The following is a 72,089-nucleotide window of genomic DNA, read 5'->3' as shown; positions in this document are numbered from 1 at the left end:
TATATTCCATATATATATATAACACATATATATGGAATATAAAAAAAAAAGGTCATGAAGAACCTAGAGGCAAGACAGGAATAAAGACGCAGACCTACTAGAGAATGGACTTGAGGACACGGGGAAGGGAAAGGGTAAGCTGAGACGAAGTGAGAGAGTGACATTGACATATATACACTACCAAATGTAGTGTAGCTAGCTAGTGGGAAGAAGCCGCATAGCACAGGGAGACCAGCTCGGTGCTTTGTGAGCACCTAGAGGGGTGGGATAAAGAGGGCGGGAGGGAGATGCAAGAGTGAGGGGATATGGTGATATATGTATACATATAGCTGATTCACTTTGTTATACCGCAGAAATTGGCACACCATTGTAAAGCAATTATACTCCAATAAAGATGTTTAAAAAAAATCCCTTTATAAGAACATTGGATTTTTCTAGTATGCACCTCAAAAACTCTTCCAGCCTCTACTCATTATCCAGTTCTAAAGCCACTTCCACATTTTCAGGTATTTGTTAGAGCAGAACCCTACTTCTTGGTACCAGTTTCTGTCTTAGCTCTGGCTGCCATTATGGGAACTCTATACTCATGACCTCATTCAAAACTACTTCCTAAAGGCTCCACCGCTAAATACCATCACACTGGGGATTAGGAATTCAACATATGAATTTGGGGGGGGACACAAACATTAAATCTATAGCACTGCCATGGTACCCTACCATAAAATTTATTGATCTGTACAGTTATTGGCTGTTCATTTATCTGCCTTTTTTGTTAGATGAAGAACAAGATTTTTGCCATTTTTATGGTTGTATTCCATGCATCGAGCATAGTGATTATTGGGCCCAGATAAATATTTATTGAATTGCAGAAGGAATTAATATGTGGAATAGAAAGATATAGTTCTTTTTCTAATAGAATGTTTTCAATATTTATTAATACTTCTCTAAAGGGCAGCAAATGCAATTTTATTATTTTACACATTTTCAATGAATTCACAGTCCTTTTCATTAATTTATAGTTTGTCATACCTTTTTCTGAGAAGAGAGAAATTACTATTAATTTATAGATAAACTCAAATCAGGTGATACCTTCTTTCAGAAGTTAGTGCTAGCATTCAGACCAAAATCTCCTAAAAATCAGCATTCGGCACATAAAAATGATTCCTTAAAATGCTCAGTATTATGATGGTTCTTTCTGTGGTGTAGACAGAAAAAAGAAATATATATATATATATATATATATTTTTTTTTTTTTTTTTTTTTTTTTTTTTTTTTTTGCGGTACGCGGCACAGGCTCCGGACGCGCAGGCTCAGCGACCATGGCTCACGGGCCCAGCCGCTCCGCGGCATGTGGGATCCTCCCAGACCGGGGCATGAACCCGTGTCCCCTGCATCGGCAGGCGGACTCTCAACCACTGCGCCACCAGGGAAGCCCAAGAACCCTATATTTTTAATAAAGAATTGTGTAACTTAATGGGGAATGTGAATGATATAATTAGGTAAAATCCATACAGCTATTATTATTGAAAAAAAGTGTTCTCATTTTTCAAAAATAACACACAAGACATTGAAAACACCATTTTCCATAATTCATTTTTTCCTTTTTCTCTGTCTAAGATGTATTGAAGTGTTGAGAACTGGTGAATAATTGTTTTATATTCATTCTAAACTCTACCCAATGGAGACTGCATAAATTCAAGCCTATTATTCTCATAGCATTTATTTCATATTGATGTCAGTTTACTGCTTCAAGAACATTTAATTGAATCTGTTGAATAAAGGAGATGAAGCATTTTTGGAAATAGGAAATTACACTGATATTGATAAACTATAAAGAATCAACTTATAGGTGCCTCCAAGGTCTGACATGGAGTAATTAGTTCCATTTTATTAATTTCTAATTCTGCTTTCTGTTTGTAGCACAGGAAGCATTTTATCAATAATGAAAACTATAAATAAAAATTAGAATCTCTTGCAATCCCACCTCACTAAAAAATCCTTTGTTTTCATATTTTATGTTCTCTTTATCATAAGAAAACAAATTTTATGCATTTGAAAGTAGTGCACACTTTAATGTTTTTTGCACTTGACAGTATGTATAAGCATTTTTACATGTTGCTGTTCTTCACAACAATACGTTTTAATGGGTGGTCTATAGTCTACAAATTGATATCCTGCTTTTTACTGAACCATGTCTCAGTTTCAGACATTAAGCTGCTTTCAAGTTTTCACTATTATAATTAAGTTGGCAATGAGTACTTTTGCATGTGATTTCTTTTTTCCTTAAAATAATATAGTCTCAAAAATATCAACGAGAGGTCCAAAAACTTGAAAATTTTCAAACTTTTTTTTTTGCTATTTGGTAATCAAAAAATTACTACAATTTATACTCAGGGCAGTGTGCATTAATGCAGTAGTTTCAACACACTCACTTGCACATATAAGGTAATTTAATAGTTGTAAAAAGATATATCATTTGATTTTACTTCTTTAATAAATAGTCACATTAAACTTTGTTCCCTATGTGATTATTGGTATGTGGACTCATTATCCCCTTCTAGATTGCGGCTCCCTGATATAAGGACTCTTAAGACAATGACAAGGTTATAAAGGAAGCTAATAATCCTCTGAAGGGAAAATGATCCTATCCCTCTTTTAGTCCCTTTCCAATTTGCTGGTTTATTCTTTAACTTTGTCTGATAGGGATTTGTATTATACTTTATTCTTACCACAAAATCACTAATTCAATATTTTCTGATGTTGGGACATTATATGTATCATTCTGCATTTCATCTTATAGAGGAAGTAGGGATATTAATTAAGTTGGGGACGTGGGTAGGTGCAAGCTCTATAATTACAGAATAGCATAGGTGTTTCTATTTGACATATAATCTAAGAAATCATATCAGTAAAATATGAGTAACCCCTGAACTTAAGAGTACCACTGAGCTTATTCATGATTGTGTCACTTTAAGGTTGCTATTAACACTTTGATTCTAAGGGGACTTTTAAAATGTATTAAATGCTAATTTTGTAAAAAATAACTACTATGTATCAAGTGGTATATTTTTTCTATATACCTTATATCTAATTTTACCAGTAATCCTATAAAATAGATATCCATTTTCTCCACTCTACAAGTTAGGAAACTAGGAATCAGAGAGGTTAAGTATCTTGTCCAGGTCCATGTAGTAAATGGCTAAGGTGAATTTCATATCCAATGTTGTCTCTCTCTACAGCTATGATCTTTCACTTATACTGAGTTATTTAAAAGGGTAAGTATATTTTCTTCTTTAAACCTTAATTTTCTATTATAAATTGTACTTTAACATTAGTATATTTTAAATATGAATAAATTATAATCCATGTAATCAAAACTCTCAACCAATTTCTATTTCTGCTTATAAACCAAAACATATTTCTTTCCATATAAATTTTCACCTGAATTTTAAAAAAACAGTATAAATAAAAATGACTTTGGGGGCCTTATCTCCCAGTGCTCTGTTACACTAACTGTACTTTCTGGGTAACAGGCTCATTTGCTATTCTTTGAACATGATTTACACCCTCTTGCTTTTGCACCTTAGCTTGTTTTCAACTGCAAACCTCCTTCTTCAGCTATTAGGGGCGTAATCCAAAAGATATCTTCCTTATGACAGATTTCTTAATTACTTCAGTCAAAGTAACTCCTACCTCTTTGGGATAGCTATACGACTTTGTTCTATGCTTTTTTACTTCATTATTTTTATTCCACACAGTGTATGGAAAGAACATGGGCTTTGAAGTTGTACAGGCATGATTCAGTACTCTTCCCTAGTCTAAATTATGTCACTTTTCTAAAGATTGGCATGTCAGTTAACTACTGCTGTGTAACAAAACTCAGTGTCTTAAAACAGTACGGATTTCTTCTTGCTCTTCAGTCTATGAGTAAGCTAGGTGGTTCTTGTGGTCTTGGCTGTGCTTACTTATGTATCTGCAATGAGACTTGTATCAGGGAGGCAGCTTTACTGGTCTTGGCTGGAGTCTTTCATGTATTTGGTGGTTGACTAGCAACAGATGATGTAGAGAAGTCTCAGGACAGCTAGACTTTTTCCACATAATTTCTCATCCTCCATTAAGCTAGCCTGAGCTTTCTCCACATGGCAGTGAGCATTCCAAGAGAGAGCAAGTGGGTGTCTTAGAGCCTAAGCTCAGAAATGACAGTCACTCCTACCACATTCTGTTGGCCAAAATCTAATCATAAGGGAAGTTCAGATTCAAGTGGTCGGAAACAGAGTCCGCTTCTTAAAGGGAGGAGCTGCCAAAATCAGCATAATGGGAATATCTACATTTCAGAGCTGTTAAGAAATAGGATATCTGATTGAAAAGTACGTAGAAAATGCTTTAAATATATATGTGTATACTCAACATGCTAAGTTACGTGTTCCTTACACATCTCGGCCTGCCATACCCGGCACAAAGTCCACAAGAAATACCAAATGAATGGATTATAGAAATATATAATTTAGAAGACTTTCTGAAAAAGATTTTTTTAAATTTTAATAAATTTTAATAAAAATATGCAAATAGATACACTATTGCCTCAAAATTATATTTAACTCTTTATATAAAATATATAGCAAAATAAAAATTGATGCTAAAAGTCATGACAACTTTAACCATTTTTCTTTAAACTTCTGTTTCCTAATTTATATTTTTATGTCATATAAAAAGTGGGAATTTTAAAAGGAGGTATTTGATCATTTTCAATATATAATTTGATCAGGACCATTATTTTTGGCAATAGATTTTCTTTTATGGGAAGAAAATAGAGTATATAAATTCTGCATTTCATGCTAGGAGAAAATCAGTATGGCTACACACTTCTCATGCTTCAAGGATTTTTACTGTAATAGAAATCTACAGGAACATAACACCTTCGAACTTCACTGCCTCAATGTGTCTTAGACAGACGGCGAGAATGCATTCTCGTGAGTTTTACTTGCTGAAATAAAGCACACATTGTGTTTAGTAGCCAAACAAATGTGCTGACTTTACCTACAGTTTTAGAAACCACCTTATTTTGTCAAAGAGCTTTGAAACAATAATCTGAAAAAACTAGTATTTCCAAGAGAAAATTGAATATACATGTGTTTATATATGTAGTAAAATTCAGGGCCCAGATTTGACTCATATAAAAATGAATAGGGCTTCCCTGGTGGCGCAGTGGTTGAGAGTCCGCCTGCCGATGCAGGGGATACGGGTTCATGTCCCGGTCCGGGAAGATCCCACATGCCGTGGAGTGGCTGGGCCCATGAGCCATGGCCACTGAGCCTGCGCGTCCGGAGCCTGTGCTCCGCCACGGGAGAGGCCACAACAGTGAAAGGCCCACGTACAGCAAAAAAAAAAAAAAAAAGAATAAAATTTCTCTCATTCAATAAGAAAATACAATCCCCTATGATAATGAAACTTCCCTAATTAATCTCCTGTTACAGATTTATATGTTTCTATAGAACCCTGAGCAGGTACTTCAGTGTTTCTAACATTTGATTGGCATTTTAGCTTTTATACAGGTCAAGGGCAATTTTCATACAGGTAAAAAAAATATGCAGGTTTGAGTATTCTATATACAATATTTAAGCTTTTAAAATTAGTGTTTCAAAGTTATGAAGTGGTTCAAAAAACTCAGACAACAATGTTGAATAATATAATAAAAATCATGTGCTCAGCACCTAGCTTTACCATATTCTCACATTATTCCGTATTTGCTTTAGTTATACTTGGGGTTTTCTCTAAAATTTTTCATATTTCAATTATCTTCATTCCTTCCCACAGGTAATCTACTCTCATTAACTCAACGTGTATCATTTATAGTTAGGTTTTCTAATATATCCATTTGTATGGAAATGGAAATATATATATATTATATATATTTATATATATATAGATATATAAATATATCTATATATTTAGATATATATATAGTTTAGATATATATATAAACAATATATACTATGATTTTGCAGAATTTTAAACTATATAAATGGTATCATATTATAGGTATTACTTTTCAAATTGCTTTGTGAGCTTTATCCATATTAATATGTGTTGCTCAGGTTTGTCTGCATTATTGTTGTAACATTCTACTTTATGACTATATCGCACTATTTATTCTCCTGTTGATGGACACTACAATTGTTTCTAATTCCTCCGCTTTTCAAACAATGCTGCCAAAAAGTCTAGGACGTATCTCCTTTTGTACACATAGAAGAGTTTCTCTGCTAGAAAATGAGCTGCTGAGTTATAGGGAATATACTCCTTCAACTTGACTAGATATTACCAGTTCACAATTCATTTGCTGTGGTTGAGAGTTCCCATTCTCCACATTTTCCTTTCTATAATAAGTTATGTGCTTTCTTATTATCATATAATAACACCTGTAATGTGTCTCTTAACTCAGACCTCAGTGTAGTACTCAACTATGGTAATTGCCAGACTCCTCATTAAGATCATGGATCATGATTAAACATATCAGTTGGTCTACCATGGTTTGCAGCAAGGAAGACGTTTATTTTGTGAGAGGAAGAAATTGGGAATGTTGAGAATGGGATCTCTCTCTGCTCCCATATGGAAGGAATGTTTGATTGGTTAAAGACTGACTATATCCAGATGAATCCTCTGCAAATAAACATACGGATCTCACAGGGCAAGGCTCTTGGTATTTTGTAGCCTGGGAATCAGTAGTTAAGCATTCTTACCCCTCCACTCCCAAGTTCTCCTAGAAAGTCTATATATTGAGAAGCTCCTCTTGTCTTTGGAATGAGACACCTTTGGTACGTGTTGTGTTACAGTCCAGGAGACACCAGATTTTGCCCTCCTATCCCCCAGAAAGTGATAAGTCTATTTTGCCTACTGTTCTGATTTTGATCTTCCAGGTAGCATCAAGTTTGTCTGATATTATAATGATATATTACAATGATATATCATTATAATGATATAATGATACATTAACCTCTTCAATTCCCAGTAGCCTCATTTATTCCAGGAGAGACAACTGGGAATCAGGGGGTGAAAGCATTTTCTCAGAACAGCAGAAACTAGCAAACCATAGACTGTAACCCAGACCTTCTGCTTCTTAGCAAAATGTTTTTTCCTATACCATTCTTCCAAAGTGACTCCCTTTAGTTGCTGTAGTTTTTCCTCGGAGATTTTATTGGCATTTGCAAAACTGGGTTTCGTAATGTGTTCCTGGAAATAATACTGTGTAAATATGGACTTTAGTCTCAATATTATAGGTCCTCTGCATTCAGTATTCTACCCCCTGTTGAGTCTTACAGCCACAGAATTTCAAAGCAGCAAAGGATCCTCAAAAAGTTGGCTCAATACTATCAATTTCCAGATAAGACAAAGGTGAAAAATTAAATATAAAGAGGTTATTTGCCCAGTGTCATACTGCTAGCAAGTGCCACTACCACTATCATACTAACTTCTTCTAATTGTAACTGTAAAGGACAAAATAAAACTCAGCTACAAAATCCTATTAAACTGAGATAACTACTATTAAAATATCTTTGTTTCTCCAATCTACGTATCCATCAGAAAAATTTATAAAAGATAAATAAAGGGATGCCTTCTCCCCTGTATGAATTTTTTATATCTGAACCATAATACATTTTTAATTGAAGACAAAGACAAATCTTTGGGTGTCCAACTTAGGCTGACTTGCATTACAGTATGTCACAAGTTAGGCCACACCTCTGTGTTTTTGCCTATCTGTGTTTTGCTCCCATTTGCCTGTGTCCCCTTTTCTCCTTTCACCTCCAACACTTCATCATCACTCTGAAGGAAAAAAACCAAACCATATTGCCAGACACAATTTGATTCTCCTCCTGAATTAAGATTTTATTAATTACTCAATAATAATTGACCTCTCCTATCTTTGTAACCCATTGTAGCTTGAACATATACTTGTCATAAAATGAAGCAATTTTTTTCATCTTTCCAAGTATATGTCTGTACCTTGGGATTACAGACTAATTCATCTTTCTTTCCTCATTACTTAGTAGAATAGGTGTTCTGTGAATATTTGTTAAGGAAGGAGAAAAAGAGAGAAGGAAGGAAAGAAGGATGGACTCTTATAAGCTAGAGCCAGACTATGGTAAGGGACAATAGCCTTTCAGCAAGAGAATTGTTTTTATGAGTAGAAGGAATTGGTCTGAAAATAGATGGGCCCCTTTCAGTGTTAAGTTTTTATTTGTATCCATTCTAACCCAGCTAAGATTGTGTATACGTCCAGAGAGAATAAAAAGGGCTGTGTGTCAATTGAAAGGTCTGTTTCACTAGACTCAGTAATGATTTGGGACCCAAATAACTCTGCTGTGGAACACTTCTTTTTACAACTGAACATAACATACTTCACAAGTGCAGAGGTACTTGCATATTGGCAGCAGTAATACTGGCTCATGCCATCATAGATCACTGGACATGATGCCGTTAAAATAAGAGCAAAACAGTTTTGGAGCAGCAGCTGGGAAATCCCTATTATACTAGCAACCTTGGCTGTGACATCAGCAAATCTTGAGAATGGCTGGTTTTCAATAAATTGTGGTGGTAAAAATGGTCTGATTCTAAGGCCAGTGAGAGTTATCTCTGCTTAGAGCAGAGATGTGTCATCTTGGAGCAGCACTTCTGTAGAATTTGTGAGGCGGGTGGTTGTGGAATTCTGACTCAGTTAACAGAAATGGATTAGCTAGTTAATTTCTTCACAAATCAATTCATCATATATTTGCGTAGTGCCTTACCTCTATGTAAGTCAGAGTCCTAAGTTTTTGCAAGTGCTGGACACACACTAGGGGACAAAACATTTGAATTTTCTTACCTCTTGGAGCTAAAATTTTAGGAGGAGGAGATAGGAAATAAACAAGTAGATGAGTAAATAAGTAATGGAATTTTAGGGATTCATACACAGCATGGGAAAGAAAGGAATCAAGAATGACTTCTAGGTTTTGGAGAATGGTTATGCCATTTACTGAAATGTAGTAATTTTTTGATTTTTTAGTGAGCAAAACCAAGTGTTTGGTTTTGAACATGTAAATTTGAGATGCTGACTTGATATTAATGGAAACGTTGATTAAGCAGTGGAATATAGGAGTCTGGAGCTTGGCACCCAGCAATGAATCTCCACTGCAACAAGCATGGAATTAGGGACAGGAGCATTGCTAGTGCAGCCTGGAGCAATACACATAGGCTGACAGCAAGTGGCTGCCTGGACTGATTCATAATCCATACGTCCCCGTCTCTTGTGTGTCCCCATATATGTTTGAGGATGGTTACTCTGAAAGGAAAGGACCTAGAATTGTTGAGGAGCATGTGGGAGCTTGAAGCAAGCAAGATTTGAGTGCTAATGTTGATGTGCTCGCATTGATACCTACAAATTAGTAAGGTATGGCATATTCCCATAATAGATGTACATGCAGAGTGCTATGTAATTGTTTAACAGTGTCCCAATGTGATTGTTTACTTTCACTGTATAATTCACAATTAACATTTATTAATGTCAACAGACTAGTGGTGTTACATCAGTGGAGATGGGTGACAAAATGGGAGGGTACTGGATTTGGAACCAGTGTAAGTAATCTTCCTTCAATGAAGAACTTGTTGCCTCAGCTGCTGGGAGTCCTACTGGCAGACAATCCTCAGCTGTCACCACCTTCAGGGGTTGCTTCAGCTGCAGAGAACCATGTTTCCCCAGTTCATGCCCCTTCCCAGGGTGGCCCACGCCCAATGTGGAGAGTCCGTGTAGGCAGACGACGGAGAGAGCTCTGGCTGAGAAGCCCAAACTGCTCTCACACTGGATGTCAGAGACTTCCCAGCCCAGGCATCAAACATGTGAGTCAAGCCTTAGAGGTGACCTAGCCCCAGCCATCACCTGATTGCAACTGCTTGAGAGACCCCAGGTGAGGAATGACTAGCTGATCCTAGTCAACCCTCAGGTGAGCAAAGAAATGAGCGCTATTATTTTAAGCCACTGTTTTAGGGTGGTTTGTTCACAGCTACAGATAACTGCAATTATGATTAAATTATTTTACTTCTTTCAGCCTCAATTCCTCTATCTATGGTATGGGAATAATTTTATTAAAACTTCCTGAACCTAACTCATGAACATGTTGTGGAAATAACTTTAATAGTAATGTAAACTAGGCATTAGAGGAGCAATTTACTGTAATTATCACCGTAAATCATCATTAACTTGGAAGGGACTGTACAGAATACCAAAAAAGCAGGGCTCTTAATTTCAAGGAGCAATGGTATCACCTTTCAGTTCACAATCATTTGTCCTAACCACATAAACATTTGTGGCATTATCTATGGAATTTTGTAAATATAAATAAAGGATCTGGAATGGGAGGGGTGGAATGGAAATCAAGAAGTGGACTTAAAAGCGATAATGTAACATTTACTTTTGTTTAGCCCCTCTGTATAGCTCAGATCAGCAGTCTATTTTCAAGCATACTGGTAGAAGGCACAATTTTGTCCACTCCAGCTTCAAACCTGGAAACTTGGCACTTAACAGTTAGCCTCTTTTACACTCACTAAACACGGCCTGCCCCGGACCCCGTCTTCTCTTTGTTCTCTTCCCCTATATAATTTGAATGCCTATATCTCCAACTAGATATGTCTTTAAAGAAACAGATCCAGAGATTTTTTTTTTGTAGTTGTGCCCTAAGAGTAACCATCATAGCACTTCGTAAATAGCAGATACCTAACACGTTTTCAAAATAGATAAATATAAAAATCCAACAGTGCAAATATAATTTGAAAGATAATAAAGGATCAATGAGTACTTACTACTAAGATGCTTTTCATTTAATTGAAAGTTGAAAAATTCAACTATCAGTTTAACCTGCTATTTCTTTTTTTTTTTTGTGGTATGCGGGCCTCCCTCCGCTGCGGCCTCTCCCGTTGCGGAGCACAGGCTCCGGACGCGCAGGCTCATTGGCCATGGCTCACGGGCCCAGCCGCTCCGTGGCACGTGGGATCCTCCCAGACCGGGGCGCGAACCCGGTTCCCCTGCATCGGCAGGCGGACGCGCAACCACTGCGCCACCAGGGAAGCCTAACCTGCTATTTCTTTTCTTTTTTGATTTTCTAGATTCCAAGACTTTCCCCTAGTTGTTAGTAGAGCCTGCCAAATAGTCCAGTTTTCCCCTTCTCCTTGTGCCTTTCCAGGCACATTTTGAGATTGCATTTCCTAGCCCCTTGTCGTAAATAGCTGTGGTGAATTGTGAGTGTAAGTGATGTGTGTCACTTTGGATGGAGCATTTTAAATTCTGGTTCTAGGCACTTCCAGAGCTCTTGTTCCCTCTAGCAGGTATCTACAAGATTCTAGGTAGTGGCTGCTCCATTAGGCTGGCTTCCTTACTATGAAAAGAAGAAATGCCTCCTCCCTCTGCAATGGATATGTAGCATGAACAAGAAATAAGTCGTTGTTTGTTTGTTTGTTTTTTGTGGTATGCGGGCCTCCCTCTGTTGTGGCCTCTCCCGTTGCGGAGCACAGGCTCCGGACGCGCAGGCCCAGCGGCCATGGCTCACGGGCCCAGCCGCTCCGCGGCATGTGGGACCCTCCCAGACCGGGACGCGAACCCGGTTCCCCTGCATCGGCAGGCGGACGCGCAACCACTGCGCCACCAGGGAAGCCCCAAGTCGTTGTTTTTAAGCCCTTGGTAATTTTTATTTTTTTTCCCCACAGCATAACATCCTGATATAGCCATTCTGATAGAGCACCTAATGCTTAGTGACCAGAACTGACTGATGGGTTTGGCAAAGCCTGAGAGCAGAAGAATCACAGCTCAGGTATGATTTCTTTCCTTTCCAGTTCTTTGTCAGTGGAATATAAATCGGTTTAGTAATTCAGCACTTAACTTGAGATGCCAACGTGTTACCGTAGAGACCACGAGTCAGCACTTCTAATGACTGAATCATATGCACACTTTAGGCTTTCCAAACTCTACATTAAATTCTGTTAAAATAGCCTATAGTATCCCAAATTTTATCTGGCATTATCTTAGGTGGGTTCCCCAAAGAGTAGACTGAGACAGAGATTTGTGTGCAGTAAGTTTATTTGGGAGTGCTGTGCAGAACACCTGTGACCTAGTGCAGAAAGCAGAATTGGCCAGAGGTTCGAGAAGCCGCACTACGATGCAGTCACAAGGCTTCAACGGATGGCATGCGGAGCTCTTTAGATGGCCCTTTATAGTTGTCCTGGTTGAAGCAGAGGGCCTTTGGTGTCCCTGCATCAAGCCATTGGATATGGGCCAACACAGAAGAGGAGGTGTAACTTTCAGCTGGGCAGCTTCCTTCTGTGGAGGACAATGCTGGGGAAGAGGCTCAGCTGTAAGCAATATGCAGCCAACACTCCTGGCAACTGGAGGATCTCATGCCTCGTACCGAAGGAGGATTCTGCGTGGTTTGGCACAGCACCAGCTATAAAAGTAGTATAAATTTCTAGTAAAATTATTGGAAGCCTGTACAGGGTTATCTCCTATCAAAACCATTACCTCCTTGTATTGTCCCCAAATGATCTGTCCACTTGGACTGTTGTTTCCCTATCTCCAACTGTCAAAGGCATATTTTTCCTTAAGGATTCAGCTCAAATACCATCTAGGAAAATCCTCTGAGGATATATCTCTTGATGATGTCCCCAGCCATGATTTTTTTCTTCTTTTGGGCTTCCCTGGGACTCTGCACCAATCCTGTGTTACAAGTTTGCCTTATATGAGGAAAAGGTCCTTTAAGTGAATGACTCTAGGGTTGCTTCTCAAACAAGGCATAGAGAAACTAAGATGGAAGATGGTGGGCTTGGGGGGAATAACAGGAGGGATTCCGATGGGACACTCTAGTGCCATTTGTTTTTCTGGGGTCCCACACAGATGACACTATGCCTGTGAGTCCCAGACTATCTGTTGACCCACGCTGTGTCTTGTAAGTTAGAGTCTTCTCTCTTTTCACCATATTCTATTGATTGTTTCCCCAATATTATTCTTAAAGTTCTAGTCAAGGATTGTTTAAATGTTCCATTCTTGACTTGGCCTTATTTCAGAGCCTTAAAGGGAGAACATCATTTCAATTCCTTCTCAGGCTTTCTGTCCCCACTCCCCACCTGACTCTATCCACAACCAAAGCTGAATCCTGCATGGTGGTTGTGCTATTACTTATTGAGGTATTTGTTGGAGGGAGAGGGTAATGTCAGAGAGTAAAAGTCTGGGCTGTTAGGCCTGTTATTTTACAAGTAAAAATCCTACCTACAGAGTCAGCCTCTGATAATCTGTTTTAATTTTTATTTTGCAGGAAAGCAATTTCTTTATACTTTGAATTAAAATCATTCATATACCTATTTTATTTCCTCATTAGACCTTAATTTATTTGAGATAAAGAATAAATTTAAGAAAATCATCAGAAGCCTTAATTTACCCATTTGCAAAATGAGTGGCTATAATTCTTCCAGCGCCCTTCCATCTGTAGAAGTTGCTGATTTGATGTGAGTCAGCCTAAAATGATAGGATGTCACAATTCTAGAAAAGTTGAGAATACCTTATCTCCAGTTTCCATATTAGTTTGCCGGCAGATATGCTGCCTACATCTTTTTGTTACTGTCAAGTAAAATAACTGCTCTGGAATAGAGGGCGAGAATAACACAAAGAAAGTAAAACAAAGGAATTTCACAACAGCCATCATCAGGAACTCAGGGGCAATTTGACTTACTGCAGCTTGAAATTTTAAAAGAAAAACAGAAAATGCAGTCTGTTTTTTCATTTGCTTTGTTTCTTCTTTAAACAAGCATACTCTATCCCCCAAAGATTTTCCCCTAAAAAGAAAACACATTGCACAGCTTGACCTCTAATTTAAATCATAATTAAGCTTCCAGTTAATCCCCCAGTGTTCCGTTAAATCCCCTTATCCTCTTGAACAGCATGACCCCAGTTTTCTTTTCCCTAGACATAAAATGCTGAATTATAGCTTATTTATGAGTTTCATGAATAAGACTAATTTGATTGCCATTTGCAGAGAAATTCTCACCAGGTTATTACACTTCTAGATCCCATTAACTAATAAAAAATATACAAAATAAAAATTATTCTAAATTAGTCGTCCAAGCAGAATCGCTGGCAACATTTCTTTCTATAAAAAGAAGACGCCACCAACCAGCCCAATTAGGAAACTTTCCTCCTGTTGTCCCTGCTCAGCACTACTACCTATGCTAAATCCAAACTATTTTTTATTTTACGGGTCAAAAGAGCAGGACTGGGGAAAGTATATGGCGCTGAGAGCTCCGTGAAACCAAAAGCTGTAATGTTCATTTCATGATAGATTCCTCAGCCTTATGAATGTCACAGTGGTCGCTGGTGGTATTACACAAAAAGAACACTGCAAGCTGAAAAAAATTTTCAGTGTTAGATCAATGAAATAATCATCACCATTAACTTGCTGAATCTTATAATATTGACTAGTTTGTGGATTACGTCATAAAATTCAATATTTTCCAAGTCTGTCTTATTTTTAAAATCTATTCTTTCCCTTTACCTTGATCAGAAAGCAGCAAATGAATCTCCTAAATTTATTCACATTCAACCAATATTGTCTACTATGTGCTATGTCACAAAGATATGTCACAATAGGAATATAGGTCAGAAGAAAAGTCTGGATAAAGGGTTAAGGGATTACAGAAGAGGTTGCAAATAAGTCACCCAGAAATGGATAAGATTTGGGGTTTGAAGTATCAGTAGAAATACACATGGGGGTAGATATGGAGAAGGGATAAGCATTTCAAGTTCAGCATGGGCAAAGATACAAAGAAGATAACAAAGAAGAGAACATCAATATTTCAGGAATGACAAAAAGTTCTTTAAGATGGCACATAACATGCTCCCTAATCTGGCTTCTGTGCATCTCCTACACTAAATCTTGCTACTTCGTGCCTCATACATTATGTTTATCTTCTATGCCCTTGCCTGTGCAATCTATTCTGTTTATAATGCCTTTCACTCTTCCTCTAGTTAATGTCTTTATACATGTCATCTCTATTCAACTACGGACTCCTTGAGGACAGGCCCACATCTTATTCATCTTTGTATCCCAGAACATAGTACAATTCTCAGAATAAGGTAGGCATTCTATAAATGCCTATTGAATTCATACATTCATTCATCTATCTATTTAAAAAGTTATCGAACACTTTTTTTTTTTTTTGTCATTGGTTGGTGCTTGGTTTACAGTAGTGAACAACAAATGACATGGTAATCTAAGGAAGAAGCTGCAGGAGATGAGTCTAGGAAAGCAGGTTGAGAATAAATTATGAAAGGCCAGGCATGCCACCTTAAAGAGGTTAGAATTAATTCTGTAGGCAATTTTCACCAAGTTTATACAGAGTAAAGAGATATCATATTTCTGATATCGAAACATATATATTTTGTAGGACATTAGAGAGGGCAGAGACTGGGGGCTAATAAGTATTGTTGAAGTAGAAATTTAAGTAGGAATTTGAATAATGTAACAGAGAGGAAACGTTGATTACAGAGGGGCAGATCTTGTGGGAAAAAATCTAAGAGTGAAATCTAGTAAGAATTGAATTGGTAGTAAAAGGAAACCAATGGAGGAAGGTCAAGCAGATGTGTGTGGATTTGAAATAAAAATAAGGGACCGCTGTGAGAGGGAGAACAATGAAATGAGAATGATATTTGAGAAAGGGGAATGAATAATCCTCCCATAATGGAAGGGGTATGGCAAAGCAGAAGAGCAATGAGATGAGTAGCGTTGGCTATTAACCAGTGTGGAAGTGATAAAAGCCAAGGAGAACTGGAAAAACTGAACAAACGCGAAATAAGTACATAGACGCTGGATTTTATGAGTAGCGCATGGAAATATTTTCTTAAGAGCTAGTACCAGACATCTTTCTCTGTTTTTTAGGAAGAGCTAATTTGAATGTGGAATGTGAGAATCTGAAAGCAAGGTTCAGCAGGAGCAAAACAAAGACCACTGATGTGCTTCACAAAAGGTAAACGGGAAGACCTCCTCTAACCTGGCTGACTAAAATTCCCTTTATAAACTCACAGAAATACTGGGTAAAACATAACTATTGTCATGTAAACCATATATCAAGCACGGTAACGAAAACCAAAAAAAAACACTTAGAAAATTCTAAGTGCCAGAGACAAATTGAAAATTTGAAGAGCAGGCACTGACAGGCAGCCCTCCAACATTTACTTTATACTTGGCTATAGGGCTCAGAAGCCAGTGGCTGGGCTCTAATGCACAAGCACTGGCCCTTAAGCTTCACTGAGTCAGAGGAGCTGGAACTAGGCCCTTAGGTAAAACCTGGAGCCTTAAAGATCTGCCAGTCATTGGGATTGGAAAAACTCCACCTACTAGCCTGGGTAAGAGGCAAGGAAATTTGTTCTTTGCCAGGAGCTTACAAAAGATTACTCCTGAGCAATCAAAACCCCAGATCTGCAACAGATATAAATTTACAATATCTGTAAAATTCAGGAACCACAAACTGAGAAACAACCATTTACAAATGTTCCCAGATCTTTAAGAGCCAAAGAACCCTGGCAGAAACACATGTGTAACCGCTCTGAAAGGACGCTTTCACAACTCAGGGCATAAGAGACTCCCATAAACAAAACAACCCCATCCCAGAACAGCACCACAGGAGGAAATAAATCACTATGAGTAAGAGTCAGCTACTGCTGTAAACAGTAAGAGTTAGGAACTCAAAAGCTGGAAAGAGTAGAAGTACCTGAAAGAGAAGATAAAGATATTTAACTTGACTGAGGAGGCAAAATAATAGAAATCATAATGAAAGTACAGGCAGATTTCACAAGGCACCAAACAGAACATGGAGTATTGAAAAGAATATTGTCATTGAAATGAAAATGAATGTGTCCAAGCAGATCCCACAAGTGAATGAACATAATCACCTCCTTTTCTAGTCCTCATTTTAAATTATGCTCAGCTGTATTTCTTTCCAAGTTTGTCAGACAGGTTATACTTGGCGTATTCGAAATGTGCTGCTACTCAAAACAATATTGCAATGTGAACTTCAGTTCATCCCCTTGAACCAAAAGTTAATCTCTCAACAAAATGAATCAACCTTTCCTTATTTCTACAATGAAGGTAAAGTTCTTTCAGTTTTTTCCTTCTGTCCTAAATTCCAGGGAAATAGGATTCAGCCAGGTCCACAGAAGAACTACTGTAGGACTCCAAAATTAGAAAAGTGCACCCAGGGAAAGACGGTCCCTCCCAATGCCCTGGAAGAGTAGAAGACCAAATCTTTTTCCTAGGTCTTGTTTTATGGCTTTTATCAGTGTCCTTGCTGGTGCTGCTGGCTTCTACATAAGGACGAAGACTACACTAGCCAGCCAGTGTTAAAGTTTTCAAAAGCTTTTGATACACGGTGATGAAACAAGAACAGTGCTCTATTTATATCCTACAGTCTGTCTTTACTTCCAGCCCTAACCTCTCCACATAGAGTGGTTTTAGCAGCTTTGTGCCTTGTTCTCCACTTCTCTGTGGTGATTTCATGGGCCAGTTGTAAGTCGGCCATTAGTGATTTCCTCAAGTCCACCTGTACTAACGGAAATTCCTTCGTGCTTCTGACGTGTTCTAAGACTAAAATTGCTCTAGATCTCTCCTTTTATAAGGAATTTTCATTTTAATAATTACTTTTAGTAGTAGTTAGATGTGTTTATTTTTATAACTACCCAGAAGTTCTTATCCAGCAACTGTATTTGCATATATTTTTATCCATTTGACTTAAATAATATCAGCTAGTTATAAACTTATTAAAATAGTGCAAAGGCTAAAATTGTCTGTCTTAACACTTACACTTTCACACCAAAGAACTGTTTATCTCACAACTTGGTAAAATCCACATTAGGGTTTGTTGGCAAATTAAAATTCTTTATTCACAGTGATGAAGAGGACAGAGTTGAAAAGAAACGTATATTAAGACTGAATAGAATCAATACAAGTGAAGAGCTGTGGCGTGTAGATGAAGGAATCACAGTACACAAACATAGCTGCTTTACTAAATGATGTTAGGCCTGCAATGACTGACTTATATAAGTGGGTGGGAGGAGTGTAAACAAATGAATTCTTTCTTATACAAACAAAAAACTTTATAAAACTTATTCTCTTAAGTAGAGAAAGAACTTCAAAACACTGGCTCATTCTTGGTAATTCTTGGTAGTTCGACTGGTGTTGAATATTGCAAAGCCAACCTGGGGCGAAGAAAACAACTTTAAATATACAACCTAAAACAGCATACTGGCCGCACCATCTTTTTATACATCACCTAGGGATACATAGCACCATAGTGCACTATGAAGCCAAGCCCTTCCTAACTCATTAATATCAATATCCTTAACTGTGAGTAAACTGGCCATTTTTTGTTTTTTTTAAGAAAAGTACACACTGATAACAGGATCTGTTATTACTAGTACTGGAGGCTATACACGAAGAGAAGTAAATATACTATTTAAGAGTAAGTGCTCTGGAGCAAGACTGCGTGGGAACAAATCTCCGTTGCTCCGCTAACTACTTGGAATAAGTTGTTTAACCTGTGACTCAGTTTGCTCATTTGTAAAATGGGACCAGTATCACGGATTTCACAGGGTTGCTACGAGAATTTTAAAAGCCCTTGGAACGCAGCCTGGCACACGAAACGCAGTAAATAACAGCTGTTACAAGGTGTTCCCCCTAAAATTCTCTGAAATGTTAGTTCTGCCATTGCTTATCATTCTACAGCTTTTCAGTGAAAGAGGGGAACTCCTATTCGTCCAGCTCCTACTATCGGCCCTACTCAATTTCTCTCCCCTGGGCGAGGCACAGCTCTGGCTGCCAGCCTATCATCCCATCCCTTCCGGACGCTAAACCCGAGATGAAAAGGCCCGCCAGGCTTAGTAGCCGGCGAGGGGTGGAGCCAGACCGCGACCCACAGTCCTCTCAAGTTCGGTCGGCGCTGCCCCAGTCCCAACAAGGGGCAGCTTCCATTTTTGACGAATCTGCACCAGCATGGGGAGATTCCGGGGCTTCTGAAGCAGAGCAAGGAGACCGGTAGGAAGCCACCCTGCCTCCGTTGCTCACAGACCACAGCACCAGGTACCTGCGAGTCCCCCAGGCCCGCGGGAAGGCGGGGTTTCCCGAACGCGGGGGCAGCAAAACCGGGCCTGAGGCGGGGCGGGGCCGGCAAGCTCGAGGCCCCGAGGCGGAGGTGCGGGGCTGTCCGAGGTGTGCCGGACGCTGAGCTCAATGTATGCCACCAGCTCCGTTAGTCCTCGGGCCCAAGCCGTCGCTTTCCCGGAGCCGCCGCCGTCGCGACCTTCTTTTCTAGCTCCCTGTCACTTTGGTTGTTTGATAGAAGAGAAAAATGGAAGTCAGGCATCTCTGAGGCACCAGCCAATGAAATAGGCAGAGGAGGTGGGGTCCTTTGCTCGCGCCTAAATTCAAAGGCATAAATAGTTCCTCTCCGCTGTTGAGCGCGGGGTGAGTGTTGTAGCCGCTATGGTGGAATTCGCTTCTTAGCGCCCGAAGCCGGGCAAGGCTGGCCCACTTTCCGCCCTAGTGACTAGGAAGGGCTTTGGGGGCGCCGCAAGCCCAGGCGGCCTGACGCAGCGGTGAGGCAGGTGCGTGCGCGCGGCCGGTTGGGCCTAGCCTGGCATTCCTGGCCGGAGATGGGCGTTGGGGGCTGGGGAGCCGAGAAGCAAGGGACCTCAGACTAAAGTTAGTTCTAAGGGGTTCCTGGCAGAATGACTAGTTCCTGTCATTGAAGTAGGGCGAGGAAGTGTTGACAGAAAGGCCTGGTGAGGCGAGGAAAGAGCCTGAGTGAAAGCAAAAAGCTTCATCTCTTTATGTGGGATTTATCTATTTAATAAATATTTACGAACCCCCGCCTCGCCCCCATCCCGCGCCCTCGAGTCAGGGACTATTCCAGCATACAGCGGTGGACGTAGGTGAAGATGCTACGGAGATTACATTGTGATAGGTTGGATAGATGAGTAAATAAGTACTGTTTAGTGTCAGCTTTTAGTGCAATGATGGAAAAAGGAAGCAGAGCGAGGGGGTGGGTAGAGGTGCCCTCTTATATAGGGAAGTCAGGAAGGACCCCAGTTAGGTGACGTTTGAGCAAAGACCTGAGTGTTGGAGAGTGAGCCATGCAAGTATCCGGGAGAAGGGCATTATGGGCAAAGGGGATGCGGTGTGAAATAATCAGCCTACGTTACCTAGAGTATGATAACGGTGGAAGATAAGCCTGGAGAAGTTAAGTGGTTGGCTTCCAGGTTGAATTAATGGTTTAATTAAGTTCTAACTAGAGACTAACGCCTGTATATTTTTAAGTTAAAGGAAGATATCTTTGCATCAGAGGAGCTTGGCAAGTGGCTGTTTTATTTCTATAGAGCTGTCATTCTTATGTTTCAGTCTTCTACATTTATTATGATTCCAGTTTTACATTCCACTTATGTGTTATTTGTTTTGTACAGAACTGCTTTGTGGCTTGCTTGATTTCTAGCAGAGATTTGCCTGTCGGAGTCAGTAGTGAAAATGCACATTAAATCAATCATTCTTGAGGGATTCAAGTCCTATGCTCAGAGGACTGAAGTCAATGGTTTTGACCCCCTCTTCAATGCTATCACTGGTTTAAATGGTAGTGGGAAATCCAACATATTGGACTCCATCTGCTTTTTGCTGGGCATCTCCAACCTGTCTCAGGTAAAGTGTAAACTTTCTCATTTATGTGAATTTAATTTTGAGGAACCTCGAGGGAATCCTCATTGCACTTGGAGACTATTGCCAGTATCCTCTTCATTTGCATTTTTATGTGAAATATACCTCACCGCAGTCCTTTAAAGGTCGGTATTATTACTCCATATTTTAGGTGAGAAAATAGAAACTTAGAGGAGTTGCCTAAGGTTCATCTTAAGATGTTTGAAGCAACACTGAAACTCAGGCATTCTCATTCCAGAGTTGTACCCTCACCCCATCCCTGCCCCCCCATTATAATGTCTTTTCAGGACCTTCTAATGGGATTGGATGAATAGTGAAATTCGTAGACACTGTCTTTCCTTAATTTTTTCAAATGAGCTTTTGTTAAGAAATGAGTAGAAAACAGTTCTGTTCAGGGTTGAAAAAGTCCTATGGAGAAAGGTGCCCATTTCAGGTTGTTACCCATTTTCTTTGCTCTTCTTGCTTATGAATGCCACTGCCTATCCTTGGCTGCTTAATGGATACTACATGGGTGATTTTCCAACAGCAAGAAGCACATTTTTAGTGCTATTTTGCATAGTATGGGGTTTTGTAACTGAAACTCTTCCTTTATTTTAGGTTCGGGCTTCTAATTTACAAGATTTAGTTTACAAAAATGGGCAGGCTGGTATTACCAAAGCCTCCGTGTCAATCACCTTTGATAATTCTGACAAAAAGCAGAGTCCTTTAGGATTTGAGGTTCATGATGAAATTACAGTAACAAGGCAGGTGAGTGGCTACTAAATATTTGGTTACCTAGAAACTTGCAGGTCTGATGTGCGTTTTGGCAATGTGACTACTGGAGAGAGAAAGTTTATGAGCAAAATTGATGGATCAAATACTGACTAGATTCCTTAAGAATATCTTCCTTATGTTAAATTTTGATTATGCAAATTCTGCCATGTACCAAGAGGATTGAAAGGGATCTGAAATCCGTCAGTCCAAGCACTCAACCATGCTTAAATCTTGAACCACACTTGAGTCTTCTCTCTCTGTGCTGGAACACCTGTAGCTCTTGGGATCTTTCTATGTTCTGAGGTAACCCATTCTGTTTTTGGAAAGGTCTAATTAGAAAGTTATTCCTATATATTGAGCCAAAGTGCTGTCTTCAAGTTTTACAAATTAATCCTCGTTTTCTTGAGAGCATCAAGAGCAAATCTAATTTATTCCGTATTTCAATATTTAAGTGTTCTGTAAGTCTGTTTTCTAAGCTAAATCTCTAGGTCTTTCAACTGATATTTAGTTGTTTATAGGTCTTTCAGTTGTCTCATCACACTGAATACAAATTTGCTCCAGTTTTTTATCTTTTTTTTTTTTTAATGCTTGGCACCTCAAATTGCATATACCAGAATTGGTCTAGCTACGACAGGATTAAGCAGAATTGTTGCTTCTTTCATTTTAAGTACTCTACTTCTATTTTTCTCAATATGATGTTGGAGAGTTCATGATACATTGTGAATTCATATCTGATTTACTTAAAATCGCTCTAAATTGTTCACGTGTGTTATTACTTAGCCACATACTGCCAGTTCTGTATCTAAGCAGGTTTTTGAAACCAAGGGAGGACCTTACATCTGTCCCTTAAAATCTTTTTTATTATATTCAGACAATGTTTTCAGTTTGTCAAAGTTTTATTTTTAAAAATTCTGTTAATTCGCATTTACTCTCCAACTTAGCGTTATGTAACTTAGATTTCCCTCTCTATTTTAATGAAAGCCTCAGGTTGAAAAAAAAGGAGGGGGGGGGATTGACTAGATTGGGACAGAATCTTGTTCTCTGTCATTAAGCATCTATCAAATAATAACCCTTTAAGGATTTTAAGTAAGTCTGCTACTAATCTACCCAAAATTCCTGTCCTCATACAATCAATATGCCTGTATCTTCACCATAATTTTGTTATAAAGACTGTCTCAAATTACTTATGGGTATATTAGGACTGTTGTTCAAATATATTAATAAATGATCTACCACCCTCATAATCCTGTCAGGAAAAAGGAGTGAATTAATATTTAATATTTATTAAGTGCTTAATGTGTGCTGGGCATTGTTGAATGCACTGGGAAATACAGATAGAATGAGAAACATACCTTGTCTTTAAGGACCTCAAAATATGGGTGAGACAGTCATACCCAAAAAATGATAATGCAAGTGCTGTAGTAGAGTGTGAACAAGCTAGTATCTAGTATAAGTTGTTCCTATTAAACCCATGCCGAAGTTCCATGGTTACTCTTTTTCTTTCAGGTATTTACCAGTCATGTCTTTCACTAATCCCTTTTAGCATCTTGACAAGGATTGATATTAAACTATTTGCCTTTCATTTTCAGTATCTGACTTCTTTTCCTTTGGAAATCAAAAGGGAGGAAGAGGGGTTAACCTCTGAGTATGGAAAATTGTAGAAAGAGGGTGATCAGGGATAGAAACTACAATCTACACATACTTGGAAACATGAAGCTAGAAGGGCCCTTAGAGACCTAATCCACTGCAGGGGAGGTTAGGAGGCTTGTGCTTGGTTACATAACTAGTTAGTAAAAGTCCCTGGATTACAAGTCAGTTATCCTGACTCAGTCTCATATTCTTTTTGACCATGTCACACTTTTCTTTATTATTTACCCTAGATTGATTTTGTTTACCATTAGTTGGACAGAACAAACATGAAAAATAATGTATTTGGGAATTTATCATCATAGCTCAAGATGTGTGTGTTCATTTATATCTTTTAAAATTCTTTCCTTTTTAGGTGGTTATTGGTGGCAGAAATAAATATTTAATCAATGGAGTAAATGCAAACAATACCAGAGTACAGGATCTCTTTTGTTCTGTTGGCCTTAATGTTAACAACCCTCACTTTCTCATCATGCAGGTATTTCGTTTGTGATCTTTATATCTCTTTCATAATAGTTTTGACATCTTTTATTTTTTAACTTATAAGAGAAGTGCTTCTGTTTGGATTTTTCATTTTTTATTTTACTATTAGCCTGCTGTTTGGGCACCTGTTAAGAAATGTGGGTTAGTTTTTTGTACTTACGTGTTCTAGTATATTGTATACATTTGAATTTTGAAGAATGTCTGGAAGTAATTTTCTTTGACTTATCTTGGAGGGCCATTGTTCCAAAAAATCAAGAAATGTTCAATAATTATGCTAACATTTATTTATATACTTACCTGTTTTAGAATTGGAGACGTCTACATCATTAATATTAACTGTCTCGGAAATATGGTCAAGTTAACTTTGTATCATTTAATAACATGTAATTTGTATCACTCGTGAGAAAGTGGGTAACACAATTCTAGAGTTAATAAGCTACCTTTGGTCTCAAATCTAATAAAAGAAACATTTTTTCATGTAGGTGGAAGAAATAACTCCCAAAAGATTGGTGTATTAGGATACACCAATACATGTTTATCTGCTTCAGTGCAGATAAACATGTATGTCTTTAGGTTATTCTTTCTGTATTTTGTTATTATCATAGTAAGTTTGCCAATTTTATTTTCAGGGCCGAATTACAAAAGTGTTGAATATGAAACCTCCAGAGGTAAGAGTACTCTTTAAGGACAGTAAAAATAGTAATTAGAGATATTGTCTTAATCTTTTAGGTAATCAATTTTTTTAACATAATTTTTTCCATTATTAAAATTCTTGGAAACATTTAAGAATGATTAGTAGAGAAAATACTTTTGTTTTTTAATACTTAACACTGTGCCCTTACTTTCCTCATCCATAAATTGGAGCCAATAATCCTTACCTCAGGGTCTGTTCTGAGGATTAAATGAGAACCCTTAAAAGAAGTAAAAGAAAAGTCTTAGGACCTTGTTAAGCAAAATTAAAAAAAAAATTTTTTTAATTGAGATATAATTCATAAAGTAGGTTCAGGTGTACAACATAATGATTCTATATATATACATATAGTTAATATATGTATATATCACAAAATGATCACAGCAAGTCTACTCAACATTTGTCACCACCCAGGTAAAATTTTTTTTAAAGATGAGAACTTTTAAGATTTATTCTGTCAGCACTTTTCAAATATGCAGTATAGTATTACTAACTGTAGTCACCATGCCATACATTACATCCTCAGGACTTACAGTTTGTACCTTTTGACTACCTGTACTCATTTTGCCCACCACCCTTTCCCCACCTCTGGCAACCGCTAATCTGTTCTCCGTATCTATGAGTTCACTTTTTTTTTTTTTTTTTTTTTTAAAGAGTTTACATATAACTGAGATTATACTGTTTTTGTCTTTCTGTGTCTGACTTAATTTACTTAGCATAATGCCCTCAAGGTCCTATCCATTGCTGTCACAAATGGCAGGATTTCCTTTTTGTATGGCTAAATAATACTCTAATTTATTTATATATATATATCACATATTCTTTATCCATTCATCCATCAGTGGACACTTAGGTTGTTTCCATGTCTTGACTGTTGGAAATAATGTTGCAGTGAACATGGGAGTGCAGATGTCTTTTCAAATTCGTGTCTTTGGTTCCTTGAGGTAAATGTCCAGAAGTGGAATTGTTGGATATGGTAGTTCTAGTTTTAATTTTTTGAGGAGCCTTCATGCTGTTTCTCACAGTGGCTGCACCAATTTAGAGTCCCACAAACAGTGCACAAGAATTCCCTTTTCTCCACATCCTCACCAGCACTTGTTATTTCTTGTCATTTTGATAATAGCCATTCTAACAGGTGATATCTCATTGTGGTTTGGATGTACATTTGCTTGATGATTAGTGATGTTGACCATCTTTTCATGTACTTGCTGCCCATTTGTATGTCTTCCGTGGAAAGATATCCATACCCTCTGCACATTTTTTCATTTGATTTTTTTCTATTGAGTTGTATGAGTTCTTTGTGTATTTGTTTATTTACCGCTTATATATATGATTTATAAATATTTTCTCCCATTCAGTAGGTTGCTTTTTCATTTTGTTGATGATTTCCTCTGCTGTGCAGAAGCTTTTTAGTTTGATGTAGTCCCGCTTGTTTACTTTTGGTTTCGGTGCCTTTGCTTTTGGTGTCAAATCCAAAAAAAAAATCATTGCCAAGACTGATGTCTAGGAGTTTTATGTGCCCGATACAGTATTAAAAGAAATTTTGCCTCTATAAAATAGCCTTTCTCAACTGGTGTTCCATGTCAGCCTATAGAAAAAGATTTGAGTGAAATTAATTCATTACATACAATGGATTGCTTAGGACATTAAGACTTAATTTCCTCTTAGAGCCCCCTTAAGAAGAGTTGGTACGAAGGAATGAATGTTTTGTATAAGAGCAAAAGCTCTTTTGGTATTTTTTTTCTATGGAGAAGAACTAAGAAGACGACTGATAATTGATCATACTAGTCTGGTTTGACCATAGGTCACGCTTATTTTCTTTAGATAACATCTTAAGGGAAAACTTCTAATTCAAAACCTGTCAAATACATAGAAATCAAAATGGTTTTCAGAGCAGTAATCCTCTTGAGATAGGGATTGATGGTGACTAGAAGCTTCTGAAAAAGCAGTGCTAGCAAAATTGTCCTTCTTACAAAATTGTAATGAATATTTGCCTTTTTCAGAGACTTCTCATGAATTATTTTACTTCATGTTTACTTCTCAGCAATGCTGTGAGATATTATCAGTACTCTGCAGAAGAAGAAACAGAGGCACAGAGAAAATTAAGTTACTTTCCCAAGTTCTTAAAGCATGTGCCACAGTTGGAATGCAGATGTTAGGCCATGCTCCATCCTTGCAGGAACAAAATGGCTGAAATCTCACTTGGAACAATTTTAAGTAGAAATTTCTAAAATGAAAACTGAATGTTGTTAGCCTTTACTTTTTCTAAGACTCGCATTTGAAGGAAAAGAGAAGCAAGGAATTACTGGCTTCAGTTTTAAAGGAGATGTACTCTGGAACCTCAGTGTGGCATAAAGTTTGATTTTAGAATTGGAGTGAAGGCCAGAAATGTTTCTTGAATGTTAGGGTTATTAGCTAATATGTACAATTTTATGTACTTAACTTTTATGATCCATAATTTTGTTAAGATACTTAGGTTAAGGCATTAAATAATATCCTTAATGTAAATTCCAATGAGACTCATTGTCTTGGATTCTTAAAACATTAATACAATCGTCTTTCCAGATTTTGTCCATGATAGAAGAAGCAGCTGGAACCAGGATGTATGAATATAAAAAGATAGCTGCCCAGAAGACTATAGAAAAAAAGGAGGCTAAGCTGAAAGAAATTAAGACGGTAATTAAATTTCTATAAAATATTTTGAGAGAAGAGAGTACTTTTGCATTTAGAGTTTCTCTGCTGTAAAAAGGGAAATTTTACCACACCCCCCCTTCGCCCAGCCTTAGTTCAGTTTTCCTTAGTCTTACATCCTACTTCTCCCTTTTAAATTTCTTTAATGGTACTTCACATATTGAAAAATATGATCTTCCTTTATTTTCCAGATACTTGAAGAAGAAATTACTCCAACCATTCAGAAATTAAAAGAGGTGTGTACTATATATGTGAGGACAGCCAGCTAGAATGTCTCTCAAAATTGGTGATGTATCCACGATCATACACATGGGGATGAAATGTGTACCACTTCTCAGGAATTATTCTGGCGGATGAGATAAGGCGTTAGAGTTGGTAGTCCATACTCAGCCTTCTGCTTGTAGAGGACAATGTACTTCATATCTATTAAGTCATAACGGTTTTGTAAATAGATTGCCTGTCTTAATCTCAGAAAATATGCCAGATTTTAATTCTTTGTTGAAGAGAAGTAAGTCTGAATTTTCCTGTACACTTAGAATTGAATGGAATAATATTTCATAAAGATATGGCCCTCTCAGTGACTTTTCTTGGTAGAGTGAATAACTTCTCGGATAAGAGGGGGCTGTCATTATAATTGCTGCTGTCAAGGCAATTGGTAAATGAAAGGTATTGAAACAGATGACTGTTTTCTCTATAATTTTTGCAGCTTCTGACATTGTAATTGGTGTTTCAGTGAAAGAATGTGTTTATAGCACATTGGTTTTAAATTATGTATTTAGGAATTTATTAAATGTTCATTAAGGTTTGATATTTCTCACGCTCTCTTCTGAATCCATATAGTAGCATAGACATTATTGGAAAAACTGAAAAATTGTGATCTTGAAGGTTCTGCCTTTTGTATGTATGATTTAGTAGAAAACACTAGATCACGAGTTTAAGCCTAGATGTCATGTTTGATTTTGACAAGTTCTTTCTAAATCTAATAATATGGAGTGATCATTTAGTCACCCTGAATTTGTTTCTTCAAATTAGGAACTTTTTGTTATTTTGTTACTTTGTCCCAGTAGGTCCTAATAGGAATCAAATTTAGTAATGTGTGAGCAAATACTTATAAATAGTTACATGAATGAATGTTGGGTGTGCATCTTGGTAATACTACTACAAAGTACATTTAATAGTGCATCATTCATGGTTGTATTTATATAGACTTCTTATTATATAGACTTCTTATTACTGCCAATCTGTGAATCTTATGTCTGCATTTCTTTGTTAATCCCAACTGTCTGATTATATTTGAGAAGAAATAACCACAAAGGATTCACTAGAGATGGTATTATGCTATCTAACCATAGTTCTAATGTTATTTAAAGCTTCCTAAAATTTATAATCCATGATTACTCAGTTTAAGACAAAACCCATTACATCATGTAATGGGAAATTTTATACATGTTGCTGTATTTTGATTCTTTCCAAATTTGTTTAAAAATATGAATTTTGAGTTATACTTTACTGGTGATTTCTCTTTCAGGAAAGATCTTCCTACTTGGAGTACCAAAAGCTAATGAGAGAAATAGAACATTTAAGTCGTTTATATATTGCTTATCAGTTTTTGCTGGCTGAAGATACCAAAGAACGCTCAGCTGAGGAGTTAAAAGAAATGCAGGATAAAATTGTGAAGCTTCAAGAAGAATTGTCTGAAAATGATAAAAAAATAAAAGCACTTAGTCATGAAATAGAAGAGTTGGAAAAAAGAAAAGATAAGGTCAGGCATATATGTAAGAATAGAATATACACTTTAAAAAAATATTAAATTATATATTATACAATAACTATTTAGGATTTACTGGGGATTGTCTTCTGTATTGATTTCTTAATCTTAAAGTATAATAATGAAATAGCTTATAAAAAGTCAATAATTTATGTAGAAATTATACAAGAAAAGGACACCATGAACAAATTTTTAAGTACATTGATTGAATTGGGTGCATTTGATTATAGGAAATTGGAGGTATACTCCGATCTTTAGAAGATGCTTTTGCAGAAGCTCAGAGAGTTAATACTAAATCTCAAAGTGCCTTTGATTTCAAGAAGAAAAATCTGGCAAGTGAAGAGAACAAACGCAAAGAGCTGGAAAAAAATATGGTAGAGGTAAGCAAATGAGAAGTGTAATTTAATTCTAGTAGTATACATTTATCCATTCTGTTAATATTTATTGAGTGTCTGCTATGGATCAAGGGTAATTGTTTGGGGTAGGATGTAGCAATGGACAAAATACCTTGTGGGTCTTTGTTCCAGTGAGGGAAATGATGATAAAGAAGATAAATAAGTGACAAATATCATATGTTATATAGTGATAACTGATGTGGAGAGAAAATAAAGCAGTGGAGAGGGTTGTAGTATAGGGGAGGGGGGTGTAGTTTGGGATTTTAAATTGGGTAGCCATCGAAGGTCTCATTGGGAGGGCTCTATTTCATTAAAGACCTGAAGGAGGTCAGAGAACAATGTAGATAAATTGGGAGGCTGTGGGGAAAGATGTTCCAGGCAAAAGAATAGCAATTGCCCCAAGTGCCTAAGGTACTGGAAAAGTAAAGAGATAAGTGTAGCTCGTTATCACTAAGTAGTAGAAATGCAGAAAGGTAACGGGGTGTAGGATCACATGTGATTTTGCAAAACATGTGAAGGACTTTGACCTTTATTCCGAGTGGCATGGGAAGCTGCTGGAGTTGGCTGAGCAGAAGCATGACGTTTTAATATTTTAATAGGACTATTGCTGTGTTGAGGATAAACTAAAGATAAATGCAAGAAGCAGGGAATCCAGGTAGTAGGTGTCCAGGTGATAGCCCTTGGATAAATGCAATAGAAGTTGGGATATTAGAGAAGTTGTGGGAATTTCTGTGTATTTTAAGGATAGGTCCAGCAGACAGACCCAGTAGATTTTTTTTTTAATTGAAGTATAGTTGATTTACAATGTTGTGTTAATTTCTGCTATACAGCAAAGTGACTCAGTTATATGTATATACTTTTTCATATTCTTTCCCATTATGGTTTATCACGGGATATTTAATATAGTTCCCTGTGCCATACAGTAGGAGCTTGTTGTTTATCCATCCTATATATAATAGTTTTCATCTGCTAATCCCAAACTCCCAACCCATCCCTTCCCCACCCACCTCCCCCTTGGCAACGACAAGTCTGTTCTCTATGTCTGTGAGTTTTCCTGTTTCGTAGATATGTTCATTTGTGTCATGTTTCAGATTCCACGTATAAATGATATCATATGGTATTTGTCTTTCTCTTTCTGACTTACTTTGCTCAGTATGATAATCTCTAGGTCCATCCAGGTTGCTGCAAATGGCATTATTTCATTCTTTTTAATGGCTGAGTAATATTGCACTGTGTGTGTGTGTGGGGGGGTGGTGTGTGTGCATAGACACTACATCTTCTTTATCCATTCCTCTGTCCATGGACATTTAAGTTGTTTTCATGTCTTGGCTGTTGTAAGTAGTGCCAGCAGATTGGTTTTTGACTGTGAAAAAGAACTGAAGGATAACTCCAGAGATTTGTCTTTGACAGTTTGAAATATGGTTACCATTTGTTGAGTGGAGGATACTAGGCTTGAGGAGCCAGTTAGACATCTAAGTACAGATGTTGGTTTGATAGTTGAATATATGAACCTTGAATCCAGGTTAGAAATACAAATCAAAATACATATGCTGGCATGCCCCAGGGCTAGTGCTCAGACTTCTTTTATATACACTCATTTCTTAGGTGATCCCATCCAGCCCTATAGCCCTAAATACCATCTATATATTGATGCCTTTCAAATCAATAATTAGCCTTGACTACTTCTTTCAAGGACTCATTTGTCAAGCTATTTAATTGACATTTTTATATGGATGACTTTAAAAAGTCTAAAACTTAACATAACCAAAATAGAACTCTTAAATTTTCCCTACCTACCCAAACCTGCCTGAGTTACTGAATTTTCCTCATGTAAGTATATGATACCGCTATTAACCTAGCTGTTCACTCCAGAACCTGGAGTCCTCCTGAATTTTCCCTTTTCTCTCAAACTCTATGGTATCTAATTCATCAACAACTTCTGTTGACTCTAAAAGTATATCCAGAATACAGCCACTTTTCACACCTCCTTCACTGCTAACCTGGTTGAAGCCATCACCTCCCAGGAGGGATACTCAGTAGTGTCCTTAATAGTTACCTTGCTTTTACTTGCTCACTGTGCTCCAACCACAGTTCCTCTAACACCCAAGCGTATTCCTCAGAGCTTGCCAAGTATGCTGTCCCCCTAGTATTAGCATGATCACTCCTTTTGTTTCATTTAGGTTTCTGCTCAAAATATCATCACAAAAGGCCTTCCCTCATCATTCTTAAAACAGTAGTCCCATCATTTCTTGTCCCTTTACCTTGCTTTAGTTATTTGTTTACTATGTCTTCCACCTTAGAAATGTAGGCTCCCTGAAGACCCTGTGTCTTTAATGTCTAGAATAATGCCTGGTACATATCTAATAAATATCCAATGAATCATGAATTAAGTGAGCCAAAATTTCTGGTCACTTTCATGTAAATATAACTAGATTTTTTTTTTTTTTTTTCTTTCAGTGCTGGTATCTTACATAGCATTAGATACCTGGTTACTAGAACTTAAAAGGTGTTAAGTGTTAGTAATGCTGTTCCCATAATTATTTAACACTTAAATTTATGGCCTTTAATAGCTTATAAAATATTTTCATATATAGGCTCTTAATCCTGAAATCTCTACTTTTAAGCTTTGGGTAGGGTAGTTATTATTTCAATTTTATAGGTTTAGAACTTGAATTTTAGTTTTTTCAAGTGGTTTGTTTAAATTTGCAATCATGTTTTAGTTGACTGTCTCCCAGATTTGACTATAACATATGGAATGAAAGTATTATTAGGATAAGAGGTACATTTATCCTAAAAACTGAGAAAGGCTGAATTTCAAAATGGGAATAAAGTATAAAGTTATGATGGTTAAATTACCATCATGTTCACTTCAAATTGCTGTGAAATTTGATGACATAAAGGTATATGTGTTTAAGAAACTGGATGGTTTTCTAAAATATAATACTTTCCAATCTGAAACTCTTCTTCCTAAAGGATTCTAAAACTTTAGCAGCAAAGGAAAAAGAGGTTAAAAAGATGACAGATGGGCTGAGTGCCCTTCAAGAAGCAAGTAATAAAGATGCTGAAGCTTTGGCTGCTGCACAGCAGCACTTCAATGCTGTTTCCGCTGGCCTGTCCAGTAATGAAGATGGAGCAGAAGCAACTCTTGCTGGTCAAATGATGGCCTGTAAAAATGACATAAGTAAAGTTCAGACAGAAGCCAAACAGGTAAATATAGAAAGTAAGCACTATGTGATTGCAGTTTTTATTTATTTTTTTTTTTCATTTTTTTTTTTTTTGAGAAGCTCCTTCACATTATGCTTTGGCAGTTGTTATAAAATGTTGAAAATAATCAGATCAATATCAAGGAACTTGTTTATTGTTTACTATATTCTGTCACTCTTTAGCACCTAAAACAATGAAATTCAGATATGTTGATTGCTAACTATTGACAATGTTAGTTTAAGATGCTATAAAGCATAAAATACCTTTATAGATTAATTGAAATTATAAGTGCCATAAATGCTCTGTTCTGCTTTCAGCATTGTATGGAATATTTGAGGTTAGTTTGTTTTCATCTTTTTGCTGTTTTATTGACATCATAAAATTGAAGTTTTAAGCTTTAACAGGAAAACAAAAATGTCTTCATTTCTATGTCCACCACGCTTAGTTCTTTAAAACTTTGTTTCTGAAACTTTGTAGTATCCTCCTGGGAAGTATCTCTACCTCCCATTTACCCCCATTCCAGTCTTTGGTTTCCCTACTCTGATTTCATAATCTTCAATGGGTTTTTTTGATCTATTAAAATGGTTTTCATATTTGTTTAGATAGTTGTGCAGCTTAGAAGTCTTATGAACGCAGGAGTTTTGATGGCAGAAAGAAAAATGTATATATACACACACGCACATTCTTTTATTTGTTTTTTAATGGAGGACTCATCTTTAAAAATATACACAGATGTGTGTGTATTAATCCCATTCAAGGTTTTCTATTATATTCAACTTTTTTATTCGAAGATTATGGTCACAAAAAAGGTAATGGTCAGTTTTTTTTGTTAACTTATTTTATATTGGGAAAAGTCCACCATTATTCAGTTTTAAAGGAGGTATACACTCATTTAGATCTTAGAATACTAGTTCATGGTTTTAAGGAATAGTGCTGAATTATATAAACTAGCATTTAAGTATCAAACTTATAGTTTTTAAATTTTTCTGTCAGTTTAGCTTCCTTTTCCTGTATAATTTTATTTCTCATTGTTCCATACAGTTGTACAGTTAATTATACAACACAAATATACATAAATGCAAACATGCATATCTAAGTGGAAAAGGAGGGACGAAACTGATAGAAATAGCTTTCTATTTTGTTTTTAATTTAACCAGCTAATGACAGTTATTCTTTGATATAATTTTTGAGCTCATTGATGTCAGTTTTATAAATATTAAAAATATGGACTTAAATTGCAAATGATTGGAGCTTTTATTCATTTATATTCTGAGTAGTGTTTTGAGGTGAAAACATTGGGAAATGATTGATCTCTTGAGATACTGATCCAAGTGACCAAACAGTTACATTTTCAAGGCTGATGTCTCTTAAAGCAATCTGAATCTGTGGCCATTTTATCACTAGCACTGTCTGCCTCATATAGTCTGTTACATTTTTCTGTTATAGGCTCAGATGAAGTTGAAACATGCCCAACAAGAATTAAAGACTAAACAAACAGAAATTAAGAAGATGGATGGTGGCTATAGGAAGGATCAAGAAGCTTTAGAAGCTGTGAAGAAACTTAGAGAAAAACTTGAAGCCGAAATGAAAAAGCTAAATTATGAAGGTTGGCCTTTAAAGATGTTAAATCCTTAGGAAGTAGTGATTATTGATAGAAACTTCCTTAAATAAAGGAAATAGCAAGTAGGAAATATTTTATCCCATTAATATTAATGGGTATTAGTATAGGAATTATTTATAAATATAGTCACAAAAAATAAGTATAAATCAACCCTTTGAATTTTTGAAAGCTCAATACTGAGAATTTCCTGCTTCAGTCACTCTGAAGTGCCACTTGAAAACTCAAAAATGTTATTTATATATTTCTACATTAGTAGGTATCCAATTCATATGTTGTTTCTTGGCATGAAAATGGTGTTATGTGTTGGAAATATGTCTGCTTGACACTTGATAGAAATTTGAATGTCAAGCATGCTTTTATTTAATACTTACCAGAAGTTTGTATTTTGCTTTTAGAAATGCTTTGGAAATAGAGGTTACTAATATTTTCCTTAAAGCAGTAGAATATTTGAGTTTTTAAAACTTGGTTTCAATTTATTTATGACTTATTGTTCAGAAAACAAGGAGGAATGCCTTCTGGAAAGGCACAGGCAGCTATCTCGTGATATCAGTAGATTGAAAGAAACATATGAAGCTCTCTTGGCCAGATTTCCCAATCTTCGATTTGCCTACAGGTAAGAGAGCCGAACATTGAATTCTAACATGTAATAACCAGGATATATTTTTGTATGAAAGTTATTGTAAGCTGCTTTTCCTTAATTGATATTTTTTCCATAAATGTTTATTGAATGTTTCAGATTTGTAGGCAGGGGAAATTCTTGTGAAATTTAAGGCTACTAATGCCACTAATCTTAAAACCAAAATGAGGGGAATTTAATCTCAGTCGGAAAGTTCCTTTAAAGTTATTATATCATTAATATTAAATAACTGTAAACATTAACATTTTACAGTTTTACTATATGGTTCTTTTTTCATGGAATACTTAATATATTTATTACAAAGATTAGAACGTCGAAGTTATTTTTGTTACGTTGAAAACATGTATACTGAAAGATCTTTCAGTTGATTTTAAAACAATAGTCAAGTGTACAGTAGCATACTGTGTAAAAAAACCAAAGTACATATCTTAATTTAAAAAGGCTTTATTACTAAAAAATACTATCAGCTGACAATGCAGGGTTGCCATAAACCTTCAATTTGTAAAAAGCAAAACAACAAAAAACAGCAGTATTTGTGAAACACAATAAAAGGTATGCCTGTAGCTGGCTAGTCATCTGAGACATTTGAAAATGTTTGTTTCGTTAAAACTATATGATTCTTGTGCTATCACTTTAGTGTATTGTCAGAAAGAGCTCTTGACTACTAAAGTACAACTTTTTCTATTTTCTTATCTAAGATTAATTTTTGTCCACTTTTCTGTTTTAGGGATCCAGAGAAGAACTGGAATAGAAATTGTGTGAAAGGACTTGTAGCTTCACTGATTAGTGTGAAAGATACTTCTGCAACCACAGCTTTAGAATTGGTGGCTGGGGACCGACTCTACAATGTTGTAGTAGACACGGAGGTAAATTGATTTTAATGAAAGAAAACCTATAATTGCTGTTTAGCTTGAAAAATCATGTGCTCCTAGTAGAACTGGGACTTTCTTGATGTTTTAAGCTTCTCCTAAGGCTGGATGCTTATCTTTACAGAGTAAAGCTATAGAGTTAATGACTTTTTTATTATGTTATTGATTATATTTGATTAACTGTATTCTGTTCTTTATTATGGCTGAGTAAAGCTAACTCAGGAGCCCAGAATGCATATTATCGCTCTTAGAATTTTGATTGTTCAGGATAGTAGGCACTCAGCATTTATTTGATTATGGATTCCTAAACTTGCACTCATTCCATTTAAATGTTCTCTGTCATTAATATTTTTTTCATTTCTAATGCACAATGTTTTAGGTTACTGGAAAAAAGCTGCTAGAAAAGGGGGAATTGAAGCGTAGATACACTATAATTCCACTCAATAAAATTTCCGCCAGATGTATTGCTCCAGAAACTCTGAGGGTTGCTCAGAATCTTGTAAGTCTTTTTTATATGCTTTATCTGCATCTTACTTTTTTTTTTAATTACAGGACATTAGCTTTGTCCTTTGAAGTAAATTGGGATTTAAATCATATATCAAAGCACAAAATTTTATTGTGATACAATGCTTAAAAAAGTTAAGATACCAAAGAGAATAAGTTGGCTTTTGTGAAATTAGATGGAGAGAGAATAGAAATGTTGGAAAACTGAAATACCCTTTGATATTTTAAAGTTGTAGTATTAAATGTCCTCATTTTTTAAATTTTTATTGGAGTATAGTTGATTTACAATGTTGTGTTAGTTTTAGGTGTACATCTACCTGATTCAGTTATATATATATATATAATTTTTCAGATTATTTTCCCATATAGGTTATTATGGAATATTGAGTAGAGTTCTCTGTGCTATACAGTATAGGTCCTTGTTAGTTATCTGTTTTATTTATAGTAGTGTGTATATGTTAATCCCAATCTCCTAATTTGTCACTTCCCCTCATGTTTCCCCTTTGGTAACAGTAAGTTTGATTTTGAAATCTATGAGTGTTTCTGTTGCTGGTCTCTTAACTTCAAATGCATTTCCCATTTCTTGTCGTTTGTACTCTTCTCTTCTCACAGTTGCTGGTTTTGATATCGTATTTGTATCTGGATGATTTCCAACTTCTACTTTATGTTTGCCTTTCTTGGTGAGCTTTCCCATTTGTGATTTTCTTGCTTCTAGTTGTGGACTCCTTTTTGTTTTTTTTTTTTCCTGCCTAGAGAAGTTCCTTTCGCATTTGTTGTAGCGCTGGTTTGGTGCTGTTAAATTCTCTTAGCTTTTGCTTGTCTGTAAAGCTTTTGATCTCTGTTGAATCTGAATGAGAGCCCTGCTGGGTAGAGTATTCTTGGTTGTAGGTTTTTCCCTCTCATCACTTTGAATATATCATGCCACTCCCTCTGGCCTGCAGAATTTCTGCTGAAAAATCAGCTGATAACCTTATGGGGGTTCCCTTCTATGTTATTGGTTGCTTTTCCCTTTTTACTTTTAATGTTTTTCTTTATATTTAATTTTTGTCAATTTGGTTAATATGTGTCTTGGTGTGTTCCTTCTTTGGTTCATCCTGTATTTGATTCTCCTTGCTTCCTGTAGTTGAGTGAGTGTTCCCTTTCTCATGTTAGGGAAGTTTTCGGCTACATCTCTTTAAATGTTTTCTCAGACCCTTTCTCTCTTTTCTCCTTCTGGGACCCCTATAATGTGAATGCTGTTGCATTTAATGGTGTCCCAGAGGTCTCTTGAGACTGTCCTCATTTTTTCTCATTCTTTTTTCTTCATTCGGTGGCAGTGACCAGTGTTGTGGTGACCAGAGCCTGCACTGGATATTGAGCGGGGCCTCCACTTTCCTCTGTGGTTGTCACTGCCATCAGGGGCAGGGTCTGCTCCCTAGTTGTTGGAGTAGAAGCCCCCAGATCTGTTTCTGAGCTGTGTTTCTGATCTGCGGTGTGAGGTAGGCAGGATTTCTCTCCCACTGGGAGAGAAACCACTGAGTATTCCTCCTCTGGAGCTGTTGACCTGTGACTGTGCTCTGTTGTGTCACCTTCCACCCATTGTGCCGGCTCACAAAGTACACTGTTGTTGGCCCTGCTCTCGTCCCCTCTTAACTGTGGGTGGGTATGCTGGCAGTTGGCCCTGGTGTCTCTAAAGCATTGTTTTCACGAGGCCACCAATGCACATCCACTGAAGTCAGGTGCCAGGACTGCAGCAGTCATGCACATGGAGTTGCCGTGGGACCTATGGAGGCAGCTCAGACTCTGGCCTGGTTCAACCCACACAAAGCCCACAGCTGCTAAAGCCAGACATGTCTCAGCTGCAGGAGCACTCGTTGTCTGTTTGGATAGTCTGCAGGTGGTAAATTTACAAAGCTGGCAGCAGAGGTGTAAATCCATGGTTCACAAAGCTGCGAGGAGAGATGTCAGCTCTTTTTCCTTAGTGACACGGCCTCTGGGGCTCAGACCTACCAGCCTCTGCTCCTGAGGCTGCCCCTGAGGCCTGCCCAGGCAGGAGGGGGCCAGAGTGGTGACTGGTGCTTGCGAGGCCACTCAGGCAGGAGGGGGCCAGAGCAGCGGTCAAGGTGCTCGGGCCCGCCCAGGTGTGAGGGGGCCAGGGCAGCAGTCAGGATGTGGGGGCTGCCCAGGCGGGAGCCCCTCGTAATGCCTGCAGCGGCAGGTGCCAGTGCGTGGGGAAAGAGGCTGCAGTGGCAGCTGTGCCCTTCGCACACTGCTCAACAACAGTGCCTTGCTTCTGTGGTGGCTGGAGCTTCTTCCACGAGCATTCCTGGTTGCTCCTGTCCCTTCAGGCTGACTCCGTGCAGACAAAAGTGGTCCTCTCCCCAGGTCAGCTCTCCAAACCCCACATTCCAGCGCCCAGCCCCTGTCTGTACCACCACACATGTCTCAGGCTGGGGCACACAGGACTGTGGCACGGACCGTCCGTGTAGGTCTCACTCTGTCCTGCCTGTCACAGACTGGTTGCTGCACTTCCCTCTGAGCCCTCGAAGCTCCCCTTCTGTCCCATCTGATCTCCCCACTGGTGAGGATATCTCCCCAGGTGTGGGAACCACTCCTCTCCTTCAGCTCCCCTCCAAGGGGTACATGTCCCATCCCACTTCCTCTTTTCTGTTTTTCATCCTACCTGGTTACATGGGGATCTTTCTTGTCCTTTCAGGTGTCTGAGGTCCTCTGCTAGTATTCAGAAGGTGCTCTGTGAGAATTGTTCCATTTGTAGATGTATTCTTGATGTATTTGTGGGGAGGTGTGTTCCACGTCACCCTACTCTGCCATCTTCTAGAATGTCTTTAAACCTAAGTCACATGACTATCAGGTGGCATTAAATGTTAAATTTTTGATTTCCAAATAGTTACAGAGCTTATAGATAAATACAAGAATTCTTCAGGTTTTTTTCATGCCAGGCACACTTAAACTGGCTGCAGTGACAACCGTTATGGAAGGTATCCATCCATCTTGCAGAGATGCTTCTCTATTAGAGCTTTTCTAGATTGCTTACCAACCTATGAACATATAAAGCAGGTAACCAGTATATGCAGTCAGCTGCTGAGATAGATCTAAAGTGGTGTGTTTAACTAGTAAACAGATGAGTACAAGGAAATACATTTAAAAGGCTGTTGTGGTTGCATAATATTTGGTAAAAACATGAAGCCAGTCATAACATTCAGCAGTGATATCAGTTATTGAGCAGGCATTCCAAGTGCATGAGTTGAAAAGAAAATTCTATGAAACCTGAAAATGCATGTATAATTAAGATATTAAATGGATAGTCAGTATATTTCTTGAAATTGAGATGCCTTCAATGAAAATTATTTACTATCAGAAGAAGAAAGATGAGTACAGAGTAATTGAAAGGTGGTATTTTTGGTTAGTATTTACATCCTTTACTTAGAAAAATCACCTTAGAGTCTAGAAGGTTTTGGAAGTTATTTTAGTCCTATGTCAAGTTCCAGTGTTAGATGTCAATTGGGGTTTTATTATTAAAATAACAAAATTTATTTATTTTGTTATTAAGTAATAACAAAAACACTCTACCCAGATCCCTCAGCCAGACCCATTTAATGGTAACTGCTATGTCAGAGGACACTGCTGAACATATGTTACATAGAGCTGCCTTCATTATGATTTCTGCTACTACTAAGCTCCATAAAGTATGCTAAGTTGTTCTAAAAATGTGGGCAGAGGTAGACATTATAAACAAAGGTTGAGAAAAGACAGATCAAAATAAAAGATTGAGGGATTTAAAAGATTTTTTTTTACTCAATTATTGTTTTTATTTCTGTAACTGGCAGGTGGTTGCCTTAGCATGTTTTATTTGAATGAAAAAGTATTCACTTTGGAACAACCAAGTTAATAATTGAAGCAAAACATTTTATGTAATTGTGTTGATCCAGAAATTGATGTACTTTAATTAAGAAAGGATGTTCACTAGAGGGGTGGGATAGGGAGGGTGGGAGGGAGGGAGATGCAAGAGGGAAGAGATATGGGGACATATGTATATGTATAACTGATTCACTTTGTTATAAAGCAGAAACTAACACACCATTGTAAAGCAATTATACTCCAATAAAGATGTTAAAAAAAAAAGTGTGTTCAAATAATCCACTTTGAGTTTAGAAACTTGGTAGTGGCTTCTGCTTGATTGAAACTCTCATAATGACTGGTATTCTAGCTAAATATTTTACTTAGATTTTTCAGTGTTTAAATTTGGAATTTTTTTTCCTAAAAGTGTTGAGTTTTCTATAGCATTTTAGAAAATTCAAAAGGAGTTGTAGTGCTGGATAGGTATTCAGTTTCTGTTGTGGCAGTTCTTACTATTTTATAAAATAATATTTGAAAGGAAAGGAGTAATATGTATCATGACATTACTGTTTTCCCCCAGGTTGGCCCTAATAATGTTCATGTGGCTCTTTCCCTGGTTGAATACAAACCAGAACTTCAGAAAGCAATGGAATTTGTCTTTGGAACAACATTTGTTTGTGACAATATGGATAATGCAAAAAAGGTAGCTTTTGATAAAAGGATAATGACTAGAACCGTAACTCTAGGAGGTGATGTATTTGATCCTCACGGGACGTTGAGTGGAGGTAGGTTTTATATCATTTTGTCCTCACAATTCTGTGTGGTAAATAGGATGGGGGCTTTTTTTTTTAAACAGGAAATATTGGGCTTGGAATGACTTAATCCAGTGTTTTATTCCTAATCAAAGGATTGAGTTTTCTTTTGAATACCTACTTTGTGACAGGTGCTTAATATTAATTGAGAAATTATACACTGTCATTGTCCTGAAGGAACTCATAGGCTAGTAATCAGTCCTATAGCTTTTCTTATTCATCTTAAGTCTATTCCCGTTTATTTTCTCTTGCTTTTTGTCTTATTAAGATATTCTAGTCACTGGGATATGAAGTCTTTTTAGTCAGTACGTTTGTAGCTTAACTACCCACTTCTCCTTTAGGAAACATGTTAACTTCTAATTTGTGTATATGTTACTGCTCCTGTCAAAAGTAAAACAAAAAATTAAATCTGCCTGAATGCCTTAAGTAAGGAATTCTTAGATAATGACCATATATTTCTTGTTCTAATGTTTGCAACACTGAGTTTCCAGATCCATGTCAAGTGACCATGTAATAAATAACACTAAATAGTACTTACTGTGTCCTGGGCAGTGTTGTAAGACTGTACTGTCTAATACAGTAGCTACTAGCCACATGTGGCTCTTTACACCAAAATAAGATAATTAAAATTAAATAAAATTAAAATAATTTCCTTAATTGCACTAGTCATGTTTCAAGGGCTCAGTAACCACAAGTGGTTAGTGGGTAATTGGACAGTGCAGATATAGAACATTTCTATCATTCTATAAAAGCCCTATTCTAAGGACTTTAAATGATTAGCTTATTTAATCCTTATAGCAACCATGAGGTAGACATTACTGTCATCTCCATTATACAGTTGTAGAAAGTAAGGTATAGAGTGATTAAGTAACTTGCTGGTAAGTGGCAGAGCTCAGAATTTGAACTTAGGTGGTCTGATTACAGAGTTTGTGCTTTTAACCAAACCAAGAGACTTGGATGCCTCTTGAGATATCAAGTGTCTTAATTTCTTTCTAGGCCAAGAAAACAGCCAATATAATGAATTCCATGATAAAGTATCAAGTTCCCCAGTGTACAGGATGACTAGCATCTGCAGTTGGTAGATAGAGACCAAATATTTTTACATATCTAAAATAGAAGAAATATTTTAGATTTCATTGAATTGGAGGTTCTTAAAATTCCTGCTTAAGAGACAGCAAATATGTAACCCCATATCATATAGACAAAGTGCTCACAATAGCATTGCTAACTGACCTTTGCATCCTCCCATCAAACCTAGAGTTTTCTTGCCAACCTAACACCTCAGCCTGTTACTGCCAGACAGTTATAGTGCACGTAAGATGAAACCAGTTTACGCTGCTACATCGAGTTTAGACCACATTATGATGTGGTAATAAACAGCTCCCAAATCTCAGTAGCTTACAAGTTTATTCCATAATTATGCTACATTAACTGTGGGTCACTTATCTCTGCTCCATGTTATTCTCATTATGGGACCCAGGGTGACTGAGAAGTAAGTCCCTTTTTTGAACATACTTTTCTCATGGGAAGGGAAGGGGAAAACATGGTAAATTATGTGCTGCCTCTTAAAGCTTCCTTTCAGAAGAGGTACATTTCCCACTGATTGGCTAGAGCAAAGCACATGGCTAAGCCTGATGACAGTAGAGAGGGAAATGGGCCTGGGAGGGATGGGCCCAGTAGGCAAGGACAATGATTATTTTGAATAAATAATCCACCACATCTACTTAGAAGTATTTGTTATCAAGTATGTATGCCCTAAGATTCAAATGATAAAGTGAATTCTGTAGCTTCATAAACTTACTAAAGATTGGCTGTTGTTTCAAGTATAATTCTCTCAGAAAAGTTTTTATTGCTTACTAAATACATGGTAACTTGGTGTCAAAGCCCTGTTTCAATTTGCCTCTGTCAGGTGCTCGATCCCAGGCAGCTTCTATTTTAACCAAGTTTCAAGAACTCAAAGATGTTCAAGATGAGCTGAGAATCAAGGAGAATGAGCTACAGGCTCTAGAAGAGGAATTAGCAGGTCTTAAAAACACTGCTGAAAAGTAAGACTTTGGTTGGATTAAGCTGTATTTAAAAATTTTCTTGGTCAAAGATTTGCATGGTAGAAGATGAAAGAAAATTTTATTTAAAGAAATACTTCTGACTTTTTAAATAATAACCTTGGTATTATTGAATAAGTTGTGAGTTGATAACTTGTTTTTTTTTAATAGAAGTAGTGTCTTTGTTTTAAGAAATTGGGGAAAGCTAATTAAAAGGAAAGAAAAATCAGCCAAATATTCCCCTTTTTCTGCTGAGATACACTCTGTTAACATTCTGCTGGGATTAGTGAGGAAATCCATAGATACTCTAGAGGTTGATGCCAGAGGATACTTGAGTCCTTGATTTGAAATGATGTAATATTATAGCGTCGATCGGGTGTCTGCACTAAGTTTTGCAGCATTATGGCTGTCCTGTAGATGTTGAAGATAGCTAAGTTTCCTATGGAGAAGTTAAACAAGTTCATGTCAAAAGTCACTGCTAGAATTAAAGTGTTTACTTACAGTGTATTTTCTGTGTGGATGTGGATATAGGTATGTATGCATACTTTTCAGCATTACTTCTGTTTGTGTATGATACATATTTTGTGTATGACACAATATGTGTATGCCATTTTTTTTTTCAAAATTGGTACCATGCTATTTAATGTAACCTTTTTTTGTCACTTTATGTTATTTACTGTTGTGTGCCTCATGCCAAGTACTCTTCGAGGAGCTGGGAATATAGCAGGGAGTCAAACAGATAAATCTCTTCATCTTGTTTTGATATGTGTAGCTGGGGCAACAGACAATATAAAAGTTAAACTGGTAAAATGTATGTTAGATAATGCTAAGTTCTAAGAAGAAAAAAGTAAAATAGTAAAGGAGATAAGAACTATCCAGGGCAAAGAAAGAGGTGTTGAAATTTTATATGGGGTGGGCAGGGAAAGCCTTAACTGAGAAGAAGACTGTTGAATAAATAACAGAATGATGTGAGTGGGCTCACCATGTGGTTATCCAGGAGAACAGTCCTTACTTGCTGTAAAAGCTTCAGGAGTATAAATGCCACAAACTTATTAATCAGCACAGTATTTGAGAGCTTAATTGTAGTTTTTTTCTAGTCACTCTGAAGATGGCAAATGGGAAATGAGATAAAATTAAAATCAAACATTTTATTTAGAATTCACAATACTGAATACAGCTTAAAAAAAGAAAAAAAGAGAGAGAGAGATAAAAACCTTGAAATGACTTTCCTGGTTCAAGCCCTGGTCTGGGAAGATCCCACATTCCGTAGAGCAACTAAGCCAGTGCACCACAACTACTGAGCCTGCGCTTTAGAGCCCGTGAGCCACAACTACTGAAGCGCATGCACCTAGAGCCCATGCTCTGCAACAAGAGAAGCCACCGCAATGAGAAGCCCATGCACTGCAATGAAGAGTAGCCCCCGCTCACCCCAACTAGAGAAAACCCATGTGTAGCAACGAAGACCCAACGCAGCCAAAAATAAATAAATAAATTTTTAAAAAGTTGAAGTGATTTTTTTTTTTTTTTTTGGTAAACTTTTGGCATTCGTCTTCTGAAATCATCAAAACTTAGAATGGTACCAAGACTTCTTTGGGACACAGTATTATATGGAAAAGATTGCTACAGTAAGTCGAAGTGGCCATTCCAAGATGTAAATTGTATCCAAATGCCCACTTTCAAACATTATATACATATAAAGCCTGCCTTTTACCTTCATTAACATACATTAACCATAAAGTGAATGAACTTTTTCTGTGAGAAAGTTACAAAAAGATTTCTCTGATATGTGGAAGCTCTGTCAAGGCAATGAGTTTGTGTCACATTTGGCTTGGAACTGTTAACTTTGTTGAGCAATACTGGATCATTTATTCCGCAGAGTTGTCTTGTAGACTAATTGTGGCCCAGAGGTTAAGGAAGAGAAATAGATTTTGAAAAATGAGAGTGCAAGGGTCAACTAAAGCCATTCTTTCATAGATCATATCAGGAAAATAGCTTATATCTTTTTTCACATTTCTACACTATACATTTTCAAATGAGTTGGAAAATGACTCAAGTTAAAATTACGGCTTTTTAATTGCTGTCAAGCAGTCTCAGACAAGAATACTCAAGGGAGTATTTGTTTTATAAGTTGCTTCCTTACTTTTTCCTCAAACTTCATGAATTTCTAGTGACAAGCAACCTTTGAATTTACTGTAATTTAAAATTTCATTGCAGCTGAATTAGCGAAATAACTTCCAAAGAAATAACTTGAAGCATCCAGAACTGGGGGAGAATTATAGGGGTTGCAAAAAAAGTGCTTTGCAAATGTTTAAGTTCAGTACTGTGCCATTTTAAACTACCAGTCTCCTTACAAAATGTAGGGAACATTATTATTTTTTTCACATTTGAAACTAGGGATTAATAGATAACAAAGTTTTTGAAATTTTATATAATTGTTATGTATTCTATTTTTGTGATGGGGAGCTGTTATGGAGTTTTTCTTTTTGATAAGGATCAGTGGGAGGAGTTATTTTTAAGGAAACCTATTTATTCAAAGATTATTAGTATTTTCTAAAATTAAGAATATTTCTCTAGATAGTTACTATTGGTCTTGGTCATTTAGGGTTGTTTACCTTCAGTAACCAAGTCAAACTTGAGTTTAATTGATGCCTCAGAAATGCGGAAGTCATCAAAACGACTCTTGTAACCAGTGGCATCTTATATTATGTTGTATGAGTTTGTTTTGGGTAAGAGCCTGTTATTTAAAAGCGTGTCTCAAACATCAGAAAAACTGTTGTCATTTATTATAAACTTCTCTTTCTTAAGGTATCGCCAGCTAAAACAGCAGTGGGAGATGAAAACTGAGGAGGCAGATTTATTACAAACCAAGCTTCAGCAAAGCTCATATCACAAGCAACAGGAAGAATTAGATGCTCTTAAAAAAATCATTGGTAAGACAAAAACACTCTGTGCTAACCTGTTTCTACTGATAACCTTACTTTAGGTATTTAGCAGCTCTTGTGTTTATTATATATTTATCTACATTAATTACTTTAAATATTTTAATTTTAAAATATATTTTTCAATTTAAATATTTTAATAGTTTTCTATTAATTTGCCCTTTTTTATTGGGTTGCTCATAGCTTGTTTTTATAGTTCTCATACATAAGAGTACTGATTTTTTTTTATAGGTCACCACATTACAAATATCTTTTTTGTTATGTGCTTGTCTTTCAGCTTTATGTTTATAGTATTTTTGTTATACAGAATTTTTTAATGTGTAATTCAATTTATAGCTATCTCCCAAATTTTAAGAACCTATATTATACTTTTAATCAGAATTTAATTGTATATGGTAGTTTTAAATTTGTCTGGTTCCTTAGGACAATATTCACAGACCTATTTCCCCCCCTAGTATTTTCATTCTTTTTTTTTTTCTCTTTTATAAAATTAAAAATTCATCTATTTCACTCACCTCCCCCACCCCTGCCTCTAGCAACCACCAATCTTTTCTTTGTATCTACGAGCTAGGATATTTAAGAGTCCATGTATAAGTGAGATCATATGATATTTATCTTTCTCTGACATATTTCACTTAGCATAATGCCCTTAAGGTCCATCCATGTTATTGCAAATGGTAGAATTTCCTTTTCTTTTTTTATGGCTGAATAATATTCTGTTGTATGTATATACCACAGTTTCTTTGTCCATTCATCCATCAGTGGACTCTTAGGTTGTTTCCATGTCTTGGCTGCTGTAAATAATGCAGCAGTGAACATGGGGGTACAGATATCTTTTCAAGTTAGTGTCTTTGGTTTCTTCAGACAAATACTCAGAAGTGGCATGTTGGATCATACAATAGTTCTATTTTTAATTTTTTGAAGAACCTCCATACTGTTTTCCATAGTGTCTGCACCAACATACAATCCCACCAGCAGTGTACAAGTGTGCTCTTTCTTCACATTCTTGCTAACACTTGGTATTTCTTGTCTTTTTGATTATAGCCATTCTAATGGTCAAACTGATATCTCATTGTGCTTTTGATTAGCATTTCCCTGGTGATTAGTGTTGAACATCTTTTCATGTACCTGTTGGCTGTCTGGATGTCTTCCGTGGAAAATGTGTATTCAGGTCCTCTGCCTATTTTTGGATTTGGTTGTTTTTTTCTATTGAGTTGTATGAGTTAATATATTTTAGATACTAACCCCTTATCAGATATATAATTTACAAATATTTTCTCCTATTCAGTAGTTTACCTTTTAATTTTGTTGATGGTTTCCTTTGCTGTGCAGAAGCTTTTTAGTTTGATATGTAGTCCCACTTGTTCATTTTTGCTTTTGGTGTCAAATCCAAAACATCATCAAAACCGATGTCAAGGAGCTTACCACCTGTGTTTTCTTCTAGGAGTTTCATGGTTTCAGGTCTTATGTTCAAGTCTTTAATCCATTTTGAGTTAATTTTTATGTACGGTCTTAGTGGTCCAGTTTCATTCTTTTGCAAGTCCAGTTTCCTTCCACCATTTATAAAAGAGATTGTCTTTTCCCCATTGTATATTCTTGACCCCTCTGTCATAAATTAATCGACCATGTATGTGTGGGTTTATATTTGGGTTCTCTATTCAGTACCATTGATCTGTCTGCTTTTAATATCAATACTAGACTGTTTTGATTACTCTAGCTTTGTAATAAAGTTTGAAAACAGGGAGTATGATTCCTCCAGCTTTGTTCTTTTTCAAGATTGCTTTGGCTGTTGAGGGTCTTTTGTGGTTCCATACAAATTTTAGGATTGTTTATTCTATTTCTGTGAAAAATGCCATTGAAATTTTGACAGGAATTGACTTGAATCTGTAGATTGCTTTGGGCAGTATGGACATTTTAACAATATTCTTCCAATCTGTGAGCACACAATATCTTTCCATTTATTTCTGTCTTCAATTTCTTTCATCAGTGTTTCCTAGTTTTCAGTGTACATGTCCTTCACCTCCTTAGTTAAATTTATTTTTAGGTATTTTCTTTTTGATGCAATTGTAAATGGGACTGTATAGAAACACAACAGATTTTTTATATATTGATTTTGTATTCTACACCTTTGCTGAATTTGCTTATTATTTCTAACGGTTTTTTGATGGAGTCTTTAGGGTTTTCTATTTATAATATGTCATCTGCAAATAGTGACAGTTTTACTTGTTCCTTTCCAGTTTAGATGCATTTCTTTTTCTTTCCCAATTGCTATAGGACTTCCAACACTATGTCACATGAAAGTGGAGAGTAGGCAAGGATCCTTATCTTTTACCTGATCTTAGAGGAAAAGCCTTCAGCTTTTTACCATTGAGTGTGATGTTAGCTGTGAGCTTGTCATGTATAGCTTTTATCATGTTAAGGTATGTTCTCTCTGTACTCACTTTATTGTGAGTTTTTATCATAAATAGATGTTGAATTTTCTCAGATGCTTTTTCTGCTGTTCAGATGACCATGACTTTATCCTTCTTTTGTTAATATTATGTATCACATTGACTGATTTGCAGATGTCGAACCATACTTGTATCCCTGGAATAAATCCTACTTGGTTGTGGTGTATGATCCTTTTAATGTATTGTTGAATTCAGTTTGCTAAAATTTTGTTGAGAATTTTTGCATTTGTGTTCATCAGGAATAATAGCCTGTAATTTTCTTTTCTTGTGGCGTCCTTGTCTGGTTTTGATATCAGGATGATGCTGGCCTCACAAAATGAGTTTGGAACAATTTCTTCCTTGTCTGCTTTTTGGAAGAATTTGAGAAGGATTGGTATTAATTCTTCTTTGAATGTTTGTTAGAATTCACCAGTAAAGCCGTCTAATCCTGGACTTTTGTTTGTTGGGAGGTTTTTGATTACTTACTAAATCTCCTCACTTATAATCTCTTTTCAGATTTTCTGTTTCATCATGATTCAATCTTGATAGGTTGTCTTTTCTAGTAATTTATTTTTTCTAGGTTGTCTGGTTTGTGGTGTAAAATTGTTCATAGTAACCTTTTATGATTCTTTATATTTCTGTGGTATCAGTTGTAACATCTCTTTTATTTCTGACTTTGAGTCTCTTTTTTTCCTTAGGTCTAGCTAAAAGTTTGGCAGTTTTGAAGAACCAGCTCTTAGTTTCATTAATTTTTTTTCTATATTTCTTTTTAGTCTCAATTTCATTTCTTTCCACACTGATCTTTGTTATTTTCTTCCTTCTAACTTTGGGCTTTGTTTGTTCTTCTTTTTGATGCAGTTGTAAATGGGATTATTTAGTGTATAGAAAGAAACACAACAGATTTTTGGTGTAAAGCTGTTTAAGATTTTTCTTGTTTCTTGAGGTAGGCATTTATTGCTATGAACTTTGCTATGAACGTCACTCATAGCTAGAACTGATTTTGCTACATATGATGTGAGTTTTGGTATGTTGTATTTCCATTTCCATTTGTGACAAAGTATTTTTTTATTTCTCTTTTGATTTCTTGGAATGACATTTCTACAATGAAAAGTAGTATAGAAAATTGTCTAATCATGGCTTTTAGGGTTATATTTGTACCTAGGTCCTAACGCTTAACAGTGTGTGTCAGTTGTGACCATAACATGCTCATTGTATCTTACTTTTTTATTTTTAAATTTATAAATTTAGAGGTAATATGTTTCCTATGCTTCATCCTAGACATGTTCTCACAGTGCTTCTCTACTTTAATAAGAGATTCCTTGAATAAAAATAAAGGAGCAAGGAACACTAAGTAAGCTTGCTTATGAAGTAAATTGTAAGCTTTCTTATAACTAAAATAAAAAGAAAATACCGTAGTTACACACTCAGTTCTGATGTTAGGAAGCATACAGTCATATAAAAAGATGGTCTGATCTTTTTATAAGTTAAGTTGTAGGTAAAGTTTATGTTACTCAATTTCATGTGATTGGAAATAATTTCTTTACAGATCATTAGATAATTCAAGTATGGCTCTTAGGCATGATCTGTGTTTCAGTATACCATTTCTAGAATAAGGTTAGAACAGTTAATTTTTTTTAAACTCTTGGCTCCAAGTTTCCATACCTTTTCTTCTATTAAAAGTTGAATTTATAAGCCATTAATATCTATACCTGTTAATAGTTGTCGGAAGACCTCACATAGGCATATTTACCTGCTTTATGATGCAGAGGAAAGTGAGGAGACCTTAAAAAACACCAAAGAAATTCAAAAAAAAGCAGAAGAAAAATATGAAGTATTGGAGAATAAAATGAAAAACGCAGAAGCCGAAAGAGAGAGAGAACTGAAGGATGCACAGAAAAAACTAGATTGTGCCAAAACTAAAGCAGATGCTTCTACCAAGAAAATGAAAGAAAAACAACAGGTAATAACTTTGTTTTGAAATGGAACTAATCTTTTAACATCAGAATAGAACTGAAGGTGGTAGAGCACCATTGGTTGGCCTTGGCCTTATTCATCGGTATTTATCACAAAATCCAAAAGTGAGATGTACTTCTTTAGGAAACACATTACACATCTTATGAGTCAAATTAAAATATGCTTTACTCTGAAACCCTGGAATTAAGTGTTATGTAATTTTGAGTAGGGGTTGCATTGGCTTGCTAATTTTGGAGAAAGAGGAAAGTTGCCTTTCGGTAAATGTTTCATTCAAGAGTGGACTGATATCATGTACGCAGAGCTGTGTCGTATCAGAGATTCACTGTTGACATTTCTGTTTGATCATCTTTGTGAACATACATACACTGTGAAAGAATGATGTAAGACCAGGCATGTTATATTTACAAAGTACTATTCAATCATAGACTGGTGATATCTGATTATATCTTTTGGATAGTGCCAAGGCTGCAATTTGACCTGCGTTTTTCTGTCTACAGAGGCTGTGCTCAATCACTATTCTGTACAATTTCACTTGTCTAATTTTTGTTCATAGTTTTTGTTTGTTTTTTTAACCCACCTTATGATTCTTTCATAGCTTGCACAGTATTTTCTAAAGAACTAAAGGCTATAATGAGAAAGAAGAAAATTAAACTAATTTTTTTTGTCGCTGAATAATTGTTTTAAAAAGGCTTTACCTCTGTTAATTTATCTGCTATGTAGAACTGTATATTGTTTATCCCTATAGGAATGAAAGGATAAAGGATATAGTTTATACAAAGTTCTTTGAGCCCATAAAAATTGTATGTACATTTGTCTTTTTTTTTTTTAATATAGAAAAATTTCCTTTCCCCTTTCTTCTTTGGAAGTAGCTTACATGTTTTGGTAGTTGAGTAACTAAGCTATGGTCTTACTTGCTTGAGAATCTTACTAATTTTGTTGACATGCATGTATTTATTTTTCAGTAGTTAATAACCTGTTGAATGCCCAGATGCTGTGTTTCTTATAGGAAGTTGAAGCTATCACCCTGGAGCTAGAAGAGCTCAAGAGAGAGCATGCATCCAATGAACAACAGCTTGAAGCTGTAAATGAAGCTATCAAATCCTATGAAGGTCAGATTGCAGTAATGGCAGCTGAGGTGGCGAAAAACAAGGTAAGATTTACTAACCATATTAGAGAAATTACAAATGTTAATCTGCTTCTGAAATGGTGGCTTGAAGATGTTTGACTTTAGAGGTCTCAGTCTCTTCACTCCTGTCATGATGAGTTAAAATGATGAGTACCAATCCAGAAAGAGAGCTGAAATAATATTACTAATTGTTTTGGTCCAGTTCTGTTCAGAAGACAAAAACTACACAGTAATTTGACCCAGCAAAGTTTAGTCCCTTTTTTTTTTTTTTTTTTCTTGAGGTACGCGGGCCTCTCACTGCTGTGGCCTCTCCCGTTGCGGAGCACAGGCTCCGGACACGCAGGCTCAGCAGCCATGGCTCACAGGCCCAGCCGCTCCGCGGCATGTGGGATCCTCCCGGACCGGGGCCCAAACCCGTATCCCCTGCATCGGCAGGCGGAATCTCAACCACTGTGCCACCAGGGAAGCCCCAGGCAAAGTTTAAATAAAAATTATTAACTATAACAGAAGTTTGGAATGATGCAGCATTGATTGCTAAGAGATAAAGAAAACTCTAAAGACTATACGAACAGCAGATACAGGAAACAGCGTTACCCAGAAGGCTGAGGCAGTGCACCCTTGGAAGGAAGGAACAAATCTGGAAAGGAGCCCCATTTTACCTGCAGGGCTGAGAACCACATCTACTTGGAGAAGATAACTGTGGCCCACTGGTGGTGGAGTTTGGTGGAGTACTAGGGGAAATCATGCATAGGAAAGTGCTACACAGGGGCACTTGCTGGGAAATAGCTTTCCAGGATGCCGTGGGGAGGTGCCCAGCCTGTGGACATGCTGGGATGCCAGGGGAAGCCATGAAAGCTGCTAGCCCCTGCACGTGACAAGCTTGCCTTTGAGAAAAGCACATTGGACCAAGAAGTAAAGCCCCTTCCTTATACAGTGTCCCTATAGCATTCTTTACCAGTGAGTCTTCATACTGTTGCACCTGGCAAGGGAGCAATGTCCCCATCTCAGAAGCAGGAAGTAAAGGGTGGATTTGGGGCCGAGGGGCTTTCAAATGTTATGAAGACATTTCTGTTACCTACAAATATTAGAAATGGTCTCTCATGAATATTGGATACCCTCTTAACCCTTTTTTAAATTCTGAACTTGAATTCTGTTTTATTTCATATTATTTCTACTCCTACATTTTAAAACTGAGATATAGTTAGCATAACATTTATATTAGTTTCCTATGTACAACGTAATGATTCAATATTTGCATACGTTGTGAAACAATCACAGTAAGTCTAGTAACCATACATAATTACAGAATTTTTTTTCTTGTGATGAGAACTTCGAGATGTACTCTTAGCAACTTTCAGATATACAGTAGTGTTATTAAATATTGTCACCATGCTGTACAAAGTGTACCCACTTTTGTTTTTTCAACGTAACTTTCATTTTTAAGTTTTCTGTTGTGTGGCTATATAGATACTGTTTTTGTAAGTAATGTATCATTGATCTTCATGTTAACAGCTTTTAACAGGGGAGTTCCATCCATTTTACCTACCTTAAAGTGTGTTTTTGCCTTTTGTCATCAGCTTTTACATTTTCAGTTGTTTTTCCCTTAAGATGATTGTTTTAATTGTTGTAGCATGCAGTGTTTTAGAAAGTAGTTCGTTCCTCTTCATTCTGTTTGTGGTGAAATTCAAGTTTTGTTGTTGTTTTTTTAACACATTATTTTAGCAGAATAACAATTCTTTACTCTTTTTGAAGATAAGGGATAGAAATGCTTTTCAGCTTTGTGTTTTGTGTTGCTGATTACATTTTCTACAGTTTCTTTTCTACCTTCTGACTTGTCTTTTAATCTCATTTTTCATCTCATTCCTCCATATTTTCTACCATCTTTCATGGACATCATGTTGTGGAATTTTAAAAAATTAGATGTCATGTTTCTAAAGAGAAATGTGGAAGTAAAATAAGCCACTTCCTTAATCTAAATAAAGGTAAAATCAAAACATGTACATATTTCTATAAAGAAGGCATCCATTTCTCTTTATGGAAAACTATAAAGTGGATCACTTAGTTTGTAAAGGTTGTTCTTTCAGGCTTTACATTCTAAATTGTTTCCATTTGCTGGTAAGAGTAACTAAGGACACTCTCAGGGACCTAAGAAGAGAATTTGCCTACTAACTAATTAAACAAAACTAAAATTTTATTTTTGCTCAATCTTAAGTGATAGATTTCCTTGTTGTTTTCTTACTATTGTAAAGATTGAAACAGTCATACCTGCGATGCAATCTTCAACCTCTAGGCATGAGAGAATCACACGATTTTGTCATGGGTTTTTGTTTTGAGTTTTTCAGCTGAATGCTGTGATTTCTCTTCCTCCTGCAAAGGACCTTTAGTGAGACAAATTAAATATTATAAGGAAATTAAAGCATTTATGGCACATTCATAACCTAACCATAATGTCAAGTATTATTTACTGCTCAAAATGATCTTGTTTTCTAATGAGCATGCCTAAAAAAATTCCTAAATTTTTACTGGTGATTTTCATCACTTACAGAGATCTATTCTTCCTCAGAGTCCTTCAGCAGGTTGTTCTACTTATCTGTTTTCCCTCTACCTAAATCTGAGTTGAGCTAGGTTTTTTGTTTTCAGACATTTGTGTGAGTCTGTGACCATATCTTTACCAGAAGGACTTTTAAGATCTAGCAAAGAGGTTTGAGGGGGAGGAGGTGAGAGTTGATAGACTAAATCCCAGCTGTAATTATCACTTTGGAGGTTGAATAACTTCAACCTTGGGAGGTAGGGGATAGTAAAAGTCAAAGCAAGAAGTTTTTCTTTGTGCCACAGATCCATTTCTTCAAAAAAGTTTCTCTTCCTCTTCCACATCTCCATTTCGATCTCTCTGCTAGAACCAAACACTCTGACTTTCTACTGCCACTGGTAGAGTCCCTATGGCTTACTTCTATAGAAGGGAAAAGAACAAATGCCAGCTTACCTGCTTCCACCCCTGTTCTTTGCCCCTCCTAATAAATGTCATTTGGGAGTCTGTCAGATTATCTTGTAAACTCCCCAAAATGCCACTTTTTTGAGAGACCTCACAGGTCAGAGTCCAGTAGTCCCTCCTCCCCGAGGTGATCCCAGTTACACTGTATCTTGCAGAAACATTGTTGCTTTCAGCATGAACAATACATCCCATCCTTTTTTTTTTTTCTAGTGGTAATACAAGTTTTCACTTATCAGTAAATTCATTAGTCATTTTAATGGGGATATGAAATGTAGAGGGTTAGATGACTACCTGTCTGTAATCACATTGCCATCTTGCCCAGAAGTCTGTTAGATGATCTTTCAGTAAACTAAAAATGTCTCCATCTTACCTTGCTATATGTTGTCTTCTAATTATCTGTTTCAGGAGTTAGTAAATAAAGCTCAAGAAGAGGTGACCAAGCAAAAAGAAGTGATAACAGCCCAAGACAGCATAGTTAAAGCTAAATATGCTGAAGTAGCAAAACATAAGGAGCAAAACAATGAATCTCAGCTCAAAATTAAGGAACTGGACCACAACATCAGCAAACATAAACGGGAAGCTGAAGATGCTGCTGCAAAGGCACGTTTGTGTTGTTTGTTTTTACCGTTGATCAAATTTTTGCCTCTGGGTTGAAATATTCTGGTAAACTGCTCAATGAAGACCTTACTATAAATGGCAGAACTACCGTGTAACATAATTCTGAGGCTTACAACTATGTTAACTGCTCCTCAGCAATCACCAAGAGGCAAAAATGTTTTATTTTTAAATTTAATTTCAGGTGTTTATTCCATCTCCAAGATGTTTTTAACCAAATATTGAGTGGTCTCCTATGGAAATGACTGGTTTTTATCCCCAGTTGCTCATAGAACTAGTTATTAATGTATTGGTAGTAATAATATATATTCTCTACCTTATTGCAAATTGAATTTAGGGAACTCAAAGAGAAATATACACAGGCAACTTCTAAAATAACGTCTTAATTGGTTTCTGGATGTCCTTATGAGGATTGGTTAGTCAGTTTTAGCAGCCTCATTTGAAATCTGATGTTTTGCCAAGCAGTTATCTTTTTGAAGTTATCCCACAGTTTTTTGGTCACTCTTGAAGCTTCTTTCTTTCATGTGTCACAGTGCCTTGAGTACTTTAGAGAAAATACATGGTTTTGTAGAAATTCGTTGTTTAGTTAAGAGATTGCATTTATGTGGTCTTAGTAATTCACTCAGCATGTTTTCTTACTGGTATGTAACAGTTTGGTGCCTTTTAAATCTTTTTAACATCATAAAAATACAAGAGATTTAATTTCAAAAAGATAAGAACATACGAAACAAGTCTTCCACCCTCTCTGAGAGAGCCATGAGTATCTGTTCACGTTCATTACTTGGTTTAAAAAACATTTTTTTATGGCCACGTCATAATATCCTAGTATTTTCTTAGTATTGCTTTCCTAGTAGCCTCCTATTAGTGGATTCACTGAATTATTACCAATGCTAATATTACTGTTAATGGTTTTTTTATAATTGAAAATGCTAGTATTGGTGATTGCTAGGGGATTTTATTTACAGTTAAGGGAAGGGGGCAGAAAGAAGGACTTGTAAGTGGAACTGCTAAAAAGGCAAGGATTCTTTGAAGTACATAGTTTATCAAATATTTATTGCCTACTATGCCAGGCACTAAAGATATAAGAATGAGCAACATGAACACAGAATGTGTTCATAGAGCTTACAGATCAGCAGGAAAGAAATGATTATTTTACTTTGGATTCTAGGGGTGAGACTGTACCTATGGAATTACTAAGGATGATTGAAGAGGATTCAATTCTACCAGTCAGAACCAACCTTGAACAATTCTAGTAGAAGAAAGTCTTCCTTAAGCACTATAATTAAAAAACTTTAATTGGTTATATTATATGAAGAAGTATTTTACTGTGCCTTGTCAAAAGAGGGTGGCAAGGGTATAGAGTCAATATTTAGGACAGTTTTTTACTTAGCTTATAATTTCCAGAAGAATTATTAGATATCAACTCAGGATTAGGCTTCCATGATTTTACCAAATCTGTGACTTAAGTGTTCTTATAAGACTTTTAACTTTCACAAGTTGTTTTTTGAAGCAATAGATTGAATTTGGTAAAATCTGGAGCCTCATCTGATTTATATTTCATTATAATGGAGATGTTCTATATGTGTATGCGTGTGTATACACACACACACACACACACTTTGTAACTATTTCTCTTGAGTTGGCTCTTACTCTAATGCTTGAGTAATAGGAAGATCTTTTTCTATATAGTCTCAAGTTTCTTACCTATCCTCCAGGTAAAAATACTCTTACTTATTATAGGTTCACTGTCAACAGTGAATCTCATTTTTTCCAAATGTGTCATTGTGGGATTTTTTTTCCAAAATGTTTGGTTTAAAATTAGTAAATATTTAAGAAACTGATTTTTAAATATAGGTTTGTAAGCAATGATATCATTATCACATGTGACTAGGTGTCCAAAATGTTGAAAGATTATGACTGGATTAATGCAGAGAAACACCTCTTTGGGCAACCCAATAGCACCTATGATTTCAAAACTAACAACCCAAAAGAAGCTGGTCAGAGACTTCAGAAGTTGCAAGAAATGAAGGAGAAACTAGGAAGAAATGTCAACATGAGAGCTATGAATGTACTGACGGAAGCTGAAGAGCGGGTAAGTCACTTTGCTATGACTATTTGGCCACTTCAGAGTATGAGTCGCACTGATGGCTTCATATGACCCCTGAGGCGATTATTAGAGTCAGTCTTTTACTTGATGCTTTTGATAACTTGTTTTCTTTGCGTTTTCCCTTTCTCCCTTTTCAGTTATTTCTTATTTCCTTCTTTTTGCATCATCAGTTATATATTCTGTTTTACCTTGAATGACTTTTCCAACTCCTTTCTTATTTTCGGTGTAAATAAAAACAACATTTTTTGATCATGTTAGCTCTTCACATTTCTATCATTTCTTTCACTTGCCTTTTTGAAAGATTTTGAAAAATAGAGTACAGGTTTCCCCCACTGTCCAAAAGTAGCGCCAATCCTCAAACTATTCCTGTGAAATGGTATAAAGCAAAGAAGCAATTACCTTAGGGCATATCTTGCTAACAGATGCACAAAATAAACTGAGATAAAGCACAGATGCTCATAGACACAGTTCAAAGCTCTGGCAGCTTAATGCTGAGATGCTTAGTGTTGTTCCCTATGAGGAGCTTGATGGTGCCACTCTCCCTGCTCGGGGTGTGTGCTGCTTCTCTAAGGGCTCACTGCAAAACACATGCTGAACACTGTTTGTGCTTTTTACCTTTTCTTGTAAAAGTGGGGGATACCTGTATCCTGCTGTCTGCCTCCTCACAGGCAGTCACTCCATAACTCCTGTCTTCCTTTGACTCCAGTATATGCTGGAACCATCACATAAGTAAATGGCTAAAATTGTTATATACATAAACACTATTTTACTAATCTGTAAATGCGGCAGCATCTTCTCTGTTTTAATGCTCTCAGTTACTTGATAATGTTGTCCATCTCCCCTACCTTTTATAGTCTGCATGTCCCTAGAAAAACCCAAAGGAGAAAGCAGTTCCTATTCTTGATGGCTCCATAGGAAACAGCAATCTGAGTAATTTTATATTATACCTTCTTTAATTCTGTAAAATTCTGTTTGAATTTGTATAACAGAGTTAATGAGAGCTCTGTAAAAATGGAAATACTTACGAGCTCAATCACTTTTAACAAATATTTTGGTAACAGGGTTTTTTAAACTGTTATTGACAGTATCTACAGAGAATCTATATTATGTTAGATGCTGAACAGTCTAATAATGCACATGCTGTGATCTCTCTATAAAATGTTCCTGCTGGTTTACATTTCTTCATTAAAGCTTTGCAATATATGGCATCTTTTTGGAAAGGAAATATTTTGTCTGAATTTGAGCTGCTTAACATCATGAAACTTGTTTACTTCCATTAGATAATGATAACTGGGGCTAACATTTTTTTAACAGAATTTACCAACTCCCACCTCCTTACCAGAGAGGAAGGCTCTATTGTTGATCAGCAGCTGGCCTTTTGTTTTTTGCTATATTTTGTGTCACCACATATAAGAAACTATATGGAATTATGCAAGGAGTAGGATAAAAATATGGCCAAGCTCCTAAAACCTCCTCACCACAAAGGAGAGGGATGGCAAGGAAACTAGCAAGACTGGCGGGAGTTTTTCAGGGAGAATTTGAAGCTCCTTGAAATGTGAGGCTTTGAGGAGAAATAAGTTAAAAGGATTTTTAGGAAGTTCTGCTGCTGCTCGTGGTTTATTCTCCCTCTGTTGCCTCCCTCACATTTTTTTTCAGTAAATTTCTACATTAACCAGGGAAGGCTACTTTGAAGATGTGATGTTCGAGTGGAAACTTGAAGCACCTATTATGTCAGAAATAGAGGAAGAACAATGCAGGGGCCATAAGGCTACAGTGAGCTTATTTTCACGAAACTGAAAAAAAGAGACCATATGGCTGGAGCCTGGGGAGGAGTGTGATGCCAAAAATTCAGAGATAAATAGGATCCAGTTTATGTAGGACTTTATACATCATGGTGAAGAATTAAAATTTTATTTGTGTCACTGCTAAGACTGACCTTGCTTCTTAAGCATGCAGGGCTACTTTTGAGTTAACATATGACAAATTTTCCTTTTTGCCTTGGCTGCTAGGAAGATAAGGGAATATTAGTGGAGTCAAAATAGTTGAACAGCTTGTCCTATAAATTCTCAGTTATAGTAATTGAATTTTACATATAGATGATATATTTACTTCCTTAATTTGGCTTACATTATAACTCAATGTAGTAAATCTTTTTGGTAAATAGTTGTATATATTGCATATAAAAATAATGAAATCTCTTTATTCTTGACTGAATTCTAGAATATAAAGAAAATTTTGTGTTTTCCCAATTAAGTATGCCTTTTATCTTACTAGTATAATGACTTGATGAAGAAGAAGAGAATTGTAGAAAATGACAAATCCAAAATCCTTGCAACTATAGAAGACCTTGACCAGAAGAAAAACCAAGCCCTAAATATTGCTTGGCAAAAGGTATTTGAACCAAAAATTGTATCATTTATTCTGTATGAGGCAAGGATGAAAGATAAAGTCCATAGGGTTGTACTCTAAGATGAATTTGAAATAGCTAATTTTTGTTTGAGGAACAGCTCAGACCTTAATTAAAACCTTGTAGGCTTTTTAAAGCATTTTGTCCTTTTGGACTTTACTACTGATTTGCAAAGGTAAGTTGTGTCATTTCATCATGCCCTCATAGTCAACTTCTCTGGTTCCTAAGCTATATTAAATTTCTAATTTTCTAGATTTCTACATTTTTCCTTCTTACATTGTTTGCCGGGTCTGGGTTACTGTTTACCCTCTTTCCTTCTTATGAGATCATAGGTTCTAATATTGGACAGTATCTAAGGTTTCTTCCAAATATCTGCTATAGTCCCACTCATCCTCTGCTTAAAACTGGAAGCATTGTCTGTTTCACATTGGGGAAGCTCTAACTGTTGGAAAACCTCTCCAAAGGACCCCTTCACTTCTTAGCTCTTCAGTTTCTCTTGCCCAGACTCACAGAGGTCAAATATTAGTTCTAAGAATGTTTCTATAGCAAGATTGTGTATTCCTTACCACTTATAAATTAATTGCATTTCAGAATTCAGAAGTATTAGGCATTCTTAGATTTTTAGCAAAGGATTTTTATACATGTTAGATTAATAATTACATAATTATAAATATTAATTTTATATAATTATAATTAAGGCAGTTCTGTCCATTTTACATGAATTATCTTAATTCCATAACTTTGATAATTATTATCTCTATTTTACAAATGAGGAAACAAAAGCTTAGAAAGGTGAAATAGCCTAATATAACAGTCAAAAGGTAGAAAAAGTGGAATTCTCTTCCTAATTAGAACTAAAGTTAACATTGCCTTTTGTTGTTTTTTAAGAAGTAGAACTGGGTAATAAACAAGGAAGTTCAGTATTCGTTTCCAGGATTCATATGCAACAGAATCCCAGTTACCATTTTTGTTTTGTTTCATGACAACTTTGGCAGATTTCAAGGTTCTTTACTATTATGTCTACTTCCCTGGCTGCATAGATTTGTCTCCTTTAGGATAATTCCTTAGCCTCGTCTGTGAAGTTTTCCTATATCTACCATAAAAAAAGACTCCTCCTCAAAAGATTCCATAGTTACTATGCTGTTTGGTACTTTAACAAGCCTGGGCCTCTGGGATTTAACTGGCACCTTACCTCTTTTTCTCTGTTTAATTCTTCGGGAACTGTATTTTTGGTAATGGCAGAACAATTATGTCTTTCAATCGCGTTGTTTTTCCTGCTCTACAACTTATTTTCAGTGTTCAGTCTCCCTGTAGTATTTGTCTTTTTAAAAATGGTTGCAATAAGTTGGCCCCATTATTCTTGCACAATATGTGGATTTAACACTAGATCTGAGAGATTCTGTCTTTTGTTTTCCCCATGGTTCCTGGATTTAGTGTGAGTACAAATTTATCTTTTAAACTGATTTTTTCCCCAGTCTCTAAAGTTCTCCCAAAGCAAGTAAATTTATTGAGTCCTTATATGTCAGGCGCTATTCTCCTATTAATTTTCCCAACTAATTCTCAAAGTAACCTAATGAAGGTAGGTACTATTATTATCAGCATTACATTACTTCCTTATGGCTTCAAGTATAGTTGATTCACAAAGCCAGAGTATTTTAGGCACTGGTTGTGTTTTTTGCTTTTTTGTTTCCTTCTTACCCTTATTGGAATTTCAAAATTCAGTTTATTTCCTATCTATATTCTTCTCTACCCATTAACTGATAAGTTTGTCTTTTCCCTTTTGGAGGAATTTCCACATGGGATCCATAGTCATCTTTGGGATGTAGTAGCATTTAGTAGTCTTAGTTTTGAGCTGCCTCTCTCCTGCCTGGTCAAAAAATTTTAAAAAGAAAAGGGTGTTTATAAATACTGTGCTATCTTCTGTCATTCTCGTAGAAAAGACAGCGATCCTCTCCTCATTGTGATGAACCTTGCCTAGCTCTGGAAATCTATCCCAGATAAAACTAGAATCTACTTTCTCTGTGTAGGATATTAGCATGTGTGCAGTTGTTCTTAAGATATGTGTTCCTTAGTAAATTTATATTTAGGAGACTTTATGTCTAGGAGATTTCCTTATTACTACAAATATTCATAAAAAGTGTATTTACACTTGAATTTTATACTTGAAGGTGGAGATTTCCCTAGAGAACATGGATGTCAAATCCTCGTGTGTGTGTGCACGTGTGCATGCATGTATACATTCTCAATTTTGTCTGCTGAACTCTCTAAGATTATTAGTTATGTCTTTGAAGACAGATGGCTGAATTCTTAAGGCATTGATCAAGTGTGTATGCCCAAAAATTATTCAGTTACAGTCTAGAATATTGGTCCTACATCTCCGTGTAATCTTCTGCTGAGCCTTCATGGGAATAGGCCAAATAGCTTCTTTAGCCTTTTTCTTTTGGGCTCAATCCTGTTCCTGTCCCTTCATACCTTAACTTCTTTGGCTTTGAGAAGAAGCATAGAAAAGAACCATTGAACACCTTTAACAGATCTGGTTTGATTTCATGCCTCTTTTTCTCCTAGACTTCACCCTGATCTTAGGCTTCTTAAAGTTAGTTAGCTGATAACCACAGGCCTTACCATACCAGTCAACAGAAAACAAATTTTTTAAGAGAACATTTTATGCCAAAAAGAGTTTTTGTTTTTCTTCTCCAGCTGAAAGTTCAGTCTCCTATATTATCCAATTGTGTGTCTCTGAGGATTCCGGCAACCATGGCCTTTATTTTTTTTGCAGTATGTGGGCCTCTCACTGTTGTGGCCTCTCCCGTTGCGGAGCGCAGGCTCAGCGGCCATGGCTCACGGGCCCCCAATTGTGTGTCTCTGAGGATTCCGGCAACCATGGCCTTTATTTTTTTTGCAGTATGTGGGCCTCTCACTGTTGTGGCCTCTCCCGTTGCGGAGCGCAGGCTCAGCGGCCATGGCTCACGGGCCCAGCCACTCCACGGCATCTGGGATCCTCCCGGACCGGGGCATGAACCCGCGTCCCCTGCATCGGCAGGCGGACTCTCAACCACTGCGCCACCAGGGAAGCCCAACCGTGGCCTTTTGTAGTATCAAAACTTCATGGTAGAGTTAGAGGTATAGCCTCTAGTTTCCCCTGGAAGTTAGAGCAAAGTTCAGTAAACTCTTCCTGTAAAGGGACAGATAAGTATTTCAGAGCCATATAGTCTGTGTTGCAACCACTAGACTATATTGCTGGCAGCCATAGACAATACATAAATGAACGGGCTTGGCCAGATTTGTCACATGGACCATAACTTGCCAGCCTCAGATCTAGGGGTAACAGACAACAAAATGCTCCTGCTGGTTTGTGTATATACACATCATTTGATTCTTCTTGGAAAACCTTCTCTGATATTTTAATATCATTTTTTTATCCAGGTGAACAAGGACTTTGGATCTATTTTTTCCACTCTTTTGCCCGGTGCTAATGCTATGCTTGCACCACCAGAAGGGCAAAATGTATTGGATGGTCTGGAGTTTAAGGTTGCCTTAGGAAATACTTGGAAAGAAAACCTAACTGAACTTAGTGGTGGTCAGAGGTGAGTGAGTAAACCCTTTGCAATAATCCTCTTATTTTATTATAGTCCAGTATCTCATTGCCTCCCAAGTTGATTTCAGATTTGCTTTGCTATCTTTGCATGTAGAATTTAAGGAGCCTAATATGTGAGACTACAAATTTTGGTTAGGACATTTGATTAGCATAGTAGGCAACAAAGTAGAAATAAGGATTAGCAACTAGAAAACTAGACAAAATACATGAGAAACAATTACTTTCAGACATTGGAAAATGGATAACCCAGGAGATACCTGAGAGAAATGAAACAAAAATGCTGAGTCCAGTGTTTACCCTAGCTTTCTCCCTAGGAGCAATTTTTTGACTGCAGATGCAGGGAGGGAAACCCACACAAAGCCCAGTAATCTTACTAAATGAAGGAAACAGATTAGAATTTGGGGAAGCCCCAGAGAGCTACACCTTAGCATTACATTTGCACTATCCCTAAAGTGAAGGCTATTTTAGACACCCCTTAGCAAAGGTTCATTGCAGGCCCCAAATGCTTTAAAGACAGACAACAAAGTTGAGACTGTAAACATAATCACAGTGTTCAGCATCTAATAAAAATTACTAGACAGAAATCGAGAAAATATGATTCATAACCTAGAGGAAAAACAGACCCAGAAATGACAGGTGATGAAACTAGCAGACAAGGAGGTTAAAGAGTTACATTAACTATTTACAAGAAAAAAAGAATGTGATGAGAGAAATGGAAGCTATCAACGAAGAATCCAGTGGAACTTCTAGAGATAAAAAATATACCTGAAAGGAAAAGTTTACTGCATAAGATTAACAACGGATTCGACAGAATAAAAGAAAGGTGACTCAATTTGAAGACATATCAATAGAATCTATTCAAGCCAAGCTTAGAAACACAAAACTGTGAAAACAAAAAGAGCTTCAGTGACCCGTGGGGCAATATTGAGAGATCTAACATACATGTAATTGGAGTTTCAAAGGGAGAGGAAGAGGTAAAACAGAAAAAAACACAAAGAAGTAATGGCCCCAGATTTTCCAGATTTGATGACTTCTGTAAACCCACATACTTGATTTCTGTGAACCCCAGGTAAGATAAACGCATACACCCACATCCTGTACATACAGAAGCACAGCAAGGCATGTCGTATAAAGTTGCTGAAAACCACTGATTAGGAGAAAAATCTTAAAAACAGTCAGGTAAAAAGGCATATTAAGTGCCAAGGAGCAAAGAAGAATGACTTTAGACTTCTTGTTAAAAACTATGCAAGCCATTATAAAGCAGAAACTAACACACCATTGTAGAGCAATTATACTCCAATAAAGATGTTAAAAAAAAAAAAAACCATGCAAGCCAGAAGTCTGGAACAACATCTATAAAGTGCTAAAAGAAAAATGTGTCAACCTAGAATTCTGTATCTAGTAGAAAAATTCTTCATATTGAAGGCAGTATATTTTTTCAGAAAAACAAAAGGTGGAAGAATTTGATTCTGGCAGAACTGTACAAGTTAAAGGAAGTTCTCTGGTGAAAGGAAAATGATACCAAATGGAAACTTGGATCTACATAAATGAAAGAAGAGTACTGGAAATAGCATGTTCTGGGCTTCAGGGAAGTTTCTCCCAGCCTTACACAGTGATTCAGACAATCAGTATATTGAGAGAAACTTAGAAGGTCATTTGGCCTAACTTCTTAACTGCAGAGAGCCAAATAATTAAAACCTCCTGAGAGAAAATTGTGAATATCAATATAATTGAAGATGCTTATTAATTTTGTATTTTTTCCCCTGCAGGATGTACAGTCCACAGTTCTTGACTTGTTCTCATGTGCTCTATGCCATCATGTAACTCTTCTCTTATGGATGTAGAAAACACTAAGACCTGTTAATTTCTCTTATGAAATCTTTTGTCATTTTTATGAATAGAAGTCCACTCTTTATTTTTCATTATTGATAAAATTCCTAAATATTTTAAGTCAAAAAAGACAGCTTCTGCTGCCTGTCAATCAAAGTTGAATTCCACAATTTAGATCACAGCATCTTTGTTTTCGCTAAAGTCCTAGAAAATTTTTTGAGGAAAATAGAGAATGTATGCTTATTTTCTTACTGGAACCTAAAAAAAATTATTTCCATAATTAAGATGATATAAACCTATTTTCAGATATACCACAATCCAGCATAGTAGTTTAACTCTTGATGAGTTGTTTTTAAGCTCAGTGCCTTAAATATTTGGTACAGAGAAAGACACAGAAAAGTAATTTTAGGTTTTTTGAGTGACCTCAGCTACCCTCTATAGCAGTAAAGATCAATGTGTTTGGTTTTTATTTTACTGTTTCGTTCATTTCCTTTGCTAGAAATTTTGGTTTCACCTTCCTAGACCCCCTCTACTTATACACACAATTTTTTTTCCCCACTTACATGTTTCTTAATAAATACCCTATTGGAATACAGTAAGCATGAGACTATTTACTCCAGTGCTGCATGCCAGGAGATATTTGAAGTTACAGAATTAAGTGTGCTACAGATGTTACTGTAATTTTAATCGTATTTTTAAATAATTCTAAACATTTGTATTACAATAAACAAGGCTTTTTAATGAAATATTTAAGAAAAATATAAGAATTGTTATATTTCTTCATTCCAGATTAGAACAAAAACAGCTATAGTTAAAGGGGATATAGAAAAGAACTGAAAAAGAGTTTTAGGGAGAGAAAGAGAAAACTATTAACACTAATATGATCTTAAGGTTAGGTGCCAAATATAACATCCTAATTATCTGACAGGAAAGAAGAATATATACCTGTTTTATTCAGAATAAAACTTGTTGAAGAGAAGGAAAAATGGAAAGCTAAAGAAACATTTTAATGAAACAAAAGTTTTCAAGTTTGAAACTTAAGATTCTTTTTTTCTGTAACTATCTTTCAGCTAAATCGGCACTATTCATAATAGTAACAGGATAGCAGATTTGCTTCAGTGCTTTGGTAAAAAGTGGTAAAATCAAGTTCTGACAGCTTTTCTTTCGGCCTTCTTTTCTTAGGTCTTTAGTGGCTTTGTCATTAATACTGTCCATGCTCCTCTTCAAACCTGCCCCAATTTACATCCTGGATGAGGTAGATGCAGCCTTGGATCTTTCTCATACTCAGAATATTGGACAGATGCTACGTACTCATTTCACACATTCTCAGGTAAGAACCAAAGAAAGTCTCAGAATAGTTCTAGTGTTTGTTTTCTAAAGCTGTTTTTAGTAATGGTCAGTATAAATAAGATTCAGGATTGAGGAATACTAGGGTGTTATGTATCTCTTTAAATATATTTCTATTAAATGGGTATAGAAAGAAAGAGGGTTTTGTCTCTTATTAAAGAGCCTGGAATTATAAATTACAGGTTGTAACATGAGGGAGAATCTAATTTTTTTGTAATTTGGAAGTTTTTAGGGTAATTATTTTCTCTAGCTTAGCTGCCAGAAGATGCACAATCAAAACAAGACTGTTTCAAGGATACACCTGAAAAATATATCAGAAAATCATGTGGCACTTGATGGGGTACTCTTCATTCCTCCTAGAAAATAGATTTTAAAAACCCTTGAAGCTAAAAACAGTTTGTTTTTATTGAACTGTTCCTGCAGGAACTAAGGCTACTAAATATGATTGTATAGATAATGCATTGAACAATTCTGGGGGGCTTCACTTACCATAGTTATCATAGACTGTGTATTTATTGTGGCAGTTTTTTAGCAGCTAACAGTGGCATTCAGAGCTAGCAACAAGACAGTGATACTAACTGGAGAAGATAGCAACAAGCAGCCAACCAGCAGAAGATAGTAACTTGGGTAATGAAGTACTCAAAGTAAAATTAAGGGACTCCTAAAACTGCATATGGAAAGAATTCATTGAGGTGCCTAATAATAACTTTGTTACCTGCATTTGAGGATGTGCATATGCATGGAGCCAAGCATTTAAAGCAATAACAAAATCAAAGTATCTCCAAATGATTCTTAACCTCAGTATAAAAAGAGTGAACTTCTTCAAGGATACTGCAAAAAGTACTTTTCATGCTGTTTTTCTTTTTCCCTTAAGTTCATTGTGGTGTCCCTAAAGGAAGGTATGTTCAACAATGCAAACGTCCTTTTCAAAACCAAGTTTGTGGATGGTGTTTCTACAGTAGCCAGATTTACTCAGTGTCAAAATGGAAAAGTTCCAAAGGAAACCAAATCCAAGGCAAAAGGACCCAAATGATCACATATGGAAGTTAAAAGTACAAATTTATTCTTTCACCTTGACTTATTTTTTAAACATGAACTTTTTAAGGACTTGGGATTCATGTAATTTGTTCATATAAAAAATTTAATATTTTGTTACCTAACCCATTTTCTCCTCCTTTATGTAATCACTTATAAATGAGCATAAATTCCTCTGTTCTGAATTAGTGTTAACTATGGTCCAATAACTGTGATTGTGATTTTATGTATGTCATCAAATGTTTTTTCTTACACAAGTCTTTTATGTATTAGGGAGCCAGAGATACATATTTGGTGGTAAATTTTGTATGTAAAAGCAAAATTACAAAGAAACAGATGAAATTAAATTATAAATATAGCTGATAATCAGCTTTTAATAATTAGCTAATTCCTACGGTAATATTTGTGTGTTTTCTATTGCTAATAATGTCATTCAGGTAAGGAAGAATTATAAAGCAAGTAATTGGACCATCGAAGGGAACACAAAGAAAGCTATTAGGGATGCACTGAGTTATCTGTGGTTAGTTCCTTGAGGACAATGCCAGATCCTTGATTTAGACTCAGATGGGAAGCAGATCTTAAAAGATTTCTGTCATTTTAATGATGTTTGAATATCATGTTTCTGTGGTCTGTGCAGTCTTGTCTTTTTAAAAATCTTTGAGTATTTTAATAAAAGCTTGGGAGAAAGGTATGTTGCATGTTGCTCTCTGTTGCAAGTTTATCTGAAGTCTCCTAATATTTTCAAAGATTTTTGTCAGCCTTTTCATAATCCAATCATCAATAACAATCTATTGGTGAGTGAGAATGTAGGGGCCAATATATATAAATAAATAGATCCATCTGTTCTACCAAAAGGACTCAAAATTTGATGATTATTATATTTCTTAGTGTCCTCTGCTTTCCAGCTTAAAACCATGAATTTCCTTTAAGATTTCAAAAGATGGCGCTAATAAACTCCGTAAGAATACTATATATGGTTCTTAGTATCTCTTAGTATGTCCCTAGAACCATGTGTTCTGAACTCCAAATCTTGAAAGTTCTGACACGATCTAATCTGACCTTGGGTATGTTATTTTGGCCCCACGTTTCTTAATACTTGAGTCTCAGTTCCTTTGTGGTATCCTTTTCCTAATGTATGCTCATACTTCCTGGCCTGGGTTTAATACTTCTAATCCTTCATCCTCATATCGTATCTGAGCATGTCAGATAACACCCAGGTAACTGATACTGTGGGGCACATTGGAAAGACTGAATATGGAATTAGTTCTGTCCACTGTGGGAGAAGGAGACAAAGCTGTAAATGCTGAGTTACAGGAAGTCCAGTGTCACATGCAATAGACGTAAGTATATTTATTTTCAAATGTTTTGCAAATCGTTTGCCAAAAAGAATTACATCAGTTCACACTGTCACCAATACAGTATGCCTGTTGACTAAAACCTAGTCAGACCTGGCTGTTAATTTTAATATTTCTAATTTACTAGTTATAAACTGGTATTTAATTGCTATTTGAATTATCATTTTTTATAAGTAACTTGTGGGATTGAATATTTTGCATACGTACTAATTTTGTTTCCTCTGTTAACAGATTTTCTGTTTGTTTGCTTTCTGATAGAAATTCTCAAACATTAAATTTTTGTGAGTAATGTCATTATTCTTTGATTAGAGGGAACACATTAAGGGGAATGGGAACATTTGTTTCAAACATCTGCAATAATATGAGTAACTAATATTTATTGAGCTTTCTCTATACGTCAGACACTATTTTCATTTGCACACGTTTTCACACTTAATCCTAGTAATCCTAGTAATAATCCAGTGAGGTAACTGTTATCATCAGCACTATATAACTGACGAAATTGAATTGAGCAGAGAAGTTAAGAAACTTGCCCACAGTCACAGTGTTCATACAGTTAGTGAATAGCAGAGCCAAGATACAAATCTTAGTAGTTGGTCTCCAGAACCTATTATACACTACCTCTCTGACAGCTCAAACATCTGCATTTATTGTACATAGTAAATTTAAAAGAGGTCTGGATGACTAGTATGCACAACATGTGAAAATTATCTTTAGGAAGAACCACCAACATTTGAAGAAAGGATTCCTTGTGTTTTTGTTTTGGTATTTCACATATGCTAACAGCAGATGCAAAAGCAAAGACTTGAGAATCCCTCTTCCATATGGTGGAGTAATCTAACAGGCCAGTACTCCCACAGTCATGTCATTTGCAAATAAGAGTGATGAGAGCTGGCATATTTGCCTTTTCCCCAAAATTAGGAGCATTCAATCTTTCACCACTGAATATAATGTTAGCTCTAGGCCTTTGGTAGATACTCTTTATCAAGTTAAAGAAGTTCCCTTCTATTCCAAGTTTGATCATAATTTTGTCATAGATGGGTGTTGGATTTTCTCAAATGCTTTTTCTGCATTGATATGACCAGATGACTTTTTCTTTACACCTGTTAATGTTATAAATTTACGTTGCTTAATTTTTGAATATTAAACAAGCCTTGTATCTTTGGAATAAACCCCACCAGGTCATGATGTATATTTCTTTTTAGCTGGATTCTGTGGCTGGATTCTGTTTGCTAATAGTTTGATCATGATTTTTGTGAATATTCATGAGGGGCATTGTTCTGTAGGGTTTTTTTTGGTTGGTTTTTTTTTTCTTCTACTTTTTGGTTTCAGGGTAATACTAGCTTTATAAAATGAATTTGGAAATGTTTCCTCTTCTGTTTTCTGGAGGGTTGTATAGATTTGGTATTCTTTATTTTGTAGAATTTTCCTGTGAAACCATCTGGGCCTAGAGATTGGGGAGGGGGGTGGTAAAATGAGTACAGTTTCTTTAATAGTTATTGGGCTATTTAAATTATCTATTTCATATTGGGTTACTTGTGATAGTTTGTATTTTTTGAGGAATTGTTTCATCTAAACTGTCAAATTAGTGTATAGAGGTTATGGCATTTCCTCATTATCCTTCTGAAGTCTTCAAGTTCTAAATTGATATCCCTTGTTTTATTCCTGATAATGGTACTTTGTGTCTTTTCTCTTTTTATCTTTGTCAGTCTTGCTGGAGATTTGTCAATTTTATTGTCTTCAAAGATTCTAATTTACATTTTGACTATTGAATTTTTTTGGAGTGTTTTTCTTAATATCCAAATACTTGGAGATTTTCCAGGGAGCTTTATTTTACTGATTTCTATTTTAATTTTGTTATGGTCAGGGCTCATACATTGTATCATTTCAATTTTTAAAAAAATCGTTAGAAAATGATAGATTTAATTACGTCTATTAGAAAATTTTAAAAGATACAAATTCAGTGGTCTAAAGTTCACTTAATCTTTTTTCTAGATCAGAATAAAACCCAAATTAAACAGATAGAAATAATAAAGTGTAAAAATCAACAATGTATAAGACAGAAGAACAATGGAGAAAATCAATGAAACCAACATCTGTTTCTCAAAAGAGCAACAAAATCAGCAGATCTCTAATTAGACCAATCAAGTAAACCAGAGAAATTACAAATCACAAATATCAGGAATGAAGGAAGAGTTGACACTATGGATCTTACCTTACTTATAAGGATACAAAATTATGACCATTTTTATGCCAGTAAATTTGACAACTTAAGACACAATAGAACAATTAGGAAAATAAAACTCACCAAAACTGACACAAGAAGAGACAAAACCTGAATAGCCTCACATCTATGAATACAATTGAAATTATTATTAAATATTTTCCCACAAAGAAAACTCCAATCCCATATAGTTCCTTTTATAAATTTTTCCATTCAACGAAGAAATATCACCAATCATAATTATACAAAGTTTTTCAGAAAGTAGAGGTGGAGGGAATACTTCTAACTTATTTTATGAGGCCAGTGTTGTCTGATACTAGAACTTGACAAAGACATTACAAAACAAGAAAATAACAGGACAGTGGTCCTCATGAACATAGGAACAAAAATCCTGAAAATATTAGCAAGCCAAATCTAACAACATCTATAAAAGTTAAGCCATTTTCAAGTTTTTCAAAAGATGGTACTGACATATTTATTTGGAAAAACAAGCATACACAAAGAGTAACTAAAAATGAGTCATAGACCCAAAAGTAGTTAAAACACTTCTAGAAGACCATTTTGGTGGCCTTAGATTAGGCAAAGATTTCCTTGAACATAAACCATAAAAAAAAATAAAAAATAACATTAAAATTGAATTGAAAATCTCTTCGAAAGATAACAAAAAGACCACAGACTAGGAGAAATTATTTGCAGTGTACAGAGTTGACAGAATTGAGTACAAGATGTATAAAGAACTTATAACTAACATTGGATATTTGCATGAATGGTGCAAAAGCAATGGTAGGTAAAACTGCTGTCACTTGGCATAAATCAAGGCAGTGGCACACACTGTACAAGTAGTACTGATTGCATTCTTCACTGCCATTTATTTGAATTTTTTAAAAATGGCAGTTTCACTTGAGTGTATTTAATGAAGCTGTAAAAGTTATATCTCAACATCTTGAGTACACGTCTTCAATAACCTGAGTGATAAAATGAGAATTATGTATAAAGCACATATCAAAACATGATTTTTTTTTTCAGAAATGCAGTTATTTCAGTTGGGGTCTGAAGTAACCCTTTTCATGGAATTCCATTTTTACTTGAACAGATAGACTAAGACAAACTACAGTTATTAAGTCTATGGTATTTGGTAGACATTTGTCAAAAATGAACAAAGTGAGCCTGTCATAAGAACCTGACATTTTTGTTGCAAATAATAAAATTGTAGCTCTCAAATGAAAATTAGAATTTTGGCAACCTTGTATTCCTCATTGTGGACTTGACATCTTCTCAATACTAAAGACTTTTCTGATAACACTGGTAGTAATATTAACACGTGGGATTTTTTTTAGATATTGTATTATGAAATGTGTTTACATTTTGAAGATCTGCATAACTCAGTGAATGGTATTTTCC

At 36.1% G+C, this 72,089-nt stretch overlaps 1 protein-coding gene across 1 annotated transcript; it reads left to right on the top strand.

Moving 5' to 3' along the window:
• Nucleotides 1-19,465: 19,465 nt before the first annotated feature.
• Nucleotides 19,466-67,744, top strand: SMC2 (structural maintenance of chromosomes 2). Its single transcript, XM_024126277.3, has 25 exons — nt 19,466-19,660; nt 20,516-20,744; nt 21,357-21,506; nt 23,515-23,637; nt 24,272-24,310; nt 26,899-27,009; nt 27,216-27,260; nt 28,553-28,786; nt 29,023-29,172; nt 32,161-32,394; nt 33,838-33,997; nt 34,508-34,625; nt 35,377-35,515; nt 35,898-36,017; nt 40,440-40,644; nt 42,581-42,716; nt 45,519-45,643; nt 49,848-50,041; nt 51,062-51,205; nt 54,579-54,773; nt 56,680-56,880; nt 59,170-59,286; nt 62,726-62,886; nt 65,910-66,057; nt 66,949-67,744. Exons 2-25 carry the CDS (start codon nt 20,577-20,579, stop codon nt 67,105-67,107), a joined length of 3,576 nt encoding a protein of 1,191 aa, XP_023982045.1. The 5' UTR covers nt 19,466-19,660; nt 20,516-20,576; the 3' UTR covers nt 67,108-67,744.
• The last annotated feature ends 4,345 nt before the right edge of the window (nt 67,745-72,089 follow it).

This window comes from Physeter macrocephalus, chromosome 9, assembly GCF_002837175.3.
Source record: "Physeter macrocephalus isolate SW-GA chromosome 9, ASM283717v5, whole genome shotgun sequence".
Classification (NCBI taxonomy): Eukaryota; Metazoa; Chordata; class Mammalia; order Artiodactyla; family Physeteridae; genus Physeter; species Physeter macrocephalus.
This window is presented reverse-complemented; position numbering and strand designations above follow the sequence as displayed.

Coding starts and splice junctions, on each gene's coding strand:
- SMC2 (XM_024126277.3), top strand. CDS start 20,577: ATGCACATTAAATCAATCATTCTTGAGGGATTCAAGTCCTATGCTCAG. Junction 35,516..35,897: donor ATGTTGTAGTAGACACGGAG/GTAAATTGATTT, acceptor ACAATGTTTTAG/GTTACTGGAAAAAAGCTGCT. Junction 42,717..45,518: donor CTTAAAAACACTGCTGAAAA/GTAAGACTTTGG, acceptor CTCTTTCTTAAG/GTATCGCCAGCTAAAACAGC.